At 34.2% G+C, this 65589-nt stretch overlaps 2 protein-coding genes across 2 annotated transcripts; one reads left to right on the top strand and one right to left on the bottom strand.

The window, feature by feature from the left end:
- Positions 1-8786: 8786 nt before the first annotated feature.
- On the bottom strand, positions 8787-11560 carry LOC117111055 (L-tryptophan decarboxylase-like). The gene has a single exon (XM_033253938.1). It carries the CDS (start codon positions 11457-11459, stop codon positions 10107-10109), a length of 1353 nt encoding a protein of 450 aa, XP_033109829.1. The 5' UTR covers positions 11460-11560; the 3' UTR covers positions 8787-10106.
- Positions 11561-25146: 13586 nt separating this feature from the next.
- On the top strand, positions 25147-54471 carry LOC117111034 (ATP-binding cassette sub-family F member 3-like). The gene is made up of 19 exons (XM_033253901.1): positions 25147-25274; positions 26501-26645; positions 29084-29163; positions 30342-30397; positions 31446-31546; positions 32205-32330; positions 35192-35296; positions 36677-36838; positions 37772-37861; positions 39283-39342; positions 39632-39767; positions 41734-41934; positions 45666-45742; positions 46504-46548; positions 47423-47555; positions 49081-49261; positions 52703-52835; positions 53457-53544; positions 53838-54471. Exons 1-19 carry the CDS (start codon positions 25202-25204, stop codon positions 53994-53996), a joined length of 2151 nt encoding a protein of 716 aa, XP_033109792.1. The 5' UTR covers positions 25147-25201; the 3' UTR covers positions 53997-54471.
- Positions 54472-65589: the final 11118 nt, after the last annotated feature.

The raw sequence follows: 65589 nt of genomic DNA, 5'->3' as shown, positions 1-65589 counted from the left end.
ACAAACTTCACTTTTGTTAAATATCAAATGAATTAACTTTACGTGTTATAAACAATGCAAATAAACAGTAGTTAAAGCATGTGGATCAATTGTGTGTTACAGAATTTGATTATTGGGGAGATTCCTTTGAAAAACTAAATTAGTTAAGATAAAAAAATGCATATAATGACTCAAGAAAATCAGTTTTAATTCAGAATTTGATTATTGGGGCCATTTTTACCTACCTGTCATATGGGGCCATTTTTACCGGGGCCATTCTTTCCGGGGCCATTATTTCCAGGGCCATTTTTTCCGGGGCCATTTTTTCCGGGGCCATTCTTACCGTACACCGTAGGCTTACTTGCAAGTGTAATTAATTACAAATTGAACATGATTTTCTGATTTATTTTAGGTCTCTGTTTTTAAGGTCTCTGATTTAGTATAGCTTGGTCTCTGTTTTTGAGAATCGATTACGAAAACAGAAACCGCGACATTCGAAAACAGATACCCGGTATTCGAAAACAGACGCTAGATGGTCCCTGTTTCCTAGTTTGTCTCCGGTCTCGGGTCTCTGTTTTCGAGGCCTCTGTTTTCGAGAAACCCCCTCATATACCTACATTAACAAGTTGATGGCACAAAAAAAAAAGGTTCTCAAAAACTGAGAGGGTGTCTCAAAATGCATTCAAAATTTTTCTTCCGGCCTTGTAGGCCCTCATTTACAAGCATTAAATGTAACCTTCGTATAATAATTTTCCTATTGTTTCCGTTTCCGTTCCTTGGCACGTACTGGCCAAGGACATTTATTTCATCTTTTATGTAAGGCCTTCGGCCCAAATAAAATATAATTGCTATTTACAGAGGGATTGATCACTTCTACGTTTAAATGAGTGATAAAGAAACAACTTATTGTATTGATATCAGTGGACATTAATTGAGTAAACTTAACTTTGGATGGATTAACAATAAAGTACTATATTGTGTACGATGCACGCAGCTCTACTAATTGCTTATTATCACGTTTTATATGTTTACTATTTATGAATGGTTTTTTTTTTATTGTCCTTTTAAGTATTGGTATTTTAATGTGATTGTTTGCTTGTTGGTATAACGCAATTTAGTTCATTCTACAATATTATATTTGGCAATCATATTTTTTAAACCTTTATTATTTCTATTTGCATGTTTGTTGTGAAATTTTTTTCAATAATATATAATATATATGTGAATGAATGAACGGAACGAACGAAAAATTGGTTTTTATTACAATAATTTTAGTGATCTTTATATTTACTCTTATTTACTTCTAGAGAAAACGAAGTGATTAATGGGTCTTTAGGAACGCAAGGTCCCACGGTCGATGTTCTGGACGATGTAAATGTTCTTTGGCCATATGTTGTTGTTTGAGAAGACGAGTTGGCAAGTAGCGAGTGAGATGACCAGTAAGGAAATAAGGTATACTCAGAACAAGTGCTTTTATTAAACGTAAGTAGAAGTATTTTAAAGATAATGCGCAGTTTGATGGGAAGCCAGTGAAGATTGTGAAGTACAAGGGTAATATGGGAACATTTTGGAGTTGAAGAGCACATACGGGCAGTATGATTTTGAATCATTTGAAGGCATTTGATAGAAGAAGCTGGAAGATTGAACAAAAGAGAATTACAATAATCAAGCCTGAACATTTCCGATTAAGGTATCTACGTATTCGGCAAATGTTGCGGATGTTAAAATTGGCAGTCTTGCATACAGAGCTAATATTTTCTTTGAAAGTTAAGTGTTAATCAGAGACAACACCAAGATTTTGAACAGTAGAAGATTTAATTATTGTGGAGCCAATTTTTAAAGAAGGAAATTCAGGTTTTGGGACAAGAAACTTTGAGAAGAAAACAGTGAATTCAGTCTTGTTAGCATTTAACTTTAACATGTTGCTAGTCATCCAAGTTTGGATTTCCCAAATTCATTTTTCAAGTTCATAGAAAATATGAGTAAAGTGAGACAAAGAATTGAATGGGATAAAAATCTGAATGTCATCAGCATACATTTGAAACTGAATTTCAGAAGAGTGCAAGATGTTGGCAATGGGGGAGGTACACAAAGAATACAAGTGTGGGCTAAGGACGGAACCTTAGGGAACACCGCAGCGTAAAAGCTTAAGGGTTGAATTGGTACCTTGGACACAAACAAAAACAAAAACCCAGCATCATTCAATTTAAAATTAAATCTTGAAAATTTAATATTAAAACTTCACATCAGTTTTACTATTAATCAACTTTAACGCACAGAGACCATGTACTTTTCGCTATATAAGTCTCCAACCATTACCATTACCATTACCATAAATCAATAAATTTTTTCAAAATATCAATAATTCAAGAGACATACCACAAATCAACTAGAACAATGAAAAAAAATTAAAGAATTATTCAGTTAATTCTTCAATCCGCACCCACCCAATAAAAATCCTGTTTACGGGCCTGCTCTGTCATTCAATATTCGTGTCCTAATGAGGGCATGACGTTCCTTTACAACAGACAATTCGTTGTCTGTCGATTGCCTAACATCGTTTCGCATGACAGTCGAGTCACGGTGGTTCAAGGGTATGGCCATGATAGGTACTGCCATTACTTGGTGCCATATGTGAGACTTCAGTAATAGTGAGTCGATGCTCACTGTCCACGGCAAAGGCGTGCGGCTGACAATGAGTCCGAGGTGCTATCCTTCACTAATACATCTCATACATTATACGGGTTTCTAGAAAACGGAGACCTCGAAAACAGAGACCTGCCTAGGGTCTCTGTTTTGGAATTCAGGGTCCCTATTTTTGAGTGTCTAGGTCTCTGTTTTTATGATTGTTGGTAGTTTCATCTTCCACTTTATAATACCACATCGCATAAAACGTGCCAGAGCAACGTATAGCGTAACTGTAGCATAACTGTATTGACAGAAAAATTACAGTACAATGTTATCAGTAGCATAGAGATGGGCAGTGCAGATAGTGCAACGCACTGGGGCCAAAGGCTAGAGACCAATGACCCTAAAATAATAATTAAAAGTAATTTCTAACTAAATATTTTTGAAGAAAAATAGCCAGCGGGGCCCCTCAATAATATCTAGGGTCTTGGAGGAGTATTTGTTGTTACTGTGTCACACTCCTTTCAAATGTTTACCGTAATTTTACGAGCCACCAATTTTCTTGAAGGTTAGAGCTAGCTGCTGAGACCACACAGGCCCCTCTTGAAATAGTTACGAAGGTTCAAATTATCGTTATCCATGGTGCCTTACTCTACATGTTGCAATTTGTACAGGCTGTCTCTTATACACATCTGCCTCTGTTTTCGAGAAACCCCCTCATATACCTACATTAACAAGTTGATGGCACAAAAAAAAAAAGGTTCTCAAAAACTGAGAGGGGGTCTCAAAATGCATTCAAAATTTTTCTTCCGGCCTTGCAGGCCCTCATTTACAAGCATTAAATGTAACCTTCGTATAATAATTTTCCTATTGTTTCCGTTTCCGTTCCTTGGCACGTACTGGCCAAGGACATTTATTTCATCTTTTATGTAAGGCCTTCGGCCCAAATAAAATATAATTGCTATTTACAGAGGGATTGATCACTTCTACGTTTAAATGAGTGATAAAGAAACAACTTATTGTATTGATATCAGTGGACATTAATTGAGTAAACTTAACTTTGGATGGATTAACAATAAAGTACTATATTGTGTACGATGCACGCAGCTCTACTAATTGCTTGTTATCACGTTTTATATGTTTACTATTTATGAATGTTTTTTTTTTATTGTCCTTTTAAGTATTGGTATTTTAATGTGATTGTTTGCTTGTTGGTATAACGCAATTTAGTTCATTCTACAATATTATATTTGGCAATTATATTTTTTAAACCTTTATTATTTCTATTTGCATGTTTGTTGTGAAATGTTTTTTAATAATATATAATATATATGTGAATGAATGAACCGAACGAACGAAAAATTGGTTTTTATTACAATAATTTTAGTGATCTTTATATTTACTCTTATTTACTTCTAGAGAAAACGAAGTGATTAATGGGTCTTTAGGGACGCAAGGTCCCACGGTCGATGTTCTGGAAGATGTAAATGTTCTTTGGCCATATGTTCTTGTTTGAGAAGACGAGTTGGCAAGTAGCGAGTGAGATGACCAGTAAGGAAATAAGGTATACTCAGAACAAGTGCTTTAAACATAAGTAGAAGTATTTTAAAGATAATGCGCAGTTTGATGGGAAGCCAGTGAAGATTGTGAAGTACAAGGGTAATATGGGAACATTTTGGAGTTGAAGAGCACATACGGGCAGTATGATTTTGAATCATTTGAAGGCATTTGATAGAAGAAGCTGGAAGATTGAACAAATGAGAATTACAATAATCAAGCCTGAACATTTCCGATTAAGGTATCTACGTATTCGGCAAATGTTGCGGATGTTAAAATTGGCAGTCTTGCATACAGAGCTAATATTTTCTTTGAAAGTTAAGTGCTAATCAGAGACAACACCAAGATTTTGAACAGATGAAGATTTAATTATTGTGGAGCCAATTTTTAAAGAAGGAAATTCAGGTTTTGGGACAAGAAACTTTGAGAAGAAAACAGTGAATTCAGTCTTGTTAGCATTTAACTTTAACATGTTGCTAGTCATCCAGGTTTGGATTTCCCAAATTCATTTTTCAAGTTCATAGAAAATATGAGTAAAGTGAGACAAAGAATTGAATGGGATAAAAATCTGAATGTCATCAGCATACATTTGAAACTGAATTTCAGAAGAGTGCAAGATGTTGGCAATGGGTGAGGTACACAAAGAATACAAGTGTGGGCTAAGGACGGATCCTTAGGGAACACCGCAGCGTAAAAGCTTAAGGGTTGAATTGGTACCTTGGACACAAACAAAAACAAAAACCCAGCATCATTCAATTTAAAATTAAATCTTGAAAATTTAATATTAAAACTTCACATCAGTTTTACTATTAATCAACTTTAACGCACAGAGACCATGTACTTTTCGCTATATAAGTCTCCAACCATTACCATTACCATTACCATAAATCAATTAATTTTTTCAAAATATCAATAATTCAAGAGACATACCACAAATCAACTAGAACAATGAAAAAAAATTAAAGAATTATTCAGTTTAATATTAATTCTTCAATCCGCACCCACCCAATAAAAATCCTGTTTACGGGTCTGCTCTGTCATTCAATATTCGTGCCCTAATGAGGGCATGACGTTCCTCTACAACAGACAATACGTTGTCTGTCGATTGACTAACATAGTTTCGCATGACAGTCGAGTCACGGTGGTTCAAGGGTATGGCCATGATAGGTACTGCCATTACTTGGTGCCATATGTGAGACTTCAGTAATAGTGAGCCGATGCTCACTGTTCACGGCAAAGGCGTGCGGCTGACAATGAGTCCGAGGTGCTATCCTTCACTATACGGGTTTCTAGAAAACGGAGACCTCGAAAACAGAGACCTGCCTAGGGTCTCTGTTTTGGAATTCAGGGTCCCTATTTTTGAGTGTCTAGGTCTCTGTTTTTATGATTGTTGGTAGTTTCATCTTCCACTTTATAATACCACATCGCATAAAACGTGCCAGAGCAACGTATAGCGTAACTGTAGCATAACTGTATTGACAGAAAAATTACAGTACAATGTTATCAGTAGCATAGAGATGGGCAGTGCAGATAGTGCAACGCACTGGGGCCAAAGGCTAGAGACCAATGACCCTAAAATAATAATTAAAAGTAATTTCTAACTAAATATTTTTGAAGAAAAATGGCCAGCGGGGCCCCTCAATAATATCTAGGGTCTTGGAGGAGTATTTGTTGTTACTGTGTCACACTCCTTTCAAATGTTTACCGTAATTTTACGAGCCACCAATTTTCTTGAAGGTTAGAGCTAGCTGCTGAGACCACACAGGCCCCTCTTGAAATAGTTACGAAGGTTCAAATTATCGTTATCCATGGTGCCTTACTCTACATGTTGCAATTTGTACAGGAGTAGGCCTATAGCAGAATCAAGTGAAACCGAGTAATATGGGGCTCTGTATACTCCATTTCCGGTCTACAGAAATTGCAGTATAAGTAGGCTTACTTGCAAGTGTAATTAATTACAAATTGAACATGATTTTCTGATTTTTTTTTAGGTCTCTGTTTTTAAGGTCTCTGTTTTAGTATAGCTTGGTCTCTGTTTTTGAGAATCGATTACGAAAACAGAAACCGCGACATTCGAAAACAGATACCCGGTATTCGAAAACAGACGCAAGATGGTCCCTGTTTCCGAGTTTGTCTCCGGTCTCGGGTCTCTGTTTTCGAGGCCTCTGTTTTCGAGAAACCCCCTCATACACCTACATTAAAAAGTTGATGGCACAAAAAAAAAAAGGTTCTCAAAAACTGAGAGGGTGTCTCAAAATGCATTCAAAAATTTTCTTCCGGCCTTGCAGGCCCTCATTTACAAGCATTAAATGTAACCTTCGTATAATAATTTTCCTATTGTTTCCGTTTCCGTTCCTTGGCACGTACTGGCCAAGGACATTTATTTCATCTTTTATGTAAGGCCTTCGGCCCAAATAAAATATAATTGCTATTTACAGAGGGATTGATCACTTCTACGTTTAAATGAGTGATAAAGAAACAACTTATTGTATTGATATCAGTGGACATTAATTGAGTAAACTTAACTTTGGATGGATTAACAATAAAGTACTATATTGTGTACGATGCACGCAGCTCTACTAATTGCTTGTTATCACGTTTTATATGTTTACTATTTATGAATGTTTTTTTTTATTGTCCTTTTAAGTATTGGTATTTTAATGTGATTGTTTGCTTGTTGGTATAACGCAATTTAGTTCATTCTACAATATTATATTTGGCAATCATATTTTTTAAACCTTTATTATTTCTATTTGCATGTTTGTTGTGAAATTATTTTCAATAATATATAATATATATGTGAATGAATGAACCGAACGAACGAAAAATTGGTTTTTATTACAATAATTTTAGTGATCTTTATATTTACTCTTATTTACTTCTAGAGAAAACGAAGTGATTAATGGGTCTTTAGGAACGCAAGGTCCCACGGTCGATGTTCTGGAAGATGTAAATGTTCTTTGGCCATATGTTGTTGTTTGAGAAGACGAGTTGGCAAGTAGCGAGTGAGATGACCAGTAAGGAAATAAGGTATACTCAGAACAAGTGCTTTTATTAAACGTAAGTAGAAGTATTTTAAAGATAATGCGCAGTTTGATGGGAAGCCAGTGAAGATTGTGAAGTACAAGGGTAATATGGGAATATTTTGGAGTTGAAGAGCACATACGGGCAGTATGATTTTGAATCATTTGAAGGCATTTGATAGAAGAAGCTGGAAGATTGAACAAAAGAGAATTACAATAATCAAGCCTGAACATTTCCGATTAAGGTATCTACATATTCGGCAAATGTTGCGGATGTTAAAATTGGCAGTCTTGCATACAGAGCTAATATTTTCTTTGAAAGTTAAGTGCTAATCAGAGACAACACCAAGATTTTGAACAGTAGAAGATTTAGTTACTGTGGAGCCAATTTTTAAAGAAGGAAATTCAGGTTTTGGGACAAGAAACTTTGAGAAGAAAACAGTGAATTCAGTCTTGTTAGCATTTAACTTTAACATGTTGCTAGTCATCCAAGTTTGGATTTCCCAAATTCATTTTTCAAGTTCATAGAAAATATGAGTAAAGTGAGACAAAGAATTGAATGGGATATAAATCTGAATGTCATCAGCATACATTTGAAACTGAATTTCAGAAGAGTGCAAGATGTTGGCAATGGGTGAGGTACACAAAGAATACAAGTGTGGGCTAAGGACGGATCCTTAGGGAACAACGCAGCGTAAAAGCGTAAGGGTTGAATTGGTACCTTGGACACAAACTTGTGAGCGTAAAGATAAAAAGAGGAAAACCAGTTAATAAAAGCAGTGTCAGAAAGACCATAATGAAAAGACAGACGCTGAATTAGAATGTTATGGTCAATCGTATCAAAGGCAGCATATAGCTTCTTGAAGCATAGCTATAGACACAACAAATCATAATCAAAATTGTACTGATGACAGCCACAGAATCTATAGGTTAGGTTATGAAATACATCGTTCTCCCAGAAAATGCCGTGGCAATCGGAAACCAAAACTGGCACCGTAATTCACGAGAGTCGTAATATAATTTCAGACTCTTTAAATGAATGGATCGATGGATGATTAAGGATAAGTAAAAGTCGACCAGTTAGCATAAATGAAAATCTCAACGATTGATCGGATGTGAAACGGAGTGGAGATGAATAGCTTGGTGGTTAAGATGTTTGCCTTCCAATCTTAGGGTATTGTGTTCAATTCCTGTCAGCGTTGCCGAATCTTTTCTCACGACCGAAACAACTCCACTCCCTAAGCCTAATATTGAAATTAAGTTTGTGCAAAGCATCATGTATGTTTATCTTGTGAAAGGGGTTGTCAACTACAATTAGAACAGCAATATTTGCCATTGAAAATCCTTAGTGAATGTTTTGTATGCCTAAATAAATAAATAAAATAAAACAAAATGTGGTTCTATTTCAAACTTTCGATAACGGTTTGTGTTTATCCATGAACAAGGCTGCGCATCTGTTCAAATGCAAATGGCGATAAATGCTTGATAATTGTCGACCTTTTAGATCAAGGCGGCAGAACATGATGTGTGATTTGCTACATTTGATTCTGGAAGGTTAACGATAAAAGGCATCACCTACAAATAATTCAGACACCACAATTTAAGACAAATAAAGATCTCTATTCAATTTGGTTTTATTTACGCATCTCAAAAGCACAAAACATTATTTATAAACCCATTTACACGGTAAAACAATATTAAAACACCATAACCTAAAAATCACTCTTAAATTATTTAAAGTTTTAGTATTTTTATAAAGCAATCAATGTTATAAATATTATAAATCAGTTTACTTTCCAATATATCGATAAGAAAAATACCAAAATTCCACAAGAATAATAAAGTAAATTAAAAAACCCCCATAAAACCATTCAATATAAAATTTATTATTGAACACATTAAAATATTCAAGTCATTTTTAATATAACTCAATCTTAGACTAGATATCTTTAGATAATTTAAGAGAAATACCCAAATGAAGCAATACAAAAACCCAGCATCATTCAATTTAAAATTTAATCTTGAAATATTAAAACTTCACATCAGTTTTACTATTAATCAACTTTAACGCATAGAGACCATGTACTTTTCGCTATATAAGTCTCCAACCATTACCATTACCATAAATCAATTTATTTTTTCAAAATATCAATAATTCAAGAGACATACCACAAATCAACTAGAACAATGAAGAAAATTAAAGAATTATTCAGTTTATTATTAATTCTTCAAGTCTCTACTGCAAATCAATATTAAAATACCGTACTCTATAATACTTTATTAATAATTAGGAGAAACACTACAATCTTAGAAGAGCAATGAAGCAATAAAAAAATAAAATTCAATTTAAATTTTAATCATAAGTTTCAAGTCCTTTGTATTATATATCAATCTTAAAATGTCAATAATTTTGAGAAATAACAAAATCTCTTTAAAAAAAAAACCAAATTAAATGAAACTAAAAATCTTTCAATTTAATAGATTCCATTCTTGAAGTAATCACAATTAAGTTAAGATAAATCAATCTAAAATACCTATATTAGTTAAACTTCAAAAAGTAAAGATAATTCAACCAAAAATACCAAAGTCCCAAAAGAAACATAAACTAAAAAGAAAAAAAAGTCACTATTACAAAGTATACGCCCTTACAGATATAAATTAATCTTAGAATATTATAAATCAGCTGTTCTTCCAAGAATATGAAAATAAAGCATATTAAAAAAAAAAATAAAACTATTAGAAAACAATAATAAAAACAGAGGAGCAAAACATAAAAACAGTAGGTACAAACTAAGATGCAAAGATAAACTCTGAAAGTCCCGGAATTGGAGTTATTTTCAATGGGATTTCTTAAATTTCATGAATTTAAACTTCTTTAAAATAGGCTAACTCGATAGGTTTAAGCCAGAATCCTCACTCTTACTTGCGTGCTGGAAATACTGTAGCGATTTTAGCCTTAACTGGAATATTGTGTAAATCGTGCAGACCTGGTGTTTGACCTCGCGTATCAAACTCGATTTTCACTTCGGGTCGGAATATCAGACAATGCGTGGAGCCACCAAAGTGAAACATACCCAGCTGGTCGCCTTTCTTCACTTTATCATTCTCCCTAACAGTGATTTCGTTGGAAGACACTTCTGACATACCGATTGATACAAAACACATCATGCCAATATCAGGGTTGTCAGCTTGAATGTAAATGATTCCTCGAGCAGCTACCTGAGCCAGGTATCCCTGTGATTCGTTGGGTGCTGCAGGGTCGTCCTGGATATTATGGGTTTGCGAGTAATATGAACCATCGACAAGTTCTGTTTTGTAAATGGTACCCGACACAGGACTGTGCCATCGGTGATAACTGGTGGCGCTAAGAAACGCTTGGTAAACGGTCCCACCATAAAATTGCTTTGCCAGACCATCCATGTTCAGCATGAAATCCAAAGAGTATCGTTGTTTCTTTATCCAAAAGAAATCTCTCTGTTTCACGCCTGTAGCTATCTTGAACGGTGCCGACTCACAGGCATTCGCAACGATGTAATCATCGTCTGGAGATTCTACTAGACGAATTCTAGGGCGATACTCTCTTGTGAAGAAGTCATCCCATGACTTAAAACCATAATGTTCTGCCTTCGGATTGCATTTGAACTCTTTCTCAAAGTTTGGCATTGCTAGCATAGCGTCCTCACCAAACCAACCGTTTCGAGGATCTTTACTCAAAACATAGCAAGAATCTGGACTGGACAGAAATATGCCCCAGTAATTGAGAATATTCTTGAACAACCTGTTGACTTTGTCGTTCAAGAAAGCAGCAAATCCAGCAGTCGTGGCCATCGGCCAGTTCAAGATCACATTAATGGGGAAGCCAACCAAACCGGTTTTGTTATATTCGGGAGCAGTTGTCATGATGTGGTCGATTATAACAATCATAAGCTGCCATGACGGAATTTTCACTCCTGAAGTATTTGGAAGTGAATACTGTTGCCAGAACATTTGATGAAAGAACATGTTGATCTCAGGATCAGTGAGAATAGCGTTCATTAAATCTTCAACCGGTTTATGAAGATGGAGGTTTGTAACACTCAAAGTAGCTGTAGATCGAAGTTCGCCCATGGCTTTTGCTTCATCTTCAGCTGGTGGATGACCAGACATTAGCAGCTCTAACTTATCTTTAGATTTAACTTCGACATCTTTGATCAAGTTGGCTAACCATTTGTCAAGTACTTTCTTGTCCGAAGGAAGCCATTGACCAACACGATAAGGCTTGGAACAACTCATGATTGTGGCTTACTGCTCGTTTTTCTGTTAAATGAGGCACTCCCATCTATCCTGTCTACTTTTATAAGCAATCTTGCTTACTTGTACATGCGCAATTTAAGCCTGGAGTGCAATGATACGCCGTTGTTCTGCTAAAAGCTTGATTTGTCTGATATTTTGATAATAGAGATTTGCCCGGGAGTTCACGGAGAAGACAAAGTTTCTATCCTTTTTAATTCCTGTGCTGCTAACTGGAGGGGAACATTTTTTTAAAATATAAAAATAGCGGCTATTTTTATATGCTTCACAGAGAGCAATTCAATAAATTAAGTCTGCGATGCTCAGAAGCAGCACGTCAATCACAAGTTCAGTGAGACATGAAGCCGCCAGTGTTAAAAAGTTGGAGAAATGAAACTAATACATTATCACCCTTAAATCTAAAACACCATTACCCGACGTTATTTAAAGTAACATGAACAATAGTTGAACACAATTGAAATTATATAATATCAAACAAAAACGTGTGCGCCTATAATACAATTGCTTTAGAAATACATTTACAAAAAGATATTCTAGGCACGTAGCCTAGGCAAATTAAAAGGACACGAAGTATGGTTGTAAAAAGACGCAGAGAAGTATGCGCTGGATTGCTTCTGATTGCAATGAAGCACATCTGAATGTAATAAAGGTGTATGTTAAATCATGTTTAAACCATATTTACAGATTTTGATATTGAAGTATTTAAAATTTTTAACCATAACGAACAAACCGTAACCATAGCCAACAATATCGGCATGGGTTCGCGGCCGGCTCGCTCCTATAGTTCTGGTGGTGGAACAAGTCTTCTCGGATAAGGACTAAAAACCGTAGGCCTAGTGTAATGCTCATGTGCACTTTAAAGAACCCAGTACATCTTTCGACATGAGTAGGGGGTTGCCCCGCTGTACTGGTTCACTTGGTCCTTGTTGTGAACAGATGAAAGTGCGCCGGTTTACTGGCTGCAGAAGACATTAAGTGACCCTCAGGAGAGGAGAAAGTTTTTGAAAAATGCAACATTTAGTCCACTGCGTCTTTAATAAATCTTAGAATTGGCGCATTATAAATGTTTGTTATTATTATTATTATTATTATTAATTTTATTATTATTATTATTATTATTATTATTATTATTATTATTATTATTATTTATTATTGTACAATCGGCAGGATTTCTGTGGCATAAAATTCATTTTATAAAATCATCTTATCTTTTAGATTTAATTATTATCATTAATGATCTCTTTGCAATGTACATGAAGCTTTACAACATACGGTAAATTAGGTCTAACATGCCATTGTATGATTGCTTTGTTTAAAATGATCAATTTCCAACCCAAGTGTGTGGTCCGATTTTATTTTGTAGTGTTTTACGACATTCTTTATTAGAAAAAAAGTGCAGCCTACAGTGGTGTATAACACAAAATTTAAACAAAATAATCATATTTACAACACAAGATCAGAAATTGCTTGCCATTTTACAGTTCCCTGTCCTAAAGTTGAAAATTCTTTTCACAGCAATCCAAGACATTTTCTTCTTAATTTATTGTCTCTATTTATTGAAGTTTTCCCATGGATAATAGTTTAGGTACATGTATTGCTGATTGCCATTGTTGTATTTTATTGTTATGAGAGCCTCCATGATAAGCTGCGTTGCAAGAGCTACCTGTTATGAAAAGCATAACACATAAGAGCAATTCTGAAGTCTTCGCGTTTATTTTAATTGAAATACAAGCGATTGAGGGTGGTATTGAATATCATGTAATTATCATGATATAAACTCAATCAAATATTATACTTTTACCGTATTCATCATGTTATAAGTACAAACTAAATACGTTTACAGGCGTTACTGAGATATTATCTGTATCTTATTTTATTCCGGTATAACTTAGCAAAACAGTAGCCAATGGCCAAACAATTTTGCATTACACAATTAACGTAAAAATCATTTAGTTAGTTCGTTCGTCCGTCCGTCCGTGAGTCCATCCCTCCATCTGCCCATTTGTTCAGTTTCAGTTTATTTTCCATAATATTATGATTATAAACAACAAAACACAGAAATATGGAAGGATGACAAAAAAAAAGGGGGAAAAAAGAAAAGAAAGCTCGTCAACGTTAAGCCTCGTACAATAAATAAGATGATTTAAACATTTTGAAAACATAATCTAAAGTACAGGACAAGACATAAGATTGACAGAAACATGTTGGCATATTATAGTACAGTATAATATAATTATACTATAATATAAAACAAATGCAAATTTTTATGTAGGCCTAGGATATTTGCTTCAGAGTTCTTAATGGTATGTTGAAAGTAATTTATTATTATACACGAGAAATATTATTATCATCAATTATAACAATTGTAAGGTCATTGTAAATACGGTTTCTATATCTATTCTTAAATATCATGTAATTGGTTTTATTAAAATTATAACTTGTTTAACTTAAAACAGGCTGAAGTAATTGAAAGATCGAACTTCACATTATCAACAAGATTGTTTAAGTCAGTTGTCTGAAATTAATAGGTTAGTGTTATCTGCGTATAAAATAAGAGTTATTTACAGATGATCGGTCGTGACGGAGAGTAACAAATAACGAGAAACGACTTGTCGCTAAACTTCAACTCCTTTATTTCCTTCTGCACTCAACAAACGTTAGTCAGCGACAGCACAATCATACAGAGAGTGAGTGATTGTGTGCGTTGCTACAAAGCAAATAAATATCAAACAGTAATTCAACCTTATATATGTACCAGTGTGTACTTGTGTTAACAATTAATAACATCATTATTATCAGTCATCCAAACTGTGGTTTATGAGCATTACAAATAATATAAAGTACTGTGCATAGAATGACTGATATGTTGACAACATTATTGAAGTATGAAATTACCGTTAAATTTTGCCTTCTCCGTATAACAATTATGACCAATCAGTAAGTTACAATAATTCTAGGCTCCTAAAACCTGAAACCCAAACACAGTAGTGCATACAATCGATAACACAAATGATCATCAACAATACATGATCGGAAAGCATAAACAACGAGCGCATCGCGCGTATAGCGTCTAAACCTTTAGTACGCTCAATAACAACTGAACTACGTCAGCCTCCTAATGCTGCTAACAATAGCATAATATTAATTACATAGCCATCTCAATGACATGCACAAGGTATTTTAAAATAAAATAATGAGCTTACAACAATGCCTACTCCTAGAACATTAACACTATGATAGATCCTCAAACATTATGAAATATAATCAATAAGATGACGTAGGCCTAGGCCTATTTTCATTGATATTTCATTATTCTTAGGTTCGTCGCCTAGACCTGACCTAGTTTAGGTGTTCTCAAGCCTATAATCGAACTTGAGATGAACCAACTGTAATCATTTGGTTAACAATCCTACTCAATAACAATTACATACCCAGAAAAACCCAGCATGCAATTTGACATTCTCTCATCATATTATGAAAGAAAACTATATTCCCCCCCCCCCCTATTTTCTAGTCCTACTACGAGAGAAACCTTCTTCCATACATTCCACACACATGCTTCGGTCTGTGACCTTTATTTTACCTTTTCAAACATAGAGGGCGCAACCTCTAAAAACCGCACGAATCGACCACAACAACAGATACATAAGCCTAATCGTTTATGTAAAGAATAAAGAGTAATGGCCTAAAATTGACCCTTGTGGGACACCACAACGGATGTTTAAAAAGATGATTTATTGTTGTGAAAATTAACATATTGCATTCTATTTGTAAGATAAATTCTAAACCACTCAAAGTCAAAACCAGGAATACCATAATGATGCAATTTAGAAAAGAGAATGTTGTGAATTATGGTATCAAAAGTATTCGATAGTTCCAGAAATATCCCAATCAGAAATTATTTTACCATACGCTTGAAAAACAGCCATTTCAGACATATTTGGCCGAAATCCAAATTGATTTTTATGCAATAAATTAAATCGAAAAAGATAATTATAGAGTCTTTTGTGTAATATGCGTTTTAAGATCTTTGAGAAAATAGACATGACCGAAATAGTCCTATAATTACCAAATTTATCGGTCTCACCGATTTTGAAAACTGGAATTACCTTTTCAGCTTTTCCAGAACAACACCGGTAGTTAGTGATAGCTTAAACCATCCATGCTTAAACATATGAACAAGCGGAGGTGCTGTTAAGTCGCCAACTAATTTCACAATATCAGGTTTGATATTGTTAAAACTACTGCCAACACTTGATTTAAAATTTCTGCAGATTGAGATTTTATCTTTATTAGTTAGCAAGAAAAAGCGAGACTTTAAGGTAGATTTTATGCTACATATCAAAAATTTAAAATAAAAAACCGATCAAGTAATTTTACGCGAGTATTCAGAGCCAATGTAAACAAAATATTTATTAAACTATTAACAATTAGCCTATTTGTGAATCCGAAATATACCTGTCATTTATTTAAAAAAAATTGGGATTTGTTTTGGCCTGTTTTGTCCTAGCATACTATTAAAAACATTCTAAGTTTGTTTTAAATTATATTTTGTTTGCTCGAGCTTTTCCGCATAATACTGTCGTTTAGAAATTTGATTCAAGCAGTAAGTATATTTCATAATTAGCTTTGTTTGATTCAGTAGGGTTGCTTACATATTTTTTGTGCAACTTTTCTTTCAGATGTATAGTTTTAGAGCGTTTAGAAATGATGGGAATTGTACATTGAAGACCTCTGGGAATTTATGAATGAATACATTATATGCATGGTCAGAAGAATCAAGATTAGTAATACAAATCCAATCGAAAGAGCTTAAATTGTTTATAAAAATTTGAACTCTAATTTGATTAAATACACCAGTAGAAATCGTGTTCGGGGTATTATTCCTAATGGGAATGGATTTGATATTTTGGTAAACAGGATAACGGTCTGAAACACCTTCGATAACAACACCCGATTTAAAGTCAGGCTCCGGAGGAAAAAAAAATTTGATATGTTGTAGAACTGATTTTTCTAAGACAGAAAAAAGTTGTTTGACGACAAACTGAGCAACGGTGAATGAGATGCGGATTTTTGAATATTTAAAAACTGGGGGAAAATGGTGTAAAAATGGGCGGTTACGCCCCCTTTTCCCCCAGTTTTTAAATATTCAAAAATCTGTAGCTCGTTCACCGTTCCCCAGTTTTTCGTCAAATAACTTTTTTCTGTCTTGGAAAAATCAGTTCTACAACATATAAAAAAAATTTTTTCCTCCGGAGTCTGACTTTAATATGGTGAGTAAAAACGTTAGTAAAAATGTTAACGATTAAAGAAGCTGTTGTAAGGGTGAATCTGGTGGGTCTATCGATAAGTGGAACATATTATGGTTATAAATAATTGAGAGGAACCCTAACTTTTCCCAAATTTATTATGCCGAATATTTCCGATTACACACGACAACTTTCGGATTGTCCTTGTAGTTTGGTAAGTGACCGCTTGATATTGATAAAAATTACAAAAATATTGCTAAGAGGAACATCTTAAGCTAAAAATTGCAGATAAAACAGATAAAAATACAAATAGAAATAAGTAAACATACAAATACAAATAAAACATAGAACACAGGTCCAACAGAAACACACAGACAGAACAGAGCAATCAAAAACATAGCCAGACAATACAGAAAAGAATAAAATACACATAAAAATACATACAGAACACAGAACAAAGGTGAGAAGAACAAGACAAAAAATCAAAAACAAAGAAAAAGACAAACAAAGGAATAAAGGAATTAACCCACCCAGAAAACAAGTCACTTGATATTATGGATTAAAGATTGCGATAAGCTGGTTTTGAATGAACTAGGACCTGGTGAAAAATATCGATTAACGTAAAATTGTGAGAAAGGTTAATTAAAAAGTTGGCAAGACGATGAATAAAACCATTTTTAGTGCAATTGACTCTGTTAAAGGCAACCAAAAATAGGTCATTACGACGGCCGGAGCCGGGTCTATTAATCTTAAGAGGAAATAAAGAACATAAAGTAGTATCAACAATAGAATTAACACATTTAAAAAGAAAAACCATATCAAGTATATTTCTTTAAGTAAGGGAAGAGTGTATGAAACAAAATATCGTCATTTTTAAAATTGTGATTTAAAAAATATAAAAATTTAGACTGGACTCTCTCAATCCGATGGGCTTGTAAGAACGAAATAGAATTACAGTATAAATAACACTGGAATAATAAAAAATAGGTCTAACTAAAGAAATGTAAAGATGCAATATACAACCATGGAGAAAATGTTCTATTTTCTCTATGATACAACTGAGGGTCAATTACGGATGGTCATGTATTATACTATGTTATCTGAGATTAATCAGTGGACTTTTTAAATACTCATTACGTTCCCAATTACTGGCCAGTAAAATAAATGTTTAAAAAATGGTTCGTGTGGCAATCGAACCCATGACCTCCAGTTTATCTAGCCAGATAATAACCACTAAAAATTCTGAGTTTGCCTCAAGAAATACAAGAGTGGGGAGTGTCGTGTTATCGTACCAAATACAAAATACGTCCTTAAATACTAGCAAAATAATCAAGATTAAAAAAAAAAACAAAAAAAAAAAACAAACCTGTGGATCGTGTGGTGATCGCCCTGAACCCCCCCCCCCCAAAAAAAAGAACTTGACTCGTGTATGAATCGAACCCACATGGTTATTAAAATATTATTGCTATTTAATTGTGCATATTGTTAGGTATAGACTGACGTAACTAGAGTAACTCAAATTACTAGAACAATTCTTATATAGTATTTTTTTATTTACATTTTTGTAAACTTTGAACGATACAGACATATAATTATTAAATAAAAAGTTGACACTTGAATTTCATGTTGATTTTTAATGTTGCGTGTAGCCTATGACAGTGTGGAGGTGATGATTGTTAATTGCAGTACAGTATGATAATGTTTACAAAACAATTTAATTAAACAATATAGAAATGCCAAAATCATCTGATTCCCTTCGGAGACTGGGTATATTTGTTCAAAAAATAAAAACCACGGGTCTTAATGCCAACATTTCTTTTTTGTATTTAATTGCATACATGATAAGCCTACATAGAAATACTGTACTGTATACGCAATAACAAATACAAAACACAAATATTAAAGTGTTGCATGACCATTGTGAAATGTACCACCTGTCTCTGTCCCGGCGGGGGGGGGGGAGGGGGCTGATTCCCCAGACGAGGGCTCAGACTTAAACCGAAGAAAGCAATGTGGGCGTGGTCGAGCTTCGATTAAAAGGTTTTGAAATTGTCCAGGGGGAGAAGCCCCCGAAAAATCTTAACAGTTTAGTGGTGTGGCATCCCGCCCTCCCCGCTCCGCTGGGTCCACCTTTTTTTTTTTAAATTATTATTATTATTTAGTCAAGATTTTTTTATCATATTTTTTTTAATTTTATTTCATCAAAGTCCAACAGTGACCAAAGTCACCCTTTAAAGGATTGAATAATAAAATCTAAACATAAATAGGTGAATATACAGTTACGATAAGTAAGAATAACTAAATATTACTAACATTGGCCAAAACATTTTGACGAAAACACATAAGAGAATCACAGAAAATGTCAATAGAAAAATCAGTTTTACATAAAGAATTGTATAACTTAGGCAGACGATTAATAAACCCATGATTAATAACGTAGATAGTACTCATGCATTTAAAAATGAAAATTCAATCAAAAAGTTTACGGCGGTCAGCTAAAGGGGTTAAAAAATCTTTACTAGCAAAACCAAATTTGCGAGAATAAAGTCTAAGAAACTTATTTTGAGCACGTTGTAACCTAGTCGACTGATGCAGAGAAATAGAATTGAAAATAACACAACAAAATTCAAGATTGGTCCTAACTAAAGACTTATATAAAGTAACTAAAGCCTTACTATCGTTAATATGTCTGCAATGCCTCCAGAGAAAACCAAACCATTTGTTACTTTTGGAGACAATGAAATTAATATGATTACAAAAAGTTAAAGAACTATCGAAGAAAACACCAAGATCCTTGTGTACATAAACTCTTTCAAGTAAAATATTGTTAATTTTAAAGTTATACAAAATGGGTTTTTTCATGAGTGTAATGGACATTGATTTGTATTTGGAGGCATTGAGAGACATACACCATTTATTGCACCAGTCAATAAGACCATCCACATCCTCTTGAAGTAACAACATATCGTTCATGGTGGAAACTGATTTGAATAATTTAATATCGTCTGCAAATAAAAGGAAATTAGAGTGACAAGGAATGAATGAAAAATCGTTAATAAACATAATAAAAAAACAGTGGCCCAAGAATGGAACCTTGTGGAACGCCTGAAAGAACTGGAAGCCATTCTGATGTATGTCCATCAATGATAACCCTCTGAAATCTTCCCTTTAAATAACTAGTAAAGAAAGCAATAAGGTCGTCGCTGAAACCAAACTTTTTGAGTTTATACAAAAGAAGATCATGTGGAACCCTGTCAAAAGCTTTGGCCATGTCTGTATAGATAACTTCGCACTGACCTTTGGAACAGATGCCTTGTTAGGATTTAATTCACCAAGGTGTTTTTGTATTCTGTTTTGACTAAAAAGAATTTGAGGAAACTTGTCTAAAGGATAGTCAGGAAAGATGAGATAATCAAAATTGCTATTTTTAGGGTTGTAAACTGAATAGAAAAAATGATTATATAGATTTTTCTTTATCTCTAGATGAAAAAGCAGAGCAACCATCAAAATGTAATTCATTACATTTTCGAGAAGATTTTAACCAAGACCAAAAACGTTTAGGATTGCAACTTAGATCACTACATAAGGAATTAACATAGGAACGGTACCTAAATCTACATAACCGCTTGAAGTTAGATCTGGCAAAACGAAAATTTTCAATACTCAATCTAATAATATTTCTCTTCTTTTTTCTAAAGTAAGTTTCTTTAAGTCTAAGTGCATTATAAGTTCATTGTCGAACCAGGGAGGAAGTTTTCTCTTAGGTCTAAATACGGGAGCTAAATCATTAATTGTTGCAAAAATTAGATCGTAGAATATATCCGTTGATTCATTAACATCAGGAGCAAGATTGAGTATGTCCCAAGGGATATGGGTAAGTGTTTCAATAAAATCGGAATTATTAATTTTTTTAAAAGTTATAACGTAATCGTTGGTCATTGTTGTAATTATAATTATTATTAAATTCAATTGGATAATTAAAATGTATTGCACAATGGTCAGAGGAAAATATATCATCTCCAGCTGTAACTTCATTACATGTCGTATTGCACAATATGAGATCAAGAGTGTGATTCGCACATGTCGGAAATTGTATAAATTGGTTAAAATTGTTGCCATGTGAAATGTTGTCAATAAAATATTTCCCATTTGAATTGTCGGGTGCTTCACTCATCAGTGTATTACATTTGTTGTTATCTGTATACCATTTTATCTCAGGATAATAATAAAATGTCATGATTATTAGCCTTGAAATTCATATTGCAAATTATTGATAGATTCATTAAGAAGGTCAATAGAACTTTTTGGAAAAGCAGGTGGACAGTAGTACACGCCAACTATTAGGTTTTTCTTTCTCGACAGTTGTATCTTGACCCACAACAGTTCATGACAATCTTCAAACTTGTCCAGACGTTTTGACTTGAGTTTACTGTTGATAAGAAGTAATACACCACCTCCACGCTTGTACTCTTGTCGGTCTTCTCGGTATAAATCAAAGCCATTTAAGGATAATTCACTGTCATCTACGGATTTGTTTAACCACGTCTCGGATAACGCTATGATGTCAAGGTGTTTCATTAAAATATGACTTAACAGTTCAGTCTTATAGGTTTGCATTTTATTGTTGATGCTACGGACGTTTTGGTAGTATACGTTAAGCTTTTTTTTTTTTTTTACATTACGTGTGCTGTTACTATTGGGCCCGGGATTAACTTCTATATCACCTCCAAGTATGAATGAGTTAATACGAAGTGTACTTACGGATTACTTAATGAAGATTAACAATCTTGCTTAACAACAGTATCAACATTGTAATACATTATAGTATAATTATAAATATAATACTAAGACTAATGATAATAAAAATATTGATTACAATATTTATAATAATAATACGGTAATAGCAATGATAACATTAATATACAAATATTATAATAATAAAATAATAATTATAATAAATATTATTATTATTATTATTATTATTATTATGATATTAATAATAAAAAGGGTGGTAATAGATGTAATTTTATGCAAAAAAATGGTATCTGTTCGGCTTATACATTAAAAGTATAATACATATATTATATAGAAACAATATTAAAGGTTAATGTTGTTAACAACGATGATGATGATGATTACGATGACTAGTCGACTTCTTTTTTGTAAGATGGAGAATGTGTGAAAGGGAGATTCTTTCTGATGTCCATGTTTTCGTGGCGCATAGCATACAATGAATGTCATGTCATTCAAAACAAAGGCGTTGCAGTAGAGGTGCTACCTGTGCCAAATCTATTTTGCAATCATGAGGAAGCTGACACAAGGATGATACTGCACAGTGTGTGCAGCAAAGTCAAACAGTTGCATTGTTGTCAATAGCCCAGATACAGTTTAGTTTTGAAATTTTGACATTCTATGCTATTTACTGTAATAAGAATGAGAAAATTTAACTGACCGTTTTCAAGCGGGTGAAAACGTTGAATTTTGAAGAACTTAAAAGTTATTAAAAGACACCGCAGAAGTCAGAAAAACTCATTTGCCGCCATCTAGGAATCAAATTTTTCCATGACCCCCTTTGATTTTGTGGGTTTGGAAACATTCTGACCCCCCCCCACCCCTAAAATTGAACCCAGATCCGCCCGTATGTTTGCTTTATTATCAATTGTCTCACAGAAGTCAGTGCCAGTAGGTATGACTAGGTCACGTTAAGAAAGCTCGAACACAGCCTAGTTTTTATTTACAGGGTATTTATTTATTTATTTAGTTATTATTATTATTATTATTATTATTATTATTATTATTATTATTATTATTACTACTATTATTATTATTACTATTACTATTATTATTATTATTATTATTATTATTATTATTATTATTATTATTATGGAGAAAAAAAGAAAATTATATTCAAATTTAAAACTATGATTCAGAGGAAAATTATTTTTGTAGTGTTGTAGAACTGATTTGTTTAAGACACGAAAAGCATATTTGACAAAACACTCGGAAGCGGATGATAAGTACAGATTTTGATTATTTAAAAATGGTGAAAAGAGGGAGTACGGACCTTTTCCTTACAGCTTAGAAAAATTAGTTCTACAACATACATAAGTACAAAGAAATTTCCTCCTAAGGAGCCTGGCATATACCCTATATACGGATTTTAATTACATTTCGATATACATATTTAATACATTTTTTCTGGTCGTCACATAGGTATAATTTATTTGCAAAAATAACAGGAACTACTTAAGGAATGCTTGCCATCGAGGGGCTCTCTCGGTCTATCGGCGACGATTAAAGAACTGCTTAAAAAGAGTAAATTATTACAAAAAATATGAAATTGGATATTAAGTAGTGAAATCATAAAAAAATAATCTATAAATATAGTTACATGAAATTCGACTGCTAAAAAGATTGAATGGAATTAAACTATACAGGAGGCCGCTAACTGTATTATACAATATACACAGGAACCCACATCACGTTAGACACAGAACGCGCATCGCGTTTGACACAAAATGGCTTCTTCTTAATGTCGCAGCTCTATGGCTATATTCAACTGGTCGTTCTTCGTTAAACTACGCCCACCTGCGCAGCGGTAAAATCCTACTCAACGACCAGTCGAATAGAAAATTTGTAAATACTCGACAAAACAAAATGGCTGTATAGTTACCGCCATACACGTTGCGTAATCCAAATTGCTTCAACTTGTGGTAGTATGGGATTTTCGTAAATAAAAATATTTTCATCCAGTTTTTGAATTCTGTTAGCCTACAATTATTTTTTGACTCCATGTGGGTAGATATTATAATTTTTATTTTATGAAATTTAATCTAAGTTATATTAACGCAAATGTTGTTTATAAACTCACCAATCGGCCATGTTTTTTTTTTTGGTCACGTGGATAACTTAATGCTAACGCACTCTGGTTTACGTTAATTTTCGTTGTCAACGAAGTCTATATTTAACGAACCAGTTGAATGAAAATAATACTCAACGAAAATTCATACTCAACGAAATGAACCAATCGAATAAACTCTATGCCTCTCTGCTGTATGTTGTGCCAGAGCCATGGCCAGAGCCAAAAGAGTTGCGACATTCCACTCCTTGGTTTACGAAAGTCACGTGGTACACACCGTCCATTTTGTTACATAATCTTCCCGATGAACACATGCAAAGTATATGTGTTACGTACATTGCATATTAATTTCACACACTTAATTGGGTTTACAATTATATTTTATAACTAACATCACTTAGTATGGACAGCGTATAAGAATTCATATGTATAATCGAATATTTGCGCGCGTGCGTGCTCGCGTAAATGATTGAAATAAAATTAGAATTGTTTTCAATTATCGTTAATTCGTCACATTTTAATCAATGAAGACTCGACCTATTTTATTTAATGGTAATCTTTTCTTTGGTCTTAATTGTTTTTAATAGTATATATATATATATATATATATATATATATATATATTTCTTCCTTAATTATATAATTTTAAATCATTTATCAGTTGCATTATTACACTGTATACGTTCATCCTTAAAATTTTATTTTTATTTTCTCATTCGCCTAGATACGTTCGGAAAAATATTTAAGCTAAATAAAAGAAAAAAAATTAATTTTTTTCCCGACCCTTTCTGACGATCTTTAAAGGTTGTTCGCTAAACAATATTAGAAAATGTTCTTAATTTCAAATCTTTGTACAGCCTGTATAAATACGAATGAAAATGAAAATAAAGGTGATGTTTAATAATCTTAAAAATGATTTGCTGTTTCTATTGCATACTATTATATAATTATTATAACTTTATTGGAAACGAAGCTTTTAAAACAGCGGACACGCTCTCGCAGTGTGTTTATAAAACTAACATACTGTACAGCCATAATACAATATTAAAATAGAGGCGAGACTTTTAATACAATAAAATGTACGTTACATAATTACACAAGTTGAATATATCACAGATCCTGTATCATTTAACACTTACAATTTTTAACATTTACAGCAAAGCACAGTTTATACTATTATAAAGACCTATACTATTATAATATTTATAAATAATTATAATCAAATTAATAACATAAGATTTGTATAGGGCTCGCTCATATTCAAATTTAAAGAGCAACAATCTATATACGCTAGACGGATTTAAATTACATTTTGATATACGTATTTAATTAATTTTTGCTGGGTGAAATCATAAAAAAAAAAATCTATAAATAGTTTCATGAAATTCGACTGCTAAAAAGATTAAATGAAATTAAACTATACAGGAGGCCGCTAAATGTATTATACAATATTATACACAGGAACGCACATCACGTTAGTCACAGAACGCGCATCGCGTATGACACAAAATGGCTTCTAAATTCTCAATGTCGCAACTCTTCTATCTATAGCTCTGTGTTGTGCAATCGTTTAGCTCCCTCTTTTGCAAATTCGTTTGGCGGTTTCGCTAAACAAGATGGCCGCTTACAGTGAAGTTATAACTTCTAATTTTCCATCCATTGATAGTGAACTTTTAGAGTACGTTACAGGTAATGAAATTGTACTACACGAATCGCATACGATGATATAATTGCAAGTTCTAACCACCATAGGTCTAGGCATATATCAGTTGTATAGGCAGTTTTGGCTATGTTTTTGATTGATTATCGTCATGCCCTAAACTAACCTAACACTACAGTACAGACAGTAACAGATGGCCGTGCGGCGTGTGTGCTGTGGGCTAGACACTAGCAGTAGCATAGCATAGGGCTAGGCTAGGCCTAGGCCTAGTCATAATCAAGAAGGAAGTATAAAGATAGGCTAGCCTATTATACTATAGGCCTAGTAGGCCAATTTAAAATTATAAAAGGTTTTGACGAGATAAACAGAGACCAGTTTTTCGAATTTCACAAAGAAATCTACATATAAACACGTGTCAGTGGTGAGTGGTGGCTCCGAATCAAGCCCTCCTCTTTCTTTTATTGATTTTGTTGTTGTACTGTGCTAAGGAATAAAATAAAAAAAGTGTTGTTGTGCCGAAAAGCCTGGGTCAAAGCAGGCTAATTAATATCAGTTTTTATTTGAAGTCGGTCGCTTTAGCCCTTCAATTTTCAGCATGAGAGTAGGCAGAGGGGAAATGTGATACTGCTCCTCACTATGGCTGGTAGGGGTCCCGATGGCCAGCTGAAATTTTGTAATTCCAAATATGCAAAAAAAAAAAAAAAAAACACCAAAAAGAAAAACAGTTTTTTGTTTTTTTTTGTTTTGTTGTTTTTTTTTACCACACACACATAAAATATAAATTAAACGATAAATATTACAATTGAAATTACATTTCAAAAAAAAAAAAAAAGTGTGCGGTAGGAGGTCAAAATAAGTTTGTAAACAAACTTTAAGACATGACCACCAGTTCAATCCCTATGTCACCATTAGTTTGTTGCTCATACTGATCACCACTTATACAGTACCATCATTGACCCCATACCCCCCCCCAAAAAAAACCCCTTTAAAAACGTTACGTGTTCCATGGAAACATTATTTTATATCTAATACACTGTAGGTGTTTTGGAAAGTGGTAGCGACGACTTTGAATCTTTGTAAACAAACTTTAAGACATGACCACCAGTTCAATCCCTATGTCACCATTAGTTTGTTGCTCATACTGATCACCACTTATACAGTACCATCATTGACCCCATACCCCCCCCCAAAAAAAACCCCTTTAAAAACGTTACGTGTTCCATGGAAACATTATTTTATATCTAATACACTGTAGGTGTTTTGGAAAGTGGTAGCGACGACTTTGAATCTGAAGAAGATGTAAACGAAGCTGTAGGAGGAATTTTGGTGGAGGTTGCGGGCGAGGATGAGATGCAACTTGTCAGCCAAGTTTGCCAACAACTCTGCAAGATCCTCAAACTGTAAGATGGACGAACATTATTTTCCAATGGACTTTTTTAACAATTGAATGTAATGTAATGTAATATAGTGGGATTTACTATAGCGCATTACACCGAAGTCTCAATGCGCTAAAATAAAATAATAAAAAAAAGAAAATCGAACTTAAGATTCTATGCTAACCAACTAAGGAAAGGAACCGAAATGAAAGGACTATAGCAGAAGAACCGCACATCATCGCACTGTTCTCCCACAATTTAAGACCAGTTGTCAAACAATGGTTAGCTGGAACATAATTCACAGGTGCCATAATGATGCACGGTATCTATTCTAACTAATGTTATAAAAAAAAATTAAAAAATAAAAAACTAATAACATATAGTATAAGGCCAAGTAAAAAAAAAAACATGTTTCGCGTCCCCACCCGCATTGTTTTTTTTGCCCGCCTTGATTTTTTTTAAATTTTTTATTTTTGGAAAATTCATGAAAATAAAGAAAAAATATATCGAAAATTTAGAATTAAATGTTGGAAAATAAATACCCTAGCCTAAAGTAGTGCAATATCTTCGTCTAACCTTTCGTATAGTAAGGCTATGCTGGGCTAGCCCAATATCTCTACCTAGCCCGATATCTCTAGGCTAGGCCTAGGCCGTCGCCTACTCTGGGCGTCAGGCGGCAAACCTCGAGCATACAATTGCCGTATTCGATTGGGACTATACGTTGAGTATATTATCCCGTTGAGTACAAAACTCAACGATAAATTCCGAGCGTTAACTTCGTTGAGCAGTTTCCGTTGAGCAGAGCACGAAAGTCCCAATCGAATACGGCCGATGATTTCCGATGAATTCTGGCCTCTATGTCAGATTGTATGGAATAGTTTCATGTGAAGACGTCTGAGACGTAACATCGGGAACATTCCGATTGTATACAGTAACAATGATTCCTAAATTTTATATGTTGAACAAAACNNNCGGGAAATGTCAACAAGTCTGTAGAATGGCGGCCATTTTGAAAAATAAAAAATAAAAAATAAAAAAGGCCTCTTCCTCAATTTAAAAAAAAAGCCGGACGTGAAACATGTTTTTTTTTTTACTTGGCCTAAAGGTGTGATTTTAATGTATTTGATTTGATTGTATAATGATTTGATTTGAATTTATTTATTTTTGATAATTTGTTTTTAAACCATATTTATAGAGGGTGACCCCTTCCAGCATATTCTTGAAGGTTGGCCGATATTCAGGTGCCCTGTTAAAAAAAAAATGAAATTAATGTGATGCTTTTATTAGTGAAGTCTCATTATGGGGCTTAGGGAGTGGAGCTGTTTTTTTAGTCATTAGAAATAGAAATCTGGTGCTATCATAGGATTGAACCCTGGACATTAGGATTGGAAGACATGCATCTTAACCACCATTTAATACCAAACTACAGCTATCCTGGTATATTTATTCAAACACTTTCTTTCTAAAACATAACAGAGCATAACTAAAACTTACAGCAAATAAATACAGAATTATTTCAAAGATGAAAAACATACTTAAATTACTGTATATTAAAAACAGTTAAGTACAATTTAGTGCAGTACAATTAAGTGCAATTAAGTAATTAATTAAGTACAATTAAGTACAATGAAGTACAGTATACTGTATATTCCAACACTCCATTCTGTATACAGTGTGAGCGAGGTCCTAAAAGGGCCCACTTGTTTACGTCACAGTTGTATTAAAAAAAATGGTATGTCTCTATTTCCTCTGCCTAGGCAGTGGAAATAAATTTCAGAACCAAACTGCTGAATGAGACAGCCAGTGAAACAAAACAACTAGTATTCGACGATGACAAAAACCTTAAAAATGGACACGTGCTACCAAATTTTGCACAGAACAGCAGTTACAAAAATTGTGGACTGCTTTTCTAGCTGTCCAAAAGAGGGAACTTCTATTGTTGACAAATTTCAGTTCTTCTTATAGTTTTGGCAGAAGATAAACATCACAAATTTTGGCATATGAATTACAAATATAAAGAAACCAAAAAATAAATAAATAATAAATGTTGGCGTTAAAACAGTCCTACTTACGCTAGTAACTATAATAAATTTAATGTTTTAATGTGTTTTTAAAAGTTTATGCACTTTTTGTTTTCCGTTGTGCATAAATTTAGAACAATTCCAGAGGATTATAAAATTATTCATTTTAGCATACTTCATGAAACTTCCTACTGTCTAGGTAATTGACTGAAACATAATGTTCAATTTTTTTTTGGTGGCCATCTTGAATTTAAAGCAAAAATCCTAGTGACCCCCCACCCCCTCCACCAGTTAACTAAAAATAATTGAGAGATGATGATGAAACCTTGACAGGAAAAAATGACAGTTTTGCCTTGGCTGTACCCTCCCTACATTAATTTATGTTTGCCATGTGAATTCACCAAGTTGCGATCAATAATCTAATTTGTTCCTTGTTCCAAGTAATTCTAGAGGTACAGATAGTGCAAGTGCTACTCTTCTTGATGCCCCAGTTCACTTAGCTGAGATTGTTGAGGCTCAAGGTAAAGACTTGGGGACTATCAGTATTATTGTAATTGATTTGTTATCAAATTTACTAGCTCAGGGGAAAGGGGCACTATCCTTTTGTTATTACTGTAGTTCGTTAGGGACAATTCATAATATACACAAGAGTACAAAACAGATGGGGCTTTTCCATGCCAAACCAGCATCAAGCATCAGTGACAGCCTAACATGAAAATTTACTTTTTTATATATTCATTTTCATTATAAGCCCTAAGCTTTAAAATGATGGGTCATGATATTAAAGCCCCTCTCCCACCAGGGTTCTTTTCAGCATACGAGTTACAAGAGTTTGCCAAGTTACTAACTCGGCAAAAACTTGTAGGACGATTCGGAAAGCTTGTCGAATACTCTAACCTACTCTTTGCAGCTCTGAACTTGTGGCGCTAATTTTGAACATGATGTTCAAAATTTGCGCCACGAGTAGATAACTCGTAGTAAACTTGAAGAACTGATAGGTAGCTCATAGAGTATTCGGGGTACTCCTACCTAGGTCGTACACTACTTTGGATACTCGTCAGCAGTTTTGTCATCCGAGTTTGATGCAAGCACCCAAAAATGAGTATGAGTAAGTACGAGCGCACCGAGTTGGCTCGTACCTAACTCGTATCTAATTCGGTACAAACTTGTTATGCTCGTAAAAAACTCGTAGTTAACTTGGTGCTCTGCTCGGCAAAATTCTGTACTCTGGTTTCAGGATGGCAAGGCCTGGGGTTAACAGCGTAGGCTTTATGCACTCTTTTACACACATACAGTAATTAAAAATACCTCCCGCTGAGCATAGGAGGTTCAGTGTTGTGTATGATGGATTCTGTACCCAATGTCCGGGGGGTGAGGGGAGCCTTGAACAGTTTTTTTGATATTTGCGCTATATAAATCCTATAAAACAATAATAATGCTTGTTTAGCATAGCATAGACGTAGCATTGAGTGTCACTCAGCTACTGTACATAATATGGAATTTGATGTCTCTTTTATAAAATACAAATGAGATTTATTATTTTTCTTCTGTTGCCTTCATGTATTTTCAATAATTTATTGGTCAAGACACAGGACATTATAATGGCATCAGATCTGACAATAGAATTTGTCCACAAATGACTCTCAAAATGATATATTGATCTTTATATTTTGTTTGATTTGTTTTTATCTTGTTGAAGAGGTGATTTTATCGGATGATGCAAGTATATGGATGGCCAAGAAAGAGGCTGTATCTGTAAGTCAGATTTACATCATCCATTATTCAATTCAATTTCTTTTATCGCTGCAATTGCCATCAATTGCCAATATCTGCACAACACACAAATAGAAAACCAACAATACAATACAATATTAACTATGCATCATGGTTGAAGGATGTCACTTCACAAATGTGAATGACCCGCATTCCAAACTATGCAATGTGGGGTACAGGAGTTACTTTACTATTAGGTCCTAATGACCCACATACCCCAAACCTAAATGAATTATGCATCCTGTGGTAGTGACGTTTAGTCCAAATGATCCTCATTCCAAACCCTAAATGAACTATGGATCCTGGTGTAGGGATGTTACTCCATTAAGGTCCTAATGACCCGCATACCCTAACCCTAATCAAATCATGCATCACAGGGTAGGAACATTTCTCCAAAGGTCCTAAAAACCTGCATACCCCGACAAAAATTAGGTGATGGTAATAATTATTTCTTCACATGTACGGCAGCTTTTTAATCAGAATAGGTGTGAGATTATGAGGGTCATTGGATAGAGAGGGTGATGATAATTCATAGCATAGGAAAGGAATGAAGAGGCAAAATAGTTTGTGCAGCAAAGAAATGGGAAGAAATACAGTATGACTGGAGTTACGAAGTGATGAGGTACACTGATGGCGGGAGGTGAAGATACAAATGAAGAGGATGGTTGTCATTAGATCAACAATATAATTTCATAAATGTATTGTTCTTCATTCATTTGTTCAATTGTCTTTCTGCCCATCTTCTACCATCATAAAAAAGTAGTTGGGGATTGCCCTACCTACGTTACCTGGGGATCGGATTCAACACTAGTCGCTAAACGCCAGCTCGGTGATGTATGGTTATGACACCATGCTACAGAAGTTCTGGAGGTCGTGGGTTAGATTTCCACCCGAATCACTTGCAAATTTTTCCCGCAAGTATTTGGGAACGTAATAAGTTCAGTACAATATCACGTCAAGTAGGCAAAATATCGCTATCTGTTATTTTTCTGACACAAACACTCATCAAAATACTATTCATGTTCATCAGAATGTTGACAAAAGGAAGCTGGAAAAGGCAGAGGCAAAAATTAAGGCAAAACAGGAGAAAAGATCCATGAAAGATGATGTACCAAAGACAAATTCTAATGGGTAAATATTCCTTTTAAGCTAATTATCATTTATACTTAGCTATAATTTACTACTAGCTGAATTGATGCTCTCCCACTGTATATCCTTCCTACTGTATTTCCTTCTGCTATTTTATAACTGTTTATCTTTGACTGGAACCTTCCTGCCTTTATTTTATACAGCCTTGAGTTAACTATTATTTTCTATTATCACTCTACTACTACTGTTGCTGCTTCTTCTACTGTTAACTACTATATGCATTCTTCTCTACTAGTTTGGTTTCACCGTTTTTGTCTATCGTACTATTCATTATATCTGTCTACAGTACTGTATACACTAGTTAACATATCCAGGGGTCACAAGTTGGAAGAAATCTCTTCCTGGAGATCTGGTTAAATGACCTTTCAAATCAAATCTATTTTCATTTTGCTGTTGTGCATGGTGATACCTGTTGATACTGAATTCCTTGAGATAATGTATAAAAAGATGAATATATTTTTAATTTGCGGGAGATTAAGATCTTGCTTGCTTGCTGGAGGGGGGTGGCGGGGAGGCCGTCATCCAGATTTCTGGGAGAGACTGCCGCGGCTTGCGCGAGACTTGGGATCCCTGCATATCATTATAGTATTTGATATATTTCTGACATTAGATTTGAAGAATGTTTTTCCTAACTTCACAGCAATAGCACTATGACTGCATCTGCCAGCCAGGCCACAAGCAGGAGGGATCAGAAGTTGGAGGAATCTGGTACAAATCGATCCACAGATATCAAGATTGAAAACTTTGACGTAGCATTTGGTGAAAAGTAGGTTATTTTGATTTAGGTGATGTATAATGAGACAAATGTACACACATTATAGATAAGACCAGTACATTTTCAATATATTATAGAGCTAACTTTTATAAGATTGATGATAAAGTCAGTTACCTAGACAATAAATCATGAATGCTAGATATTATGATTATAATTTTTAAAATTGGTAGGGGATGCTAACCAATTCTTTTATTTTACATGGCCTTAATTTGTATTTTAATCGAATGGTTCTTACTTCTTGACAACAGGAACGATTTCCCCACATCTCTTCCACGACGCAGTTTCCACAAGTACACCTGAAAATAACAGAAATGCATTTTTTTTACTAAACTAATGATTTTATAGAACATAATAGAAGGACTAGGCCCAATTATCATAACTCAGACAGGTTCTATTTCCCCAAATAGAAGCCCAGGGTATGATTTTAATGGCTCAGTTGATTTCTAGTCTACAAATACTTTCAGAAAAAAAATATCAAAGATACGCTTTAAATTATGCATGCAATGTTAAAATATTCCGTTTGGTTTTCCATCCATACAAATAGGGCACACTGATGTCAGATTTAAAAGGATATTTTTTTTTATTTGGTTAAAATAGAATTCCCCTGGGTATACACCCACCAACTAACTAGGCTAAAATAGGCCAAACATGGCAATAGGCCTTAGTCTATATATTTAGTACCACCCTAACCCTCCCTACAGTATTGGCCTAGCCAAAGATGCCTAGCCTAGATAGGCAAAGAAGGGCTATCCTAGGCATATAGACCTCGCTAGACTAGGCCTAGGCTATAACAGGCCTAGCCTAGGAAGGTAGACCCCAGACTATGAATTGGCTAGGCCTAGTTAGAAGCCTCCACCCAAACAAAACAAAAAAATGCCATAAAAACCGTCCGCGCAATTGGAAAAATAAGGGCCAATTTCCACGCAGATTTTCCCGAAAAAATCTTTTAGACTAGGCCCTAGGTCTAGCTACTGTAGGCCGGTACGTAGGCCTAGCCGTACGGCGCTCTACCCTCTAGCTAGGCCTAAGCTTTGCTTTGACATAATATATAATAAATCTGCTACGGGATGTCAAACAACCAGTATATGATGTTCAAAAAACATGTGATATGAATAAAATTACCATTCCTGTCTTGCCGCACGTTTATATTTCCCGGTAAACCTAGGCGAATAAGTTCACCAAGTTCATCATCATCAGCAACAGCGACGGACCTTGCTTGGTTCATCGTCGCCAATAAATGCCATAATTTGGCCAAAATTTACAATAAGCCTACGAGGCTCCGCAGCTTTTTCTTCATCGGATGATGATGACTGATTGTCACTTGCCATAAGATCGGTCAATTAATACTAATAATAATTGGAATTGTGATGGACACTATAAAATCCGCGAGAACAAAATGTCTACAGCTAAAAACTTGTGTATTGTGGATTTCACCAAATTTCACGCATGCGTGTAATTACATCCGTGTGCCTATCCTCCGAGGCATATGGCTGCCAAATTCGTAAAAGACAGTCGTAAAAACAACATTAAAAATGGACTTGAAAAAATAATTTTAGAAATATATAGCCAAATTTTAATCATTTACGATGAAATACATATCCAGGAACAAAAATGTAAAGCGGATTAGCTATTACCATCACTGTATTGTGTCAATTGGCAAATAAGCTCCACATTCCCTATCCTCGCAGTACAAATTTATCTTTTTGTGACGTCACAAAAAGATTTTCAGTGACTTTCGGGGGGAATTTTTGGGGGTAAGGCATTGTCCAATACGTTTAATATTGGGTGTCCGAGGTTTTCCAATGACTTTCTAAACAATGATGACAAGATTTTGGATTTGTAGAAACCGTTTCATATCCATTTTAAGCTAATTATCATTTATACTTAGCTATAATTTACTACTAGCTGAATTGATGCTCTCCCACTGTATATCCTTCCTACTGTATTTCCTTCTGCTATTTTATAACTGTTTATCTTTGACTGGAACCTTCCTGCCTTTATTTTATACAGCCTTGAGTTAACTATTATTTTCTATTATCACTCTACTACTACTGTTGCTGCTTCTTCTACTGTTAACTACTATATGCATTCTTCTCTACTAGTTTGGTTTCACCGTTTTTGTCTATCGTACTATTCTTTATATCTGTCTACAGTACTGTATACACTAGTTAACATATCCAGGGGTCACAAGTTGGAAGAAATCTCTTCCTGGAGATCTGGTTAAATGACCTTTCAAATCAAATCTATTTTCATTTTGCTGTTGTGCATGGTGATACCTGTTGATACTGAATTCCTTGAGATAATGTATAAAAAGATGAATATATTTTTAATTTGCGGGAGATTAAGATCTTGCTTGCTTGCTGGAGGGGGGTGGCGGGGAGGCCGTCATCCAGATTTCTGGGAGAGACTGCCGCGGCTTGCGCGAGACTTGGGATCCCTGCATATCATTATAGTATTTGATATATTTCTGACATTAGATTTGAAGAATGTTTTTCCTAACTTCACAGCAATAGCACTATGACTGCATCTGCCAGCCAGGCCACAAGCAGGAGGGATCAGAAGTTGGAGGAATCTGGTACAAATCGATCCACAGATATCAAGATTGAAAACTTTGACGTAGCATTTGGTGAAAAGTAGGTTATTTTGATTTAGGTGATGTATAATGAGACAAATGTACACACATTATAGATAAGACCAGTACATTTTCAATATATTATAGAGCTAACTTTTATAAGATTGATGATAAAGTCAGTTACCTAGACAATAAATCATGAATGCTAGATATTATGATTGTAATTTTTAAAATTGGTATTTTCAAAGCTGAACTGTTATTTGTTGTTTATTTTTTGCAGAGTATTATTAAATAGCGCAAACTTGCTTTTAGCATTTGGTAGGCGCTATGGCCTTGTGGGAAGAAATGGTATAGGAAAAAGTACACTGCTACATATGATATCAAGGTATTTATTATAACATGCATTTTTCTTTAAAAATATATTATAAATTGAGGGTGGAGTACCAGTAAGAGGTATTTCTTACTGTAGCTGGCAGAGGGGCATGGTCAATTCAGAAGCATAAGATATGAAGCATTGGTTCATGTTAATATATATATATATTTATATTCAAACTTTGTTTCAAAAATGGTATAGTTAATATACAATTTCTGTTAAAGTCTTGTGTAATCTAAAATATATCGTGGGTCAGATTTTTAAAAAAACAACATAAAATGAAAAATGGTTTATAAAAGAAAAAATATCATATGCATAAAATTATTGTGTTATTGTGAAACTTATTTCCTGAGTTCTGATTGGTTGCACATTTTTTTTTGCTTCGCAAAACTTATTTCGCTGAAGTGAAAGACTCCGAGAACAAAGAATTTTTCTAATAGAAGTTTTGGCCTATAGAAATGTCAATGCGCATGAACCAACGCTTTTGATTTGTGCCAAAAAATTTGCCTAGTGGGAAACAGGCTTAAGTGTCTCAAACATAGGCCACTGCCAAGGAGAAACACCATAATTAGCTAAAGCTCTACGATCTCACACTTTTGTTCAATCATCATTGCTAGGCATCTTCGGGGCTTCTTGGGCGAGGTAATAGAATTAGTACTGTAGGACCGTGGATTCCTATGCTTTACATTACAACGACCCCTTTCTAGTACCTTACCAAATTATAAATGAATATGTGGCAAAGACAATTAAAAGCCAAACCAGTCACTCGTCGCAAATCGTGTTTCAGAGAAAATGGCCAAAAGATGCTAAAATGTCAAATTAAAAAAAATTTATTTTATTGCACTAAACTAACCTTTATATATCTACACACCATCCTATGCTGTTATTTTCCCCATTTTCAATGTTAAAACAACACTTTTTAAGGATTTAAAGATAGTTTCTGCATGAGAAATGCCTGAAATCATAAACTTTAAAGGCTGATTTTTCATATATTGTTCTTTAAACAGCTGTGTGGTTAAACGCTTGTAACTTCATAAGGAAATGTACAATTTGAATGATTTTTTTACCATTTTATAGCTATTATTTTACACTCTAACACAGTATTAATAACACAAAATCGATTTTTGCGACGAGTGACTGGTTTGGCTTGTCTTTGCCACATATAAAGAGGGTAGGGTACTAAAGTATGAGAGGCAGTTTGGATCATTTAGAACTACATTTTCTATTAAAACACAGTTTCTTTTAAACATATAGTCTTTGATATTATTGTCTCTTACCGAAAATTTCATCCATCGAATTACATTCCACATCTTTATTTTAATTTGCTACGTCAGGCACATGTATGTTACATTAAGAATTTGGATCAAATTTTCAATGATCATTTCCTTTCAGTGGTGAGCTACGGATACAGTCACACATCAGTGTGCTGCATGTAGAGCAGGAAGTGATCGGTGATGATACCCTAGCCATTGACAGTGTGCTGGAATGTGATACTGTACGCAATAATCTGTTGATAGAAGAGAAACAATTGAGTGAGCAACTGCAAGCAACAAGGTAAACATATTTTTCATTGCCATATAAGTCGATGGCCAAGTGGTTAAAGCAGGGGTGCTGCAACTTACAGCCAAAATATTGGCGCTGCTGATTCGAGCGCAGACTCATCTATGGTTTTGGTGGTAGGACAAGTCTTCTCGGATAAGGAATATAAACCGTAGGCCTATTGTACACTACAAAGAACCCAGTACATCATTTGGGACGAGTATGGGCGTCCGTCCTGAGGTGGTGTTTCCATATCAATAATCTTAACAACGATGTATGCACAAGCTAGATAATACATATGATTGTTTGATGTGATACATTCGAAAAATATGTCTCACTTGCGGCAATAACGCGTCTGACATGTTTTCAACGTAAAAGAACGTATCTGTGAATATCGTTAATAACTGTTGCAATAAACCAATGGTTGTAATTAAAATTTTACATATAATCATAATGTCATAGATATACAATCCTGCAGAATTTCAGAAGGGTACAACAATTTATTGCCAAGTTGCAAACATGCAAACTTTAACTGTAAATTTTTCTCGAAAAATGAAAATTTCAAGTTACGTTGTTTCAATTGCCTTGAAACGGCCGTAAGGAGACTAGTTCTGGTACTACAGACACATGGAGTGTGTGTCCATCTATTGTCTTTTCTTAATGAACTGCCCACATCCATTTCTTCTATTTTACTTCTTTGGTTATGTCATTTATTTTGGTTTTATCTCAGGTCAGTGTTGAAAAATTTCATGTATAGACCCATTAACTGGTAATCAATATAAGGATTTTCAAGAAGTCTGTAATTACTGAAAACTAAACAATACATTAAACAATAATGGTATTATTTAACTACAGAGTTATAGATATATTTCTTACCAGAAAGCTTCTAGTTTATTGATTTTGTTATTTTTTTATGTTTGACAGTTAATATTCAGTTCTCTATTATAGCCCTGGTTCAACTGATTCAAAGCAGAGTCAACGTCTAAATGAAGTCTACCAGGCATTAGAGGAAATAGAAGCTGATAAAGCACCTGCAAAGTAAGTTATTTTTACCTCCACCAAGGAGGTTATGCATTCACGCCTGTCTGTCTGTTAGTAATATTATGCAAAAACTAAGGAATAAATCACGATAAATTTAGTGAAATGGCACGTAATGATCTAATAAAGAGATTCACTTTTGGGAGTGAAAGGTCAAAGGTCAAGGTCTTGGAAATTCAGTTTCTTTCTTGATCTTTTGCTCTCAGTCATAAAAGAAAATAATGAAATCGGCCGTACATGGCCTGTGTAATGGTTCGGTGTCCAAGCAGAGGGTGGAGGTATGCACTCTATCGAGTGACTGCTCTAGTTTGTTAGTGTGTTGCCTAGGTTCCTGTAAGCTAGATATTAAGAGAGAAGCTGTAAGGAACAGATTCCTGTTAATATTTAGTACATTTTCTGTAGTGTTAATTGGGTATTAGACAATTTTTACAGCAATCTTAAAGCAGTAATGCTAAGAAAAAAAGAAAAGGAAAGATAAGGACAAATATAAGAAGAAATATCAATATCAATCTAATTAATAATTGTAAATTTTATTGTATTACCTAAAGTATTTATTTGAATTGTATATATTGAATTGTTTTTGCCGTTTAACATAACTTTTTCTATTTTAAATTGTAATTGAATTGTGTTTCATAACCTTTTATATGTAATTGTATATTGAGTTTCTTACCTTTTATTGCAGTGTATAAATGAAGAATTTCTGATGTATTTATTTTAAATATATTAGACCAATAAATATAAAGATAAAAATAAGAAAAGATAGGGTGAAAAAAAGGAATGAAAAGAATGCAAGTAAGGATATATGGAAAGAATATGTTAAAAAAGAAATAGAAAGAAAGAGCAAAAAAAAATGTAAGAAAACTGGCATCATTGTGTAGTGCTGAAGTTGAATTATTAATTATTGACCAAATTTTAATTATAATAACTCGAGTAAAATTAATCATAACATTAAAAAAAAAAGATGCAAGAAATGAGTAATACAAAAAACTTTATCTAGGCTAGGTTTAGCTATAGTAGAAGGACAATAACATCAACAGATTTAAAATCCTATGATGGCCAGTTGTTCTCCAGAGGCGATTGGTTAAACTTGCTAATATTATTTTTTTTAAAAGCAACGCAACAGTTCGTATTGTATCATCATAGGTGAAGTCTATACATATAATCTTGGCCTTAACAGCCCCAACAAGACATTTTCTGGCAGTGCTTCTACCATCATCAGTTACCATATTGCACACAGACAATCATTTGTATAAGGGAAAGAAAAATGCAATGTTTTGCTTGCCAAGGAGTTGTGGAATGAACTGTAACTATTATATTATTATTATTATTATTATTATTATTATTGTTATTATTATTATTGTAATATTATTATTATTATTATTATTGTAATATTATTATTATTAATTTTTTTTTCTCCGCAGGGCTGCAATGATATTGGCAGGTCTTGGTTTCTCTTCAGCAATGCAAGTACAATGTACAAGGTATGCAGTGTCAAAGTTGATAATAAAGTAGACATATTGACATAGCGAAACCTCCAAAAAATACAAGAACCATCTCCTTCTTTTGTATACCTTAATTTCGTGATCAAAATGACTGGCAGATCTTATACATGGTACAGACACATTTAAAAAAAATTTTATCAAGTTGAAGTAGAAGAATTTGCTGTAGTCCACATCGTCTATTTGTGCAATATACAATAAAAATACATTAGAAAATTGCTTTTTGTTCACTTGGTACAAGTTTTTTTTTTTTTTTTCTTTTTTCTTTTAGGGAATTTTCTGGCGGTTGGAGGATGAGGATAGCCTTAGCAAGAGCATTGTTCTCCAAACCTGATCTGCTTCTGCTTGATGAACCTACTAACATGTTGGATATCAAAGCTATACTTTGGCTTGAAAACTATTTACAGGTAAATTTGTAGGCATACACAATTCACTAAAGAGAGAGTTTAAGTGGCAAAGACAAGCCAACCAGTTACTCATCGCAAAAATGGATTTTTAGTTATTAATGCAGGGTCAAAGATGAAAAGGAGAGCTATAAAATGGTAAAAGAATCTTTTAAATCCGACATTTCCTTATGATGTTACAATCGTTTAAACATACAGTTGTTTAAAAACAAAACTTAAGAAATCAGCCTTCAAAGGTTATGATTTCGGGCATTTCTCAGGCAGAAACCATATCAACAAATAACAGTATATCATGATGTGTAGATATTTAAAGGTTAGTTAAGTGCAATAAAATAGATTTTTTAAATTTTGACATTCCAGCATATTTTGGCCATTATCTCTGAAACAAATTTGCGACGAGTGACTGGTTTTGCTTGTCTTCGCCACTATTATTGTATAAGCTTTGAACCACATAAAACATTCAATTTGTGTGTAACTAGTGCTGGTATAGGAATTTATAATGCGCCTCTTCCTTGTGGTTATATAGCGCAATACTTTCTCCTGATCATTGGGTCCACATGCTTGGTAATCGGCGCAAGAGCAACCCTACCACGTAAGAAAGTGTAAAATCAAATGTGCTTCTTAAAAGCACAAGCAATAGAATTTATAGAAAATGCCTCATACAGGGGTTCCTGGACTTTGAGACCAGTGGTCAGTGATTAGACCCTGCTGGGGGCTTTAGAGAAAAAGTGCATTTTTCTAAACATCTGATCTGTATAATTATGGGATTATGCATTTAAATTAAGCATATGAATATGGTACATGGCTGTAGGTTTTTTTCTCGAACCCTGCAGGGTGTCTGTGCCAGCCTCCAGACCCCGCCATTGCAGGCCTCGAATTTGGGGATTTTATGGGCAAGGCCAAATGGCCTCCGGTATTACATGATTTGGAAAGGCACCAAGGCCAAAATTTCAAATATAAAAGGGCACCAAGGCAAAATTTGATTTAGCCTCGGTACTGCAAAAGGGCAGGCAAATAGTGGCCGTCGTCGTGCTTCATTTTCAGGGGCACCAAGGCCAACTTGGAGGGCACCGTCGGCAATGGCCGAGGTAAAATTTGAGGCCTGCCATTGGTGCCCCGGCAGCTACAAGGCCTTGGGGTCCATGTTGGAAAGTGTTACATTCTATTTTGTATTCAGTAAATTATGGCTTTTGCTGACTGTCAACTCAAAGATTTATTTGATTTTGACAGCACTCAAGGGCAGGTCTAGGATGCTTAAACAAAAAAAGAGGAGGGGTAACAATGGGGTTTGTGTCTGAAGAAGTAAGGAATTTGGCATGTTTTGACTGAAATATTAGGGGCTCTCATGGATCTAATATAATCATATTGAGCATTATAATGATGATGGTAAGGGTGGTCTATGCAATAGCATCCGTTACTTTATTCTTGTTTGACAGTGACATCATCTTCAATTCTTAAAGAATTGTAAAACTTAGTTATTAAAAGGATTATTAGCTATATACAATTTTTGATATTTATAGCTAACTTTCATTCATAGTGCAATGTATAGGCTGAATATCTTTGTCACTATTTTTTTGTATTTTTTTATCTCATATAGTATATCATCGCTCATTTAAATAAACTACGCAATACAAGTAGATTGTGTATGTTCATGAAACTAAAAAATGCATTTGTTGTTATATGTAGTAAAGGATATAAAAGTTCTTGACAACCAAATATGCGCTTATTTTGACGCATTTTTTTTTTTTTTTCACAAACTAACACAAACTATCTTGATTGTGTTGTTAGTGATGTGTGTGATGATATGATTGCTTGTGATTTGGTTGATAAGGTAGTAAAGGTTAAAGGTTATTCATTTTATATTGCGCAAAATATGAGAGTCTCTATGCGCAGAACAAGTGAGCAGATGAAACTGAAAAATAAAAAAAACTTCGGATGCTTTTTGAAGTTTTGAATTTTCTTCTTACAGGCATGGCCAACAACGTTATTAGTGGTGTCTCATGACAGAAACTTCCTCGATCAAATCTCCACAGATGTCCTGCACTTATTCTCACAAAAAGTTGATCATTACCGTGGCAACTACTCACAGTTTGTGACAACAAAGGACGAGAAGTTGAAAAACCAACAGAGAGAATATGAGGCTCAACTACAAAAACGACAACATTTACAGGTAAATTTGAAAATGATAATTTGCAGGTTTAAGCTTCACCGGTGGCGTATCTAGAAGTCTTGAAATGGGGGTGCCGATGGGGGGTGAATTGCGAAGGTGAAGTTGGGGGCTCGATGATCAGTTGAGGGGTGCTAATTTGCAAAAGGTAATTCTAGGTGTTTTTTAACTACTGTACTTGACCATGATTTTTTCGGGCTGGAGGCGACTGGGGGCCCCCGAGTGATTTTTGGAGGGGCGTGTGCCCCCTGCACACCCCCTAGCAGTGGCATAATGCATATGCGCTCTCATGCTGTGGTCCGCAGGGCCCCCGAATTCTAGGGGCCCTACCCATAGGTTCCTCGATCTAGCACCCTGACCAAAAAGAACATAATGTGTTTATGAAATCGACTGTAGGGCATATCATATTATAACGATTAGAGAGAGGGGGCCCCCATCGGCCCGGGACCCCACCTTTGTCAAAAAATAAAATTTAAAATGGAGATAAAAAGAAAATTATATACACAATTTTATGTCTTTGAGTGCCATTTCCGGCCATGTAGACATGCCATAATAATACATTTTCTTTTCTCAACAGCCCCACAAGGGCAACAGCATAATGTGTGTCTGAAATTGACTGTAGGACATATATTATATCCAGTGGCAGAATTTTATGTCTGAAGTTCTATTTCCGGCCATCTAAAGGTGCCATATTCATAGATTTTCTTACCTCAGCCCCAACCATGGTGGGTCTGAGGTAGACTCGACTGTGGAAGTCCCTCCCTGGCCTCAATTTTCTGGATCCATATTATATCATTTATTCGTCGTTAAAAACAAGAATAACAGTGCACATCTAAAATACATAGGGCCCCTGACCCCATTGTTACGCCACTACCCCCGAGATGCGCCACTAAACCTCACCTAAAAGTTTTCTGAAAAAATACGAACTAAATTTTAATGATATTTATATATTTAAAAACATACTGCTTGGAATATATATAACAGTCTTAAACAAATTCCTAATTATGATTTGATGTTATGGCCCAATCCAATCCATACTTACAATAACATCCAATTTGAAGGCCAGCTCCAGGCAAAAATTTTGTATTGATTATATATTATAGTTATTATCAATCTATTGATTCACCTATGTTTCGGGATTTTTCTGAATTTTGTTTTGCTACATGATTTTTTTGAAAATAATTACTTTTTTGAAAGTGGGGGTATAGGTAAACTTAGCCAGCAAAATTCATATTCTTTTGCACACAAATGACCTTAAGAGCAGGCATTTTGAAAAAATCATAACAAATAAACAATAGGGCAAATAAAAAAACTAAACACAGCAGTAGGCCTATTTTGGTTGAGTAGTAATGGTGGAAAGATAGACGGGAAGGTAAGGTGGTAGATTTGATCGATCTAGGTCTAGCTATGGATGCCTTTGAGCCAGAGGTGCCCAGGCCCTATATCGTTGGGAAATCGTCGACAGGAGAAGGTATCTATGCCAGTCCAGCGGGATTCATTCCCAGCCGGGCTAGGAGGATGGACGAGTTGAGACGATTGGTTCGGTTGTCGTTGTTATGTGGTATCATTTGCTACTTAAGAATTGAAGGAAAAATGGGAGACCACAGTTGTTTGATGATGATAAATTCAAGAAACTGTGTCTTGCTATTACGATGTTATCAAACTCGTCTATGGATCGAAAAAGGGAAATTCTCAGAGAATAAACGAGGCAACAACATGCCTAATAACTATAGCAATACAGTAGTAATATTTACAGGCCTAGGCAATCCTGTGCAGTTCAGTAGTAGTAGGCCCAGAGGCCTAGTAGGGCCTACGTCAAGGCGTATGAGTTTAATATAACGCTTACCCCTACAACAATTCCTACAAATTACACTGTGCAGGCAATGCGTGGATTGAAGGGAAGATTGGTATTAGTACTATTCCGCAGTTCTCTTAGCTAGACCTGGACTTGTAGACTGGCTGAGATATGACTATGTGACGATTAGCCTAGAAACTGGGCTGGTTTTGATACTAGGCCTAGCCTAGGTCTTCATTTTATATGCAAGTTAATCCATAAACTACTCTGTCATTTTTTTTTTTTTTTTTTTGGTAGTTTTTCAATTGTGTTATTGATTCTGTTAGGCAATTATGTTTACTGTACACCATCTTGACCGACGCGTTTTACAGGTGAGTGTGGTGAAGTCACGTTCTCGCGGTGTCGTTGGTTGACAGTAGTGTGTTGTAATTTGTTTTCTCATCACGCTTGGAGCATTCTAAAACCTAACTAGTGAAAAAAAGTAGACTGCTTGATTTTTGCGGTTCTAAGTGGATTTTTATATTCTCGTTTTCAGTCAAATTGGCGAATTTTTTTGTCGATTACTAACATAATATCTTATAAAAATGTATTTTTTAACACATAGTGAAGAGAAAATATATGCCCGGATCTAGCCTTTAAAGAATTACAAATTTGTTTAACTAGAACTAACGACAAGAGTGGGACCAATCGGGATAGCAGACGCATGCGTTTATTATTGTACAACGCCTCTGGTTTGCTTCAACTGTGTTCGCACGCGGGCGCCCATACTGTATATGCTTTTACTATTTCTTTGTTAGCAACAACAGGCTTTTATACACTTCAACGGCGGTGCGTCACTATATAAACCGTTGGATGTTAACCCATTAAATGTCTTTAAAATTAATGATGTTCCCCTGATTGGATTTTTTTCCGACTTTTAGCATGTTATTATGTGTATATTTTAGGAAAAAATTTTGTAAAAAATATTTCTGTTGCAATTAGTTCTAGGTTCACTATGTTTTTGTCATAGATTGACTGGACTATATCGGTATTTTCAAGAGGAAAAGTAATGTAACAAAAATTAAAATTATTTCATAAATTTAATCTTTACTTTGTGTGTTTACCAACAAGAGAGCTTACAAGGCTTCTATGTAAACTGTGTTCTATGTAAACCTTTTGTGGTGACAGACACTCATTTTTAACTGTAACAGAACCGTATAAAATTAAAAAAAAATTAAAAAAAAATTGCAAGCCCTTATATATCAGCAATTGAATAATGTGTCTAGTTTTAATGTATTTTTTGGTAGCCCAGCCCTAAAATACTCAAGCCCCAGGCCACGGACCACCACCTTGTTACCGCCCTGCTGTGTAAACTTTAATATTCACAATTTTTGGATTGCTGATTTGTCCTAAATTGATGATTAAATACACATTCTTTGCTTGTGTTTTCTTTTCATTTTTATTTTTTATTTCTTGTGTTGCATCCAACAGTCGATGTAAACAAAATTACGGGATTACTTGCATTGCATCCAACAGTGTAAAAAAAAATTACAGGATGTGAATAAAGGGATAATCCACAATAGTCTGAAGAAGACTTATCTCCAGTGGAGTCCTTTTGGTGGTGATTGGGCAGTACACCAGCAGAAAAAGATCCCCAACTCTTTTCCGAAGAGTGTACTGCGTTCTTTAATGTGCAGATGGGCTGCTTTGCACACAGGACCAACAAAACGTCTAATCTGAAAGACGGTGTGCAATTTCGAAACTTGTATTTCAGCCCTCCAGCTGAAATTCAAGAAGAGCATGCGATGGAAATTGAACCGGGGAAGGGATCTCCACGGTTCAGCTCACACACAGTGGCTACCACCAGTTTAGCTGACTGAGCTAGCATAGCAGAATTTAAAATGTTCAATATATATAAAAGCTATATAAATTTTAAATTGTATATTTATTTAAATTTCAGGTGTTTATAGATCGATTTCGATATAATGCAAACAGAGCAGCTTTAGTACAAAGTAAAATTAAGGAAATAGAAAGAATGTAAGTAAAGGTTTGTTCATGTTCAAGGTAATTACTATAATTTATAGTGATTTTATTGTTATAAATAAAATGTAGTGTGATTACAATGCTAATATTCTTCCTACCTTAAATCAATTTATGGCCTTAAATCAAGCCTCCGGAGTAAGACCTTGTTTTGTTGGGGTGGGGGAAAAGGGGCATAACCACCCATTCTGCCCTTCCACCAGTTGTTAAATATATATAAGCATTACAAAACTAATCGAACCAACCAATCTGGTTTTTAAATATTATTGTGCAACTCAAAATTGTATTTATGGCTTTGAATTTTAATAGATTAATTTTTTTTAATGAACAAGTATCATTTCAGTGAAATATAAATAATATATATCCTAAACAGTTTTGATACTGAAAAATAATGAATTCTAAATTCAAAGGCAAATAAACATAGATTTACTAGAAGATACATGGTACATAGATCACTATTCATATTTTTCACCACTTGTGCATGCTTGATAAAGATGCTGATATCAAATGTGATGCTGATATTTTATGAGTTGATTAGAAGATTAAGGTACTTTCCTGGATTAACACCTAACTACCTTTGCTAGCCAACGTCAGGTGTGGTTTTGATGTACAGTATGTAGGTATATTATGAACAATAGTTATGGAGGATACTATTATTCTTAGTTAAATTCCGAAGAAAACTCCATTAAGGTAATTGTTCATGAAATTCATTGATGCTTTTACCATTTAGTCTACTCAAATTATTTTGATTATTCCAGGCCAGAACTTAAAGCTGTGGAAAAGGAATCAGAAGTTGTACTCAAGTAAGTAGTAAAATCCCAGGTGCAAAATAGTTATTGAATGTGGAGGTAAATTAATTGTATAATTTCCATTAAATCTACGAAAATAAAAATATCAAAATAGCATTGCAGTACCGCTGTCACTTGGGGATACAACACTAGTGCAAGCTCGGTGGTCTAGTTTAATCAGGAGGTCATGAGTTCAATTCCTACATGAATCACTTGAGAGATTTTTTTTCATGGCATTCAACATGATAACACGTCAGGTAGAGCAAAACATAATTCCTATCTGTTGAATTATGAAACGTAATAGGCTTATGCACCTTGACCTCTGACAGTTAGTGCACAAAATTTACTACAAACATGTAAAATATAATAATGAGCCATTGTCATTATTATATAATTTTTTGGTACAATTCTAAGCTGCACTGGACTTCTTTGCTTTTTCTGTTCCTGTCTCTTTTGTAGGCATAATCAACAATAACATAATTGTAACACTATTTACATATTTCTTTATTTAAATATTATTATAAACTTAAATTATTATATTCCTTTATACATTGTGTTTTTCAAATAAATACTTAAACAATTATAATTAATTAAATGTAGATTCTAAATGTAAACTTATGTAGATTAGATTAATGAAAAAATGGACATAGTAATCCTTATATATTCATTAATAAGAATAACAATTTTAAATTTTCTAATCAATTTTATATAGCTGGAGTTAGTTTCGACCTAGGCAAACCTTGCTGAAAAGGTACACTTTCTCCATCAAAAGGATCTAAGAATGGAATGACCACAACCACCTGTAGACCAGACCCAGTACCATTACCCTTTCTTAATTTGTGAGGGAAATCTACTCATGAAGTAAAATGTTTTATTTTCCTTATTTCAGATTTCCCTCAGAATTTGAGAAGCTTTCACCTCCTGTTCTTCAATTATCAGATGTAATGTTTTCTTACACTAAAGATAAGGTCATCTTTAGTGGCGTTGACCTCTCAGCAGATCTTGATTCTAGGATATGTATAGTAAGTCAGTAAAGGACACTGTAGTGCCCACATGAAACTGAAAGATTGTTGTCTGCTAATGAATTTGAATAAAACCACAAAATGTATCAAATAGGCTGTTAACTTCCACCCAGAAACAGATGGATGGATTTTTTTGGTGTAACACCAAGGAAAACCCACGAAAGTGTGAAGAAGATTTATTTCCAGTGGGGTCCTTCTGGTGTAATTGGGCAGTACACCAGGAGACAATCCCCTATTCTTTCCTACAGAGTGTACTACGCACATGCATGTACACGGGCCAAAATGCAATGTGGACCCAACAGCTTAAACATCTTATCCAAAGTAAAGAGAGCAGTGATGGAAATTGAACCTTGGACCCAGAGATCTCCACCTGTTTAGTCGACTGAGCTAAACTGAAAAAAGATTTTTTACTGATTTACAGACATTTTTCTGTCAGCGTAAATGGTCTATGCAAAAGAATACAGGAAAAGCATAATTTATTTTAATTATCCATTAATTGGGCCAGGTCTTATATACTGTTCTAATAAGCTAACAGGTGTTGGAAAGTATTCTCTTTCATTATGAGAGTGAAAAATCAGGTGATATTTGTTATGTAACTTATATCCGTTAATTGACGGCAAGGGCTTGGACGGCCAACAATTATTTAAGACGGCCAATCTTATCATGAGGGCTTGGACGGCTCGGCCTACTTAGCTCAGCCTATCCTAGTTGGGCCTGCTCTACCTTTAACAAATTCTTTATATTCTTCGAATCTATCAAATGTTGCATTATTCTAAGACATATTTACGCTTGATAAACAGCCATTATTTACGTTGTTTTCATACTGACATTTCGTGGAGATCCCCAAAAAGGAAAGGCTAAACCATTGTCTACCTGGTGAAAATTTCATTAACAACACACGTATGTCATGTTAAAAACATATTTATACCCCGCTAGAAAATAGATGGTTCTAAGTCGCCTACAACGCATGCACATGGCTCTGCAAATACAGTACTTGAGATTCGGTTCCACAAGATATTGTTCTTGTTCTTAACTCTCTGGTTATAATTAATTCATAAAATACCGTAAAGCAGATTTGTTGCTTACATCACAAATTAGATTTTAATAGTCAAAAAAATACAGCAGGTAATTCAAATATGGAATTGAATTTTTTCAATTTTTTTTTTATCAGATTTTTATCAATTCTATAAAATAGAAGCATTTGTTTTGACAGAATGTTATGTTAATTCTTCAGACTGGATTGTCTGAATTGAATTCTTTTGCTATTTTCTTCAGGAATCCAAAAGTTTGTTTTCATTTCCGTACTAAGAATAAAAAAATGTCGCAACTTTCGTTACCTCATTTGAACACTCTTGGTGGCACGCACCCATGCTGACGCAACAGTTGTAATCTACAATATATTAGAATTATTATCATCAATATCGTTGGTATAGTAATATGTTATATGTAAGTATTATGAATGTGAATTTAAACTTTATGTATCATGATATTTTTTTATATGTGTCTTATTTGTTTTCATTTTTAGGTAGGAGAGAATGGTACCGGTAAAACAACTCTACTTAAAATACTCCTTGGTGATTTGAACCCAGTTGATGGTATACGCCACGCGCACCGTAATTTACGTATCAGTTACTTCACCCAGCATCATGTAGATCAGTTGAATATGAACCAATCAGCAATTGAATTTTTGGCATCCAAATATCCAAGTAAGAATATGTAATTTGTATCTTGGCACACATCACTCTAAATACTACCATTGAACAACAAATCAGTCAGGGTTCAATTTCAATTCAATTCAATTCATTTTATTCAGTCCATTATAAATAAATATAACAGAAATGTGTTTTAAAGCTAAGCGATCAAACATATATAGTTAAAAACAGACTTAAATCTTTAAAATGTTCCAAACAGAACAGTAAAAAACATTAAAACGATATATTATTAAAACATTAAAATACAGTAAGATGTATTAAGGGATTTTACTGTGCATTTCGTTTGTGTCATTGAGCAAAACACTACATCTACTTTGCTTCAGTCTACCCAGGTTTATCAATGGACAGCCCTTAAAATTAGGGAAAATTTACGTCAAAAAAAAATAAAAAATGAAAATATGGTGCTATAAAATTGATGCCAGTTATAACGTCAGCAGGATTTAGTTTTCAGCCTACAGCCCTGCAATTAACCCATGCTGACCTGTTGTAGCAGTGATGGATGTCTTTTCAAGTCACCCAATTAAGCTGAAAAGCCTAGCCTACCGACTGATGTTCAAAATCACAACTAATTATTGATAAAATGTTGAACATTGTTAATTTTAATATGATGAATAAAATGAAACTATCTACGAAAATAAAACACAGTGAATCTTTCAATTTCAGGCTAAACCAAACTTTTTTTTCAAGACCCAAAATCATTCCTATTCTTCATTTAATAAAATACTTTCTGAAAACCGGATCTCCGTTCCGAATTCCAGACGTTTTATTTGGTCTGGAACATAAAAATCAACTTCTACAAACCGAACAAACAGATTATAGCTAATAAACAACGATTTCCAGACGAAATAACGCAATAATCATCGCTGTCTGTGTTAACACCCTGTAAATGAACCGTCGCGACGGTTACGACACGTACAGCTAGGTCAGTCCCAATAGCGTTGCCGTGGAGATTATCTATTAATTAAAATGACACTCCGGTAGGCCTAAACGTTAATGTTAGATAAATTTAAATTTACGCCTTAATACTGTTTATAGAGTACATTATTGCCTTGCCTAATCCTTAAAAATTGATTGCAATCAACCTGAAATGAAGACGGAACCCAAAGCAAGTTTCTACGATGGCTGACTCCTTCAGTAGACGTTTAAATTTGAATTTGGATGTCATAGATTCATCAGTGTAAATTACAAATGCATAACTTCACTTATTCCTTAAAAAACATGTTGCTAATTACAGAGAAAATTTGCAGAGAATGAAATTAAAATTTTTTAGATTTGACTGTTCAAATTCTTATTTATTTTAATAAATCTGTTTAATTAAAAATTAATCTGTTTACATTGAGCGTGTTCCTGTCTGCAAGCTGTCACACACTACGAAACTTAGGGCGATCTGACGTCATCACAGCCAAACTGATTTGCCCATCCATGACACCATGTAAAAAATTAACAAATGAGCTGGCAGAGTTTTACGCGGCACAACCTAATGTTTATGCGAAGAATGTGTTGTTTAGAAAAAAAATGTCAGACCGAAACAATATGAAAGCATGAAACATACAATCCAGTTTGATTTTATTGACATTTTACTCATAATACATCAAATTAAATAACTTGATTTCATTAAGAATAAAATTTTATATTGTGTTTACGGCGATCCTATTGTGTCTACCACAACTGGTACAATTATTGCCAGCGTAGGCCTGGTTTGCTTGGGCTAGGCCTAAAATCTTTACGTTTACATTGATGAATGCCGGCATTAATTTTGAGGGCTGAATGGGTACCTACGGTGGCTAGCATCTCCCCCAGGGGCAACATCACACTCATCCACTTCATGCTACAGAAACTGGGAATGAGCTCCAGCCCCTAGGGGCCTTAGTGGCTTGGCAAGGATTTGCTTCACATTTTTAGTTCCTTTGTGACCTTAGGTCACAGATTAACTATTGGGATGATACAGATGTGAAATGTGTTTATGAGATGTATGGCAACAACCTGTCTGTATGTCTGTAAACAAATAGGCTCCTAAACGGTGCCTCGGAGCGGGTATACATTGTACCCAAGTACTAGTGGACATGTAATTGTGTGGGAAATGTTTGTTTTTTTCGGTTAGATAGAAAATGTAAGCTGTACGCGATAAAACATATACCCCCTACCACCAGTTTTTGAGTCGTTTTTTAGTCCAAATTTTGATTTGCGCATGCGTCGGAAAAACTTTGCTGACATTTTGTTTTTAACGTCGCTAGCGGCTTGGTGAAGGTCGTTATATTGTTTTCGCGACTGTCTGAACATTGAGCAAGCTGAGATAGTTGTGGCAAATCAGCCAATTTGTAACTATTAATTTATGGTCTACTGTATGTTCTATTAGTGTTTTAGTATAGTCCTATACTTGAAGGCAAGAGTACATTGAACAAAGTCAATATAAACAGTGACGACGTCGACAGCATGGAATTGACAGACCATGTGTAGGTCTAGGTGTGACATAGGCTACGTAAAGTAGGCTTTTCTTCAGTGACTGCTATTGCACTTGACGGACCTGGTGTTTTAGTAAATACTTAAGGGCAAAGAATACATTGAATGAACAATATGTCAATACACACGATGACGACAATTTCATGCAATTGATGGTCCTAGCTAGAAGCCCAACTTGTTGAAATAATTTCTGAATTTGGTCTACAAGGGGGGGGGGGGGGGGGGGGGAGGGGGTGATATGCAGCATGTGATGGACAGACTTGGTGGGGTCCCTTGTGTAAATCAGAACCCTGCGGGTGTGTACGTTCCTTTGTACACAAAAACTGAAAACAAATTTGGGAATTGCGATAGTCCCCAAAATCATTCATTGCATTCTACTAAATTTGAAGGCCCTGCTCTAGGTATGCCACCACCAAACCTGAAAACAATCGATGCACATGCTTTATCTAAAGCCATACAATGCATGCGTGATCATCATAAAACAAGGTTGCATCCAATATAAGCAAAATAGACTTGAAGTAGCATTTAATGAAACTAAAATGTATATATAAAAATAAAAATTATCAACATGGCATGTAGTTTTACAGTAAAAAAAAACTTGAAAATGAATCGATCGATGCACGTGCTTTATATAACCGCCATACAACGCATGCGTAGTCTTCAGTAGGTGGTTGTTATGGTTGATATAATTGCCATCTTACAATTGTTTGGGGGGTGGGGGCGTGGCACCAATGAATAGCGTCCCTATTTTTGATATTCGAATGTTGGCAGGTATGTAAATATACAGCATTTGATGGACGGACCTGGGTGGGGGTGTAGGTGTACGTAAAAACATTAGAAACCATTACTGGGCCACTAATCCCTCTAAACTATGTTTACGTACAAAGGAACGTACACCGTCCCGCAGGGTTATGGTTTTTTATTACATTGAGTAATAAAAAATTGTTTAATAATCACTTTGGTTAATTTCACCAGATAAACCATTAGAAGAATACCGTAGACAACTTGGTAGCTATGGAGTGACTGGTGATCTAGCAACCAGATCAGTTGCCAGCTTATCTGGAGGTCAAAAGAGTAGAGTTGCATTTGCTGTCATGGCAATGAACCGGTAAGCATATCTAAGGTTCTCAGTTTTTTTAATATAAATTTACTTGGCTGATATTTACTTTTATACAATATTATTTTCCTTGTCTCTATCCGTTTATCACTAAAAGAGTTGCAATTTATCCACAAAGGCACCGTGTTAAATTTTTTTGACTTATTAAAGAATTTAAGATAATTAATAGGCTTTGTTTTTATGGCTTAATTTCAGCATTCTATCCAACAGCCTAAATCGTACCTGTGATGTCATAATTTTCATGTAATTTAATGAGCATTAGTCATATGCAGATACAGCATATCTATAGACACCACCTCCAAAACTGAAAGCCATTGGGACTCGGTAAGTCGAGTGGCCTAGGGGTAAGGCAGGGGCATTGCTGACTGAAGCCTTAACATCAGCATGGGTTCGAGCCGTTTCTCACCCAGGGTTTAGTTACCATGGCAAAAGTCTTCTCAGATAAGGACTTAAAATGGAGGCTCAGTATACGCATCTGGCTTGTGTGCACTTTAAAGAACCCATTGTAAATCTTTTGGAAAGTAGGGGGTTACCCTAATGCTATAATTTATTTAATTCACTATTTTTATAATTATAAAGTGGTGAAATAATTATATAATTATTATTTTTCAGACCAAATTTTTATATTCTGGATGAACCTACAAATCACTTGGATATAGAGACTGTTGAAGCACTTGGCATGGCTTTAAAGGAATTCAAGGTATGTACATCTTTTATGTATTATATACCTTAATCATAGACTAGGCATCTGATTGGTTAAGAAGCGGTAATAGAAAGTACTATTCCCCTGAAAAAGTACTATTCCCTAAAAATTAGTACTTTTTTTGACCTGTTGCAAGGGCCAAGAACGTGCTGACGGTAGTGGGGACTGCGACCTCTACGAAGAAAGAGATTGGCCATTGACAGCACTGATTGCCGAGTAGTGAACTCACTCAGAAGCAATATTTATTCTACTATTACCTGCTATTATTCAATTATTATTTTTTCCTTTAGGGTGGTGTTGTGCTTGTATCTCATGACGAATGTTTAATCCGACTAGTATGCAAGGAATTGTGGGTATGCGGTAATGGTACAGTAAAAGCTATGGAAGGAGGACTGGATGAGTACAAGAGTATTTTGGAAAAAGAATTTGAAGCACAATATAACAGCTAAAAACAGAGTATGGTAGATCAGTACAACTAAAACAGGCTAAACCAACACAGGACAACCATTCTATTACCCGAGCTGTTAACTTTATGGTTAAACCAGCCCATGGTATAGCAAATACTGTATACAGATTAAAACAACTTAGTACAACTTAAAGATGAAGGTCTAAGTGAGAACAACATGGCGCTATTAATAATAGTAGCTTAATGGTGGTAGTAAACGCAGGCTAAGCCAGCTCAGTACGACCTAAAAATAGTATAAACAGGCAGAGTATAACCATGATGCTATTAACTGATGTAGTAGCTCAATGGTTGAACTACACACAGGCTAAACCAGCTCAGTAAAACTTTATAGTAAAATGAGGCATGTTGTGTCAAAATGGCTAAGTTGTAGCAAAAATTGAAATTCAAGTTATTGGTGTTTTCATATACCTGAGTATGTGATCTTTAAAATGAGGGGTCATTCATTTAAATTGGACATTTCAAGCCTAAGTTATTGGAAAGTGAAAGTAGAGTACTCTTAGAGTCAAGATAAACATGATTTTAAGTTATTGCCTTTCAGAGTTATTTGTGCATACATTGTTTAATAGAATAACTATGAAAAATAAAGTTAAATAAACAATTTGTTAACCATTTCCCAAACTAATACTTTGGGACATGATTAATAAGACATTTAACTATTGATCTTTAGTAAAAAAAACAAATTTGGATTTTTATTCAATTTTTTGAGTTTCCATATTTTATAGCTCATTTACTCAATACTGGACTGTGCAACAACTTAACCATTTCGCCACAACATGCCTGAAATAGTCTAATCAGTCAGTGTACAAACATAAAGCTGTTTACTGGTGTAGTAGTTCAGTGGTTGAACTACATACAGGCTAAACCAACTTAATAGTAAAACAGTTTAAACAGGCAGAGTACAACCATGGAATTAGTAACTGTTGTAGTTGCTCAGTCAGGGGCAGACCAAGAACCTTAAAACATAATTTGTTTTTAGTTTATTTTATTTCATTACATTGCAAATAGGGGGAGGGGGAATTTTCCTCCATGTCCCCTTCCCCCTATTGGAGTGGCCCCTGTCAATGGTTGACTAAATCCAGCTAAATACTTCACAACTATAAACATGTTATAGCAGCTGATTATAGAGTGACATATTAAGCTGTACAGCTCTTCAGTGAAAAACTGTATTTTAGAGGCAGTCTTAGGCATTTTTTTTGGCCCCCCCCCCCCCAGGGTGGGAGATGGGAGTTTGCATCCAAGCACTCTACCTTCCTATCTTTGGTACCCACTTTTACTTCCTAAGTGGAGAGAAACAACTGTGGGTTTACCAAAGGGACAATTGAAATTCACAGCAAGTTTTTGAACCTCCAACCTCAAGTTTGAGAATGTGATAATCTGAACCCTGCACCAACTGGTCGCACATATATATTTTTTTTCGTTGATAGGCTATGACCAATACGATCTTTAAATCATTGTTCCTTTGTTCAAGCACTCTCTCTACCATTATTTGATAATTTACATGTATGTACACATATATAGATATACTAAAATCCATGTAAATGTACATACATGTATGTGTGAGGATTTCAGTCAGTGGTATGAGAGAAAGTGTCTTGGGGTTAGATCTGCGTCTATACCATAATAAGTCTCTGTGGGTTTATGGTATGATACTCATGTGATGATGAGAGGGTTGTAGGTTCAAATCCCACCAGAAACTTGATTATGTCATCATGTCCCTATTCGAGCACTGTTATTATTAATTATTTATTTGTTTATTATTGTGTTCACGGTGCTACGCTGTCAGTTGCTGCTTAAGCATTTGCTATTCAAAATAATTATGGACATAAATCAAATTATCTAATGGCCAATAATGATTTATTGGCTTCAAATGTTAATAGCATACACCTAGGACCTTTTGCGTTGAGGACCTGTTAAAAGAATTCGGCTAAGTTGATATGTTATTCAAAAACTATGATATATACTGTATAATAATATGAGAATTTAATTTAACTTCTGTGGGGATGCCATCGACATTTTTTGTTAATTGGTTGCAGTGGCGTATCAAGGAATCTTTAAATGGTAGTGGGGAAGGTGCGGTATGGGGATAGAGGTGCGAATGTGCAGTTGGGGGTTTGACGATAAAGTGAGGGGGTGCTAACTCGCAAAGTAGGGTGATATGAGGTTCTACTTTCCATGGGGAAAGACTCTTTTCAGGGAAGGAGGCGTGCCTTCCATGTGTACCTCCTGGATACGCCACTGACTGGCAAAGTATGCTCTGTGATCATGAAATATCGTAGACATTGTTTATGTATTAACCAATAATATTATTTTATCAATATATGAATAAAAATAAATAAATCAGTAACCAGGATGTTGTAGTAGTTATTCAATGCATCATTGTCAGTAATACAGTTTGGGTGAATGATAGTGCAGTATTTTATTATTTATTTATTTTATTTTTTATTTATTTAGGCATACATGCATCAAGGATTGCCAATAGCGAATGTATTCCCTGGCTACGAGTAGGTGACAATCCCTTTCACAAGACAAACATACACACATGATGCTTTGCACAAACCCCAATTATGAGGATTAGGAAGTTGAGTACTGTACAGCGAGAGCGCAAGTACAGTCAAATTGTTTAAAATCCATGGATGCACGCATTTTCAGCCAACCGCCGACTGGACTGTCAGTCGGTTGAACTCAGTTGACTCCGAGCAAAGAAACAGTTTCTGTTTCTTTGCTATATGGTTGACTTAACTATTCCTTGACTACTTGTTACTTGATCAGTCGACTTGGCAGTCTGTTAGCTTGACTCAGTTGACTTATCTATTGCTTGACTACAGTATTGCACTTTAATTTATTTAACCAACTTGACTGTCACTTGGTTCGACTCTCAACTGACTTCATTCGATTTGACTTGCTTGACTAATGATTGTCTATCAGATTGGTAGTCTATAAGTTGGCTATGTTCAAATATCAAAGTAATTGAATATCAATTGGTTATTAATACTTTTGGTTGCCTGGACTATCTCTGCACTTGGTTGCTGGTGACTTCACTATTGGTTAATCACTACTAATATAATGCTCAATGTTAAAAGTCGATCGTAATTTGTCCATATTCAACGGACTATCTAAGCCTAGATAGTGTGAATATAATCCAGTTCGCTGTTCTTGTATTGTCTCTTGATGGCCAATCTCTTAACAGCCAACTTTTCTATTCTCGTCATTCTTGATGACTGTAATAAAATAGCAACGCTTTCTCATACCTCTGTCGGTTAATGTGAACGAGAGTCACAGTATTCACTACGCACAAGATTCTGTCTTTTAGGTGAATCGGTTGGCTTTTGTTGACATTGATAATTATATTCATGTTTCATGTGGACGAATTTGGTCTCTTAGATCATTTGAACGGGAACCATTTAATTGAATCCTCGTCGTTGAATTGGCGATGAACATAGACGTCAGCTCATTCGTAGATTGGTGACATGAAATGTTTTGTTGTCATCTACATTGAAATTAAAGCAAAGATATAAAAACTTTAGTTTCTATTTGACTGGATTGCATGCACAAGTTATATTTTAAAGTCTATCACAAAGAATTTGCCCATTTATTACGATGAGTTCTTTTGGGTACAAACCTTTATCAGGTCTATGGAAAAATAGCAGCCACCAACATTGTAAGATTACAATGAATGTAAAATAAGTGCTTAAAATTAGGTTTCCTGAAAACGAATAACAAATTAAAAAAAATCAATAACGTCAGCATCACCACCATCACGTTCACCATCACCTGCATCATCATTCACATTAATATCATTGACGTCCTTGTCGTCACCACCACTACCATCATCATCATCATCATCATCAACATCAACATCATCATCATCATCATCATATCATTATCATGTATGTATAAATGTGAATATATGACCTTGTGACGAATCTAGATAATGACCTAATACCTGACCATCTTTTTAGTTTGTTGACTTGCATATCGCTATAATTTGCTGACAGAACAAAAGCTGTTCTCTTTCTAAAAATGTGCGAAAAATTCTGATCTGCTCTATCAAAAAACTCATTTTCGACAACATGGCATGTGTAGCAGTGTGAATGGATGGACTTGTGGCACGCTGTATGTTGACGGAACATCATTTTGTACCACTGTAGCATTCCCCGTGTCATCTGTATAGTGAACGCAGCCAGCTATATCATTCTGAAGATTTGCCCGTGCACTAGTTGCTTGCAGCTGAATTGTATCACATCGTTGGTGGGTTAATCTGGTTAGTTGTCTAACCGTGTGAACAGAAGATGCACTTCTAGCCTGCTGACAATTTGTCTCCATATTAGTTGAAATTGGTCGTCGTAGGTGTTCACTTTGAATTTTTGTTGGGACAAATTCTTTGGGACAACTGTAAAAGAGAATGAAATGAAATTCAAACAAGATATAATGTTGACGATGAATGAAAACGGTGGAGTTGGTAATAGCGATGGCGACAATGACAATTGATATTCTTAATCAGGAGCATAGGCCTACTCAGATTAAATGTAGGCGTAGGGCATAATTCGTAAGAATCACCTTTTGATCGAGCTTGAGCCGGCTTTATCCAAACGTTCAACGAACTTTTTAAATTTGATTTGATCTCTGTATATGCTGCACCTTAAAATAGACAAAAGGCGTAAGTTGATTATAATAATAACAATATACGTTTTTATTTTAAATTTATTTTGTCGACTTTTGCTTGGTTTCAACACTTTGAATGTCTTCCTACGAGTGTTACTGTTGAAAGTCTTTTCCAACAGCATCCAAAATTATTTAAGAATTAATTAATTTAGATTGATAAAAAACATCTTCTTGTTTACCTCGTTTTTAAAACTGCGATCCTGGTGGCACTTTGATTTTTTAACACCACAGCCTGAAATATATTCCGTCACAAATTAATGTTAATTAAAAAAAAAAGAAGAAGAAGACTTGCTGTATCAGCACATCTGGATTTTATTAGGGTGCATAGGCCTACGGTTTTTTGGGCAAAAGAGCTATACAAAAATAATATATGCTGCTGCTAATGCACTTAATAACACGACTAGTTATGTTCTTTAAACCGATTGTAGTATAGTGTATGCGAAGATTTTTCGTCTAAATATCATCCTAATACTCTTGAAGAAGCTCAATTACATTTTTTTTATTAGTAAATTATTTTTCAATATCCAAGAACTTATATGTATGCCTATGCGACGTTTCCAGAGACTTCATTTGTTTGACAGTTCACATTCGTTTAATTAGTATTCTAGAAAAGAACATGAATATTAAAGCAATAAAACATAACGTTTACCTTGCCCAACATTGCAAATGTTTTGAGTACTAGCGACTTCCTCTTGGTTTCTGATCTTTTAAGATCATCCTCAAGTATGTTTTTCTTTTTAGTATTTTTAACCATCTGTTTTTCATAGAAAGTATGGGCCTTATCAAGCTAGAATTAATTAAAATACTATATTAAATATAATATAATACTAATATAATGACATCGGTATTCGAGCACACTTTAATAAAATAATGAAGATTAATTTTAAAATAATAATATAACAATGAAATTTATCAGTACAATCTGATCGTTTTCAGGGCTATGTTAACACAATATTTAATACTCGTCAACATAGAAACGCAAATGGAACTTGCCTTCGCTGTAAGTAATTTATTCTTTATCGCCAACTTTAAAGAAAGCCTCCCCATTGACTTCCGTGAGTTCTGCGATTTTACAAGCTCATTCTGCAATTGTTTGTTTTCGTTTCGTAGCAGTTTGTTCTCTTTATGTAACGCTGATAATTTACACTTACAATAAAGAAATAGTATGTGTTAGATTTGTAGGATAAAATATTATATATGTATGCAAGTACAACACTCGACGCACATAAAACAGAGATCAATGCGGTACACGCTCTTCTAAGGACAAGAACGAATAATGTGTTCCTAATACAAAATAAAAAAATATAAAAATAATAAATAAATGAACCCTTACACGCTAAGGGGTAAACTTCGAACTGTTTTGCATTAATGCTTAATAATCTATTAAATCTACAGAAACACCAGTAAGAAAACTATATCAAAACAATTAGAGCTAGACCCCACTATAAATAAAAGCACTAAAGCTGGAAGTACGCAGGCCTAGTGAAATAGCAAATAAAACTAAAAGTAATTCTAATCTCTAAAGGTATATAAACATTATCATACCGAGTTACCAAGTAAATATTTGATAAAATTTGCAAGCTATATTTAATTAATGCATGGAAAGAACACAACGATATTTAAAGAACTTTTCCTTTAAATAACTAATACCTTTATTCAATATTACTCTACTGAAATTTTCTTTCTTTTTCTTTTGTTCGACTAATTTACTTGTTTAAAATTTTGTTTTATTTTACAGTATTTTATGTAATTGTATCTCATGTAATAGGTCTGTATACTTAAACTTTAAACCATATTGTAAAGTCCCATTATGAACATCAAATTATGTATCCAATTATTATACTTCTATATATAAATTAACATCAATACTCATCTTTTTAATTCCTCCTTGTTTCTGTTGTACCTTTTGTTTTTAATTTTATTTAATTTCTTCACATTTTTTTTTCTGGATGCACCATCAGGTATGATGTGTGCTACTGATGCAAAAGTGCATCAAATAAATATTATTATTATTTATTATTATTATTATTATTATTATTATTATTATTATTATTATTATTATTGTGATAGTGATAATGATGATAGTGACGATTGTGATAATCCGTATTATAATTTCGCTTATTCCAAAGCCTAAAATCACTAAACCGAGGACCTCAGATAACGTCTGGCATTCAAAACCTATCGGTTTGAAACACTGGAGCAACATAGATCATCAATGTCACCATCTCTTTTTGCTCTTCTTTCAATTATACCTCTCAAAAGTCCATTACCTCTGATTATACATTTGTTGTTGTTTTTCCTTTAATCTCTCAAGTACTTTTTTAAGTTCTTTTTTAGTTTGTCTTTTCAATTTTCTCAATTCTTCTCCATGTCCACATTTCAAAAGCTACCAGTATATCTATTTCATTTTTTTCTTAACTTCCAGGTTTCCGACTCATAGAGAGCTACACTTGATCTTCTTTTTCAATTTCCTGTCCGTTCTATTTCTCAGTAACCCTTTTCTCTTGTTAAAAAGCATCTTTCGCACTTCTTGTTCTTCTGATCACATCACATCACATCCACTCTGTTATCAATGAACCTAAATATCTGAATTGATTAACTTGTTCCACATTCCTAAATCCAAAATCCAAATCTATAGGTGTTTGCTACTGATCCTCTTCTTTTTGTCATCTTCATTGTTTCCGACTTCTTCACATTGATCATCATTTTATATTTTTTAGGTTCCACTAACTTTCAGTATAATCCTTTAACCTGTACCCGCTGCTACTTGGGAATCGGATTGTGGTATAGCTTCTAGTTTTTCTAAGGTCCACCTTTTCTCATTTTAACTTTCTTCAGTACTTTTAATTTCCTCTTTCTGTTGTACCTTTTGTTTTTAATTTTATTTAATTTCGTCACATTTTTTTCTGGATGCACCATCAGGTATGACGTGTGGCACTGATGCAAAAGTGCGTCAAATAAATATTATTATTTATTATTTTAAAAAAATGTCATTATTATTATTATTATTATTATTATTTTATTATTATTATTATTATTATTATTATTATTAATATTACAAGGTTAGAGGCTTACCATCCCAAAACCATCGTACTCTCGCTAGTTCTTGTTTAAACTAAGTAATAAGCATAGGAATGTAGCAGTATTGTATATTTTAGTTAGTGATGTACATAGAAGCCATAATACTTTTACTCATAACTTAGGCAATAGTAAATCGATTTTAGAATTGATCCATAATTTTAAAGGTTATATTGTGGAGAATATGAGTATTACACACGTCTTTGACATTGATGCTGATTTTTGTAGTACTTACTTACTTTAGAGTAGGCTAAAATAAAGTCAAGAAAAAAGTTATATTTATAATGATAATGACGATTTACCTCTTGTTCCTGAAACATCGCTTTCTTTCTAAGGTCTACTCGAGGACTTTTCAATAGTCGTTGAGTAGATTGAAGTTTCAAGTGTTTTTTCAGACACGTTTGCTTCACTTTAGCAAGCTACACATGGAAATAAACATAAACAATAATGTTCACTTTATATTTTGGTGTTATTCAAGTCAATTAAACTTTATAGCAATCCATTCACAAAATACAATAAGATGGAATCGATGGGATTTTGAATGTGTAGAGAAAACAGGATTCCTGTGACACTTAAGGAGCGAGTCGCGTGGCCGAGCGGTAAGGCAGGGTCGCCGCTAGCTGCAGCCTTAACATCGGCGCTGGTTCTAGCCGCTCATCGCCCATGGTTCGGTTGGTAGAACCAAGTCTTCTCGGATAAGGACTTAAAATGGCCCAGTGTATACATCTGGCTCGTGCGAACCCATTGCATTTTTCGGATGTAATGGTTAATTTCAGCCCCTTTCGTTGTGAACATGTAGCTACCATGAAGCGCCTCTTTATGGATGCTAGGTAGTCACGGACCACGCCCATACGAAATTCAGCACAATGAAGCTGCAAGTTATGAGTTATTCTCCTACCTTTACCTATAATATTAAAAAAGCCCTAAAATACATCAAAATTTACTATTATAGTTTATTCATTATAATAGTGTTATGCATAAAAAAATGAAAAACATACCTTGAAAAAATAATACAATTATATTATAATCATTAAACAGTCAAAATTGAAACAGTAGAAAAGCACAAGACATCGAAACATCATGATCATAAGTATTGTAAGATCAAAACACATGAAGTTTAATAACAATTACTTATAAAGAACTTTATCAATATTTTTAATATTTTTAATTATCAAATATATCTAAATATTATTTAATTCTAAGCATCTCTAGTCCGAAATATAAAAATAACAATTAGCAAAGATGACAGGTAGAACAAAAAAGTATTTAAACTGGCATGTAATTAAATATAATTATTATATTACTATACTGTAATATTACTTAGAATGAATGCCAATATTTTCAAATTAATAAATAGGGCCAAGCAACTCTATTCATAGGCCTAATTGTTATCTCACTGTTCTTTGTAGGGGAATATATTTGAAATAAAGCTAATCTGATGATGCATACCTCTTCATTTAATCGAATAATTTCTTGCTCATAAATCTGTGAGACCCCCTGTAGTCTCATTTGTTGCAAATCGATTTGACAATTTTCCTGAACCTCATCCTGTAATTATCGTAATAGTGATATAAAAATATTATGCAGAGAATGCAAATATACTAACAAATTACTGTCTCTTATACACATCTAGATGTGTATAAGAGACAGTATATATATATATTTATATATATATATATATTCAGCACAAACCTCTCACCGTTGTCAATGTTGAGGGAGGTACGCCGACTGGTATCCATGACGTTAGATTTCGACACCGTTGAACATATTGAAACGAAATAAATTCCCTGTGAAAATAGTATTTAATTATACCAATGTTAAATTATAAATCAGTCTATAAAATAAGTATAGATAGATGAAAGAAAATTATACTAGATTAGATAATACTTAGTACAGACGTTTAAAAAAATGCTACTATTACTATGCCCTATGGCGCTTTCACTTGTATACCTATTGGCTGCTACATCATTGACTTGGATTCAAAGTCATTAAAATAAATATCTTATTCTTCTCAAATTTTTTAACGAACCTTATAGAATTCTCTCTTAAAATGGCAGAATTAAAATCCATTGTTGGAGTACACAATTAAACTTAGAAAGTGATTTAAATTTTAAAACAATAATAGGCAAAATATTCGGTAGATTTCGGCTATGCGAATCTGTAACTGTAATGTGAACTAATGTTGCTAAGCAACTTTCGTGTTACTATGCGATCATACCAATGCGCGCACCTACGTGTGCGCGGTATGTTATGGACAATGTTTTTCTCAAACAATTGCTAAGATCATGCAAACGACAGAGTAACGTACGGTACACAAAGCAAATGTATGTGAGTGCGATGCGTGTAACAAGCGTGTTATTATTATGTAAGCATTTTTGTGGCATGACTGTACTGCCGTGATTCGGAAGAACACATTATAAGCCAAAATCATAGTTTTAAGATATTGAGCAAAACGCGTTTCTTGTTAGCCTTTTGTTATGGAAATGAATTATATTGAATTTTTTATGTAAATGTACTACACAACAGAAAAAGATACTGAAGTACTTTTTTATATATTTTTTTCTATAACCCTGTCAAAATGGACATAATGCGCTTTTCCAAATTAAAACAAAAACCAATGAAGCATGAAGCAGAATTAAAATCCATTGTTGGAGTACACAATTAAACTTAGAAAGTGATTTAAATTTTAAAACAATAATACGCAAAATATTCGGTAGATTTCGGCTATGCGAATCTGTAACTGTAATGTGAACTTTCTTACTAAGGTTGCTAAGCAACTTTCGTGTTACTATGCGATCATACCAACGCGCACCTACGTGTGCGCGGTATGTTATGGACAATGTTTTATGGACAATGAAAAATCTGATGTTAGGCATTATATCCAGTTTTGAAAGTATAATACATACTCCAAGTATTGAAATACACGCCATCGTGTTGGGATTCAATATTTCGACATTAATTATGTCATCATCAGGAATGATGATATCCAGTTTTGCCAGGAGAATGCATGCATTATTCTTTACTTAAGGACTAGTGAAAAATAACAAATCAAAGTGAATTTTCACCAGGACTTTAGAGGTTTAAATTCCATTATGTTTAAATAACTTAACACAAAACTTCACTATGAAGAATACCCGCATTTCAATTTAATAAACAATAAATAAATACCCAACTTCTAAACACACTTCTTCAGGCCCATTTATAAATTTCTGTTTCCTTAAATTATAAGGAAGTGTACTCATTTAAATATAGCTAAATATTTTAAATGTAAATTTAGCATAGGTATTATATCTAAATTCCAAGCATTGGCTTAATTGGAAAGTCTAAGTAAAACATTTTTAAGTTTGATATGTATGTATTTTATTTTGTTTGTTGAATGGTCTTAGTTATAATAATAATTATTAAAATTACAGGCTAAAATTTATATTATGGCCACAATTTGGTCATGGTCATATTACAACTTATTCTTTAAAAAATGAAGAACAATGCATTCTTCTTTTATTAATTGTATTCTGATCAAAAACAAACTTGGTATTATACCCTATTATGCCCTTCCACCAGCTAGAGAACTAATTAAATATGCATCATTGTTTTCTGTGATTGGTTGATTTCTCACTTTTCTATGCTTACTGGATATAATGCACTTTCGGGATTTTTTTTTGCTTTGGTGGATGGATATAAGGCGTAACTTTCATATTAATTTCATATTTATAAATAATTTTTGGGGTATATGATCAATTCACATGATAGATAGATGATCATGATGATAGATTACATCCATAGGATGCCCCTAAGCCAAAAATCTCAAAATTCTCAAAAATGGATATAGTGCGTTT

Source organism: Anneissia japonica, unplaced genomic scaffold (genome assembly GCF_011630105.1).
Source record: "Anneissia japonica isolate Jap-2015-1 unplaced genomic scaffold, ASM1163010v1 scaffold573_len2283161_cov171, whole genome shotgun sequence".
NCBI lineage: Eukaryota > Metazoa > Echinodermata > Crinoidea > Comatulida > Comatulidae > Anneissia > Anneissia japonica.
Note: the sequence above shows the minus strand (reverse complement) of the source record. Positions and strands in the feature narration are given on the sequence as shown.

Excerpts from the sequence above, each read along its gene's own strand:
- LOC117111055 (XM_033253938.1), bottom strand. The coding sequence starts at position 11,459 with ATGAGTTGTTCCAAGCCTTATCGTGTTGGTCAATGGCTTCCTTCGGAC.
- LOC117111034 (XM_033253901.1), top strand. The coding sequence starts at position 25,202 with ATGGCCGCTTACAGTGAAGTTATAACTTCTAATTTTCCATCCATTGAT. Across the intron at positions 32,331-35,191 it reads GACGTAGCATTTGGTGAAAA|AGTATTATTAAATAGCGCAA; the intron begins GTAGGTTATTTT and ends TATTTTTTGCAG. Across the intron at positions 39,343-39,631 it reads ATGCAAGTACAATGTACAAG|GGAATTTTCTGGCGGTTGGA; the intron begins GTATGCAGTGTC and ends TTTTTCTTTTAG.